The following is a 72089-nucleotide window of genomic DNA, read 5'->3' as shown; positions in this document are numbered from 1 at the left end:
TTGTGAAGCTCTGTGAGTACATGTATCATGAATGATTATGCTAGTCAAGATTGGTTTATGATCAGCTACCCCCAAAACCCTTCTATTGTATTTGGTCTCTGAAATATGCAAGTTGTTAATAGATCTAGATCTGAAACTTTGAAATAATTAAGCAGGCTGTTCAATTTGAGAATTGGAGTTCATTGGGTTTAGGCCTTGAATTGGTATCCTTTTGTCTATACGTGTATCATCCAGAATGGTACCGTGATGCCAATCAGGATCACCATGAACTCTGTGCTTCCTGTTTCCATCATGTCTGCTGACTTGTATTGAACTACTCTTGCTCTTTGCGGATCTTGGGGATCTTCAATAGCACTGAAGTGTTGTTTATATATCAAACTACTGCTGAACTGATGCAGTTGAATTAGTATCTAGTTTCTATAGAGACTAATTACTGGCCTACAGACTATGATCATGATCATTCTGTTGCAGTGTTTCGCCACAGAATATGAAATAAAGTAATTTCTACTGTGATAACGAAGAATTTTTCGCTCTTAGATCATCTACATTTCTTAGACTAAATATATTATAAATTAGTTACTGAACGAGGTTCTTTCTTATTTACTTTGTTATTTAAATAGGATATCTATGGTAGAGAAATTTCTGTTTTTCCTGCGCCAAAGGGACAAATAATGACATAGAAGGAGTCTTTACTTGATACACCTACCTATAGTTGGGTATGCTTGTTTTACAATGTTCCTAAAATGGGCGTGTTCTGGGCCCTTAAAGCATTCCTTTGGTTATGAGCTTGGTACATAAAAGATTGATGTGTGGAACATAGAGTAAAATAGGATCAGAGCTTTATCCTACAATAAACCGGTTGCCTTGCAAGCCATTTAAAATGGGAGTCAGTTGTCTGGTACTTATCGTCACATGAGATGCACATTGGAGACTGATTGAGCAAACAATTGTAGAAGGGTCACTGGAACTGTTGCACCTCTTTAAACTAAGATATAGTTTCCATGTAATATGCACTTAGGATATGCGCGTGTACTTGTATCCTTAAACTCCTGGTGTTTTAAAGATGCAACTTTTCATATTCTCTTGTGATGGTAATTGTATTATAACACTTTCACTTTGGAAGTGGGGTAACTTTTGTTCCTTTCTTTGCCTTCCACAGAGGTTTGAGATGTTTTTGTTATTTTTTCTTTTGTTTTTAAGCTGAACTAGGCAGTGGCTGGATGGTGGCTCCATCAATATGCACATTGTTTCTGGTGGACCGACTATTGTTGATGCTGCTGCTGCTCTGCTGAAAGCTATAGTTACTAGGAACCCAAAAGCAATGATCCGATTATACAGTACAGGCGCATTTTATTTTGCTCTGGCTTACCCTGGTTCTAATCTTCTTTCAATTGCCCAACTCTTCTCAGTGACTCATGTTTATCAAGCTTTTCATGGTGGTGAGGAAGCTGCAATTTCCTCTTCTCTACCTTTGGCGAAACGAAGTGTTTTGGGCGGCCTCTGACCTGAGTCATTGCTTTATGTACTGGAACTTAGCGGCCCAGTTGCTTTTGCCGCAGCAATGGTTTCTGATTCAGACACTCCTGAGATTATTTGGACACACAAGATGCGAGCAGAAAATCTGATCCGTCAGGTAGCCCTGAATCTGCAACTGGAGTTTGCTACTTGTCTTTCACCCTAAGCATCTTTTGTTAACATTTAGTACTTACATTCTAAAACATGGTGGTAGTTGAGTCATCCTCAATGCAAATAAGTGCTGCATTTAACTCTCAGTTTTATTTGATTAGGTTCTTCAGCATCTTGGTGATTTCCCTCAGAAATTGTCACAGCATTGTCATTCCTTATATGACTATGCTCCAATGCCACCAGTGACATATCCAGAGCTGAAAGATGAAATGTGGTGTCGTCGTTATTACTCGAAACTTATGTGATGAAATTAGATTTCCTAATTGGCTATTGTTGAACATGTTGAGTTTTTGCAATCATTGCTAGTAATGTGAGAGAAGAGTTAACTCGAAGGCCAATGGACCTTTCTGAAGAAGAAGCTTGCAAGATACTAGAGATTTCCATTGATGAAGTATCCAGAGACGACGCCCCTAAGAAACCAAGTTTTGAGTCAGTTGAGAAGATACCTAATATATCAAAGCAGATTGAGTATATTGATGAGGAAAAGCTCAAGAGACAGTATAGGAAACTTGCAATGAAGTATCATCCAAACAAAAATCCTAAAGGGAGGGAGAAGTTTCTGGCAGTGCAGAAAGCTTATGAGTGCTTGCAGGTATGCCAAATTCCTTGATCCTGTGTGAGGATCTGTTGTTACTCATAAAAAACGGAGACTATATGATTAAGCTTGAGAAAAAAGAAAGAACATATAGACAAGGGATCTTATAAGCTGCCAGATCTTATTTCAAATGAATTAGTCGACTTGTTTAGACGCCGTTTTCACAATTAAGCTGTTTATTTGACTCATAGAAAGTGCTCTAAAGGTATTTATGCTGTCAAGATGAGCCAAATGCTTTTTTACACATATAAATGGATATCAGTATTGGTTTTAAATATATCTTCGAACTAGGAAGGACACGGGACCATATATATATATATTTAATTCTTAGATATGATACTACCTCAATTTAAGGTGTGGACCAAGAAATAAATTTAAATATATAAATTTAAGTGGCTTTTGCGGAAGAGTGAAAATGTAAATCATAGGGCTTTCCTATGAGGTTTGGACTACTTACATATGTTTCCCTTTGGTTTTGTTGCCTGCATCTAATATTTCATTCTGCAATCAGTAAACTTCTTGGAATATGATCAGCAAAGTTGGACAAAATTCCTAAGTTGAACCCTACATATGAGGGTTTTTATGAGGCATGTCTTTGGCCGGAATGCAATCCTCTTTAATTGGTTGTATTTCTTCATATTTGAGTTCCATGTTTCATATTTTCTTTTTAGTGATCTACTGCTTTCTTATTCCTCTTCCTTAGGTGACCATGCAAGGATTGCAAGGTCCCCAGACTTGGAGGTTGTTGCTTCTCTTAAAGGGCCAGTGTATTCTATGTAGGCGATATGGGAATGTATTGATGCCATTCAAATATGCTGGATATCCTATGCTCTTAAGTGCCATTACAGTGGACAAGGATGATAACAATTTTCTTTCCTCTGATCAAGCACATCTTCTAGTTGCATCCTCGGAACTTGTTTGGTTGACGTAAATTCATCATCTGCCTTTAATTTCCATATCATTCTTCTTTAGATAATACTTTGTAAATGTACTTTTGCTTATGCTATTTCCACATATTTAACTTTCAGGTGCGAGTCTTCATCATGGAATGGTGAAGAGCTTGTGAGAGATGGTGGAATACCTCTTCTTGCAACCCTCCTTTCCCGTTGCATGTGTGTGGTCCAACCAGCAACTCCTGCCACTGAACCGTCCGCTACTATTGTCGCTAACATAATGCGAACCTTTCCAGTTTTGTGTCAGTTTGAAAGTGCGAGAACTGAGATGCTCGAATTTTCAGGATTAGTTGATGACATTGTTCATTGCACTGCACTTGAGCTTGTTCCTGCTGCTATTGATGCTGCCCTGCAGACCATTGCTCACCTTTCTATCTCCTCTGAAATTCAAAATGCCCTTCTGAAGGCTGGTGTACTGTGGTAAGATAGATCATTATATTGTTATAATTATGCTTTCATCAGTTTTCTAGCATGAGATTCTAGTTTCTGGAAGTTCACAGAACACTACTATTTCTGTTATGGATTTCTTGACCGTCCTTTTATATTTATCGCCTAACCTGGTTCCAAGTGACATATTGCTTAGTGACTTAGTTTCTATTCGTTCATTACTTTTCACTCTTTTGCCCATATAATTCTTTGTAGCTCATATATGGATATTGAATAATGAAGCTAGCCATATTGGTCTATTTATAATGCTCTTTGTGCTCATGTGGATGACTTTGTTGCTGGCATTTTCTCTGTGTCTGTCTGAGCTTGAGCATTGCCTCATCTTCTTGCATCAGTATCTGCAATCAGTCATGCTGGTGCAGTGCCTGAAGAAGAGATTGCCCTGCATTAAGTATTAACTTAAAATTGAACTAAGTCCACTTGAAACTACTTCTTGCCCATCTTCAGAATGTGATTGTACCTTGGCTCATATTTCATTTTATCTTGGTTTATTCCGTTGTTTTATTGTTAAATTATGAATTGAAAATATGGAACAATGCAAAGGTCATTCTAATTCTCCCTTTGAAGATCAATGAACTTCATTTTGTTTGCTTCTTTCTCTGTTGCTTCTTCCCGTTCTAAGAACAAGTAAAATGAAGTAAATGAAAGGGAAAAACCATGGTTGAGATCGTGCTGAGTAGTTTTATTGTCCAGATAATTATGACGGCCCTTTGCAATAAGTAACAGGGTCACTGACAATAATCACGACGTGGAAATGATTTTTTAACTTGACATCTCTACGTGAACTATAATTTCATCTAGCCTTTGTCTTCAATTGCTAGCATTGCGAGTTTCAGGTCATTGTTTGTTTTATTTTCTTTAGAAAAGCAAGACGTCTTAGTGAGTGATTGATTGGAAATCTAAGTCTCTAACTCTTGATCAGTAATCTGCAAGATACTAGGTGTATTTTCTTTATTAATCTTCTTTATATGGGCGCAGTGCTTGCTAGATGATATATAATTAGTAAGAAAAATATTTGCAATTATTCATATGTTTCATGATTACTAATTTGACTGTTTCCATGCAGTTAGCAATGGCCAGTAATGTTAACTTGGAACGCTATATCTCACAGGACTAAAGGCTTTAGTGGAGCGGACCTTCAAGCACTTCTTTCTGACACACAACTTGAAGCAGTTCATTTGCTCTTGGACAGGGAAGATGGCAGTGGAACTGGAAATATGCCTATTATCACGGGTGCTCCTCTGGAGTCCATGGCATCCAAGGCTAAATGCCTAAATCATCAGTTTTAGAAGCTGAGAAGCAAAGGTTGTACGATATTTACAGCCAGTTTCTCAATTTAAAGTGGTCTGTCACTGAACAGGTATATCTCTCATTCTCTCTCATTGGTTTAGTTTGAATTTTAAAATTTATTGATAGTTTTGTACGTGAATGTGTAGTTTTGGAAGAAGTATAGTAGGTATATCTTAAAGATGAAGCTGTGCTAGCAAATTTAATAAATTATTGATTGGTAAAAAACCCATGATTGTCGATTTTGTTCGATTATTGCTTATTATTTGGTGCAGTTATGATAATGTTGGATTTTTGTTTTTATTTTACAATGTTAATTTATCGTAAATTGAACTTTTAGTACTTTCTTGGTTATTGAATATGTGCTTTAGCACCATCCCATCAATAAATACCGTACCTAAGTCTGAAGTGCCCATGATATGATATGTTGTGTCAACAGCTAGTCATTTCTGGAGATGGGTACTAAAGATTTGGATTTTGTAAAACTGAACCAATTAATTGGAAGAAAAGCTGGTGGGATATCAGTATATCCTTTAACACCATCAGTTCGAGGGAAGGAGGAGCCCTGCAGCCATATTATGTTCGAGGCAAAGCTATGTCTGAACGTGTTGAAGATTTATTTACCCTGGTAATTCTGGTATTTTTTCTTTGTAATTTAATTACATGCGAATTTCGAACCCCACCATTGTCACTCTTCAAGTTGATGGAGGGCTATAACATTGTTATCATGATGTTTAATTGAATTTGTGTAAGATTCCTTTGAACTATGTCTAGGTAGGTGGAAAGTGATGATACTTGCAAGCCAATCTTTTTACATAAATAGTTTGTACAGTCTAATGTGACTAAGCCATGATCCAAGGTATACTGGGTCATGGCGTAGTTGAAAAGTGTGTTGGTAGGTTGAAAAGTGTTGATACTTATAAGCCAGAATTTTTACATAAATAGTTTGTGTAGTTTACTGTGACTAAGCCATGATCCAAGGTACCTATTGGAGTTCCTTCTCTCATTCCATGCAATGTACTTGTGTTTATAACTTTATATATATTTCCGTTCATTTAGTTTGGTGTATTTCTTGTGCATATCTCATGTTTATGTATACCTAATATCTACTTGGGGGAATACTAGTCACTTTTTTTACAGGTACTTGTGTGCATATTTATATTCATTCCTTTTGTTCATGCCCTTTTTAAGCACAGTGCACTTCTCTATATATTAGAAGGTTTAAGAAAGGGGACAAACTGATAAGTTAACATCTTATGCTTGTCAGGGTTTGGTCCTCTATGTGTTCTCGTTTTGTACTGTTGCCTTGTGTTCTAGTTTTGGTCTTATTGAATTGAATGGTAGGTTGTGTTATTCTCTAATGAAACCAACTGTCATAGCTCGATTGGGAAACATGCTTTGGTCCTCAACTGTCGCTTTTCTTATTAAATTTCTTAGAAACAACTGGAGATTGATTGATTCGGTTGTTGAAATTGCCAACTATAGGTCAACCATGTTCTTCAAGATGTGCAATTGACTGACCAGAAGTGGTTTAAGCAGTTTGTTTCTCAAAGTGAGGCAAGAATGGAGGTATATATTGATCTCCAGCAGAAATGAGACTAATTTGCCTACTTCAACTAAGTCATGTTAATTGTTGATTTCCAGAATCGATTAAGAGGCAGGGGCATAGCATTGCAGCTGCAAGGATGGATGTAAAGCTCAATGTTGCTGGTCGGATCTCTGAAAAAATGGGTGGTGTCAGGTTGATTTGTTTGGAGTCTTATTTTCACCTTTGATATTTGGAAAGCATGTTGATGTCTATAATATTATGAGATGCATCACCATTTGTTATATGACCAAGCCTTTGCTGGCCATTTGCTGAATTTTAGAAACTCGACTATAAACCATGATGGGTGTTTTGTTAATCGTGGGAAGTTAGAGTGCACTCTTTCACTTGGTTATAGAAACCTGGTGGAGATGAATCCATTATGTTTCTTGGCATCTGTTTATGCATGGATGTAGTGTCCCAATCCATTTTAAGACCAACCTCAAGTTCTTTCATGTGCGAAACTTTGAAATGGAGATAGGAAAAAAAACAATTAGTACATCAAATTAATTTTCTTGTGCTGTAATTACAATGAAATAAAAGTATATATTGCTTTACTACTTCTATTTTGTGGGGTTTCTCTTGTGAGATCTTGCCAATTGCAAGCACAAGGGAGAGGGTGGAAGGCTGAACAGTATTACCTGCAACAATTGTGCCCCAAAGAGTCCATTAGAGATTCTAGGTATGCGGGTGTTGGACAGTACCACGCAATGCAATGGTCAGTCAATGTAAATTACTGCTGTCTTGCATTGTGAGTCCTAAAATGCTGTTTTCTTGGCCATAGTTTTCTATATTATAACTCTTTTAAGTGTAGTGTTGAGCAGTCAAGGATTTGTCTTTTAAAGCTTTAGACCACCAAAGGATACGAGTAATTTCTCATAATGGCCCCTTTTATTGTCATGTTGTAGTCAAGGAACTGAACACCAAGAAGATTCTTGTACGAGATGTGGAGATAGTTAATAGCTCAGGCCATACATTTGATGTGCTGCGATCTTTCGTGGTATGAGATGTGGAGACACTTACTAGCTCAGACCATACAAACCCCGTTCTTGACACCATCCCAATTTTCAGGAACGTGTTCTCTTCCCTTTTTACTTTTCATTCCCTTGTTTGAGTGGGTTTCTGTGCATAGATTGAGGACAATGCATCATGCATGTGCTTGTTGTGGGAAGAGGTATGTTGTTCTTTGTTGTTGTGATTGGTTTTTGAGAACGTGGTTGGATAGTCATTGTAGCACGATTCTTGCGAAATTGGTTGTGTTGCTGGAAATCTGAAAGTTGAAATTCGTATTAATGTGTGGAATGTGGATGTGTGGGATGTGAAATTTTTTGTTTGGTGGCTGAAAAGTTTTATTGAACACCAACTTGTTAATGAAGTTAGTGTGTCTTGAGAAAAATATGTGAATTATCTTGTGGTAGTTGCTGAATTTTCAGATTGTCATCTTGTGATATCCCTTAGATTAATAGGAATTTTGGTTTAAGTCGAGATAAGTAAGAGAAACGGACGCTGTGGCATATTAAAAAAACCCAAAAAAAAAGGAAAATTGTGTTAACTATGTTCCATTGACTGCATCAAATTAACAATGTTCAAGAATCAACACAAAACCCTTTGTGTGAGCTTTTGGGCCAAAGCACTTCCATTTCAATAGTGCTTCTATATTTATTTTGATTGAGGGCGTCAAACTTAGTCTGTCCGTTCTAGAACTTGCTTGTGTAATACATTTTGAGACCACATTCTTGTTAGATTGGTGTATGAAAGTGATAAGGGCACTTAGGAAAAACCCATTGACTTGAACAGAGCCTACCTTGAATTCACCCATAGAAAAACTCATTTGAGCCTTTGCTTTTCTTTTCTTGGTTAAACCACGTTATAAGCTTGACTATCCCCTTTTTGGTTATTTCCTGAAGTGATATTGAACCCATTCAAGGGCATGGTGTTGGCTTGGTTGCTTTTAAGTTGACATGGAAGTGAGTTAATGTATTCAAGCTGCATACATGGATGCATCGTTAGCCCTAAGGGAAAGGAAAAAAAATGGAAAGAGAAATTGAAAAAAAACAAAAGGGAAGAAAAGTAATGAAAGAGAGAGGAAAAAAAGAAGGAAAAGAAAAAAAAGGAGAAAATGGGAAAAAAAGAGAAGAAAAATGATGAAACAGAGGAAAAAAAAAGGAGAAAAAAAGAAAAGATTAGAAAAAAGATGGAGGAAAGGAAAAAAAAAAGAGAAGAAAAATGGTGAAACGGAGGAAAAAAGAAGGGAAAAAAAAAGGAAAAAAAAGAGGAAAGATGCAGGAGATGCAAGAAATGTAAAAATTTCACGAGTTTTGACTGTTCAAAGCACTTGAATTAAGTCGAACGAAAATGAGCTTGGAAGGATAAGCAACTAGGTTGGCATCGTGCCTTTGAATTCATAAGCCAAAGTTCGACCTGTCTTTTGCCACACCTTGTCCTAAGCCCCATTACAACCCATTGAAAGACCCTTTGATTCATGCATTAATTTGCATTTCGTTCGTGGTGGAGATTTGATTCACAAGCAAGCCTATGGTAATGGCATTCTATGTATTGACTTGAGTGAAACCCGAATTCTTAAACACCTTATGTTATGAGTGATTACAATGACATCGTTGTGAGAACCCTTGTGAGAGTGTTGAGACTTGTTTCATTTGGTTTTGATGAAGTCAATGGGATACCTACTTGTTGAATGTTGTGCTACAAGTGGTTGTTCTCAAATTGCTATCTCTTCTTTAACTATTAAGTCATATTAGTGTAGGGGATATACTTGAGTGATATGAAAGGAAATTTGAGAATTGCTACTTGGATAATTCTTGTATTTGGATCAAGACATGCTTGAGGGCAAGAATGGTTTTTGTGTGTGGAATCTGATAACATTTATTTTAATGCTCCTATGCATGCACTTTTTCGAGTGATTGGGAAGGATCTTATTGCATGGATTGCCGATGTTAAGTTACCCCAATTTCATGGGAAGGAGCGTAAGTTATAGGGGGTCAAATTCAGCTCTTGTGTTATTGTGCTGGGTGTAATTTAGTCTAAAGTTCACAGATAGCATGTCTTATACTTAATGTTGTCTATCATGTGCCTCTTTATTTGTGTTACTAATAATTATTTCACTAATGGGATCAAGAGAAGTCTTTAGGTATCACATACTACTTTACTCTTCTTCTTGTCCATATGGGTGTCAGGTTATCAATATTTTTCTCATCCAAAATGCTGAGGGTGGAGTTAATCTTAACTGCTTAAATTCGCTCGCTGCCGAAAGAGTAATTGTAAAAATGTTGAAACTATTGTGGTCGTCTTTATCAATGGAACTGGAAATGTGCTTATGTCATATGTTAAAGAATGATATGTGAAAGCCGATTGTGCTATTTCTTAGAGTGCATATGTGAAAATCTTTCAATTGACAGCATGGAGAGTTCATGGCCTCTGCCATCTGCGTTGGCTTCTGTAACTCATAAACTGAACCTTGAAAATTGATTCAAATCACCTTCATGGCCGAGAGGTCGTTGGGTGCGCTGAGCATGGACACACCCAGTTATTTTTTGGGTTAAACAAAAAGCTTTCAGTTTGCCATCAATGCCTTTTGTAAGTACCAATGTTTTTTGTTCCGATTTTCAGTGTCTTCTTATAAAGATGAAGATTTACAATGTTGGATACTTTTGAGTATATCAGGGTTGGAAATTCACGAGATTCCATTAAAAGTCACCACCGCTTGATTTTGGAAAGCTATCAATATCTGATGCTTCTCCGATAATAGGTATGTTCACACTTGGTTTTGGCTGAAAAAGCACTTTTGGACCAATTATGTCTAATTTTCTTTTACATTTGGTTGGGTTAGTTCTGAAGTTACTACCACTTGTAAATGCTTGTCAAGTTAAATATTGTCAATTGTTCAGAAAAAGTAAATTGTTGCTGTTTTTCATTGGGAATCCTAAAATTGCTCTTTCCTTGGCCATACTTTTTCAATATTATAACTATTTTGACTGTTGAGTAGTCAAGTGTCTTTTAAAGCATTAAACCACCAAAGAATAACCAAAAAATACGATTAGTTCCTCTTAACGGCATCTTTCATTGTCTTGTTTCCTAATGGCCCCTTTTATTGTCTTGTTATAGTGCACGAACTGAAGATTACGAACATTCTTGTACGACATGCGGAGGCAGTTAATAGCAGACTTTTTGTGGTAAGTTGTTTGGGTGTCATGTTATAAATACATGACCTCTTTGTGCTTGGTGTGTGAGGATGGGCATAAAAATTAGTCTTCTGATCTATCTTGTGTGCTTGTCATTTCTCTTTTTGCAGCCCATTCTATGACATCTTTGTAATCATCTTGCTGTATGTAGAATGATAGAATTGTGTTGTTGACTTGCACTTGCTAAGACTCATGTGCTTACTTTTGTTTGATGACAGCCTAATCCATCTCATGATTTGAAATCTAAAGAGAAAAATGAAGAGGGAAGACGCAAATTAAGACTGAAAGTATGTTCTCATCTCCCTCTCTCTCTTGCATACTGCTTGATCTCTTGTCCACTAGTATTGCTGAACAGTCCCTTGTTGTCTTCACCTTAATTATGTGGACTTCTAGTTTTACTTTATTGCTTGTGGCAGAATATATCCATATTATTACAATTATTCTTTTCCCCATCACACAGTGTGAGTTAAATGTGGCCTCCAAGTTGGTTTTATGTTTCACGAAAAGTAAGATGTTGTACAGAAATTTACTTATTTGTTTGGATCAATAAGGGGAAGATGAAAGGGGAAGGTGTAGTTGCTTTCCAAGGGGATGTATGATACTTATTTGGTGGACTTGTTTAGTTCAACCTAAAGGAAGTAGTTGTGTGGTACTCCTTATTTGATACTATAGAAATAAGGCAGGGAGGAAAGATTGATTTTTTATGTTTACACATTCAATATCTTCCTTCTTTTTTATGAAAAATGGAAATTAAGGGGGTGACTGCTTTTGCTCCTAGACAGGATGGGAAAAATGGCTTTGGAGGGTTCCCTATACATTAATTTTGCATTCCTTCCTATTCTCCCCTCTAAGGAAACAAGGGGATGTACTGTGTTTTGCAATAAATTTTTCTTATACTTTAACTAGTTTCAGAATGGATCATGTATCCAGATCCCGAGATTTTTTAGACATTGACAATATGGAAAAGAAATCATAGAGGAAACTGGTGTGTGATTTAAGTGTTTAAGAGATCTGTACATTTGGAAATTGTTACAGGCATTAGGGGTTTGGTGAGATTCAAAGGAAATAGTAACAAATAAGACTTTTTGGGGGGGGGGGGGGGGAGGAAGTCGTCGTGGATTTTTGTTGCGAAATTCAGGCTGTGGAGAAGTTGTGCGATATATTGCTGCATATACTCCACTTAGAGTAACTCTGGTACCACACAGTGTAAACCTTGTCCCGTAGTGAATATTTCTGTTTTGGCATGATATTGTATTTTTATTCAGAGTTTGTGTTGTGCTGTAACATTTTGTATCTGAAGTAAGCAATTTGAATTTAAACCAATTTGATGTCTGGTTTCTCTGAGATTTATCCTCCATTGTCCAACACTGACACTTTGAAGAGCACGTCACTAACGCCATCACCATCACCACTACAATAATCAATCACCATCATGAAATTAAAAAAATTATTAGCATATACTGTGAATGCAAATATTTGGTTTATTTGGCTGACAGAAGCTTTGGTTATATTTTACTCATTCCCATTTGCATATACTTTGCTATTCTGAAATGATGTCTTATGGCTTTTGTTGAATGCTATGCTTTAGTTTTAAAGCGAGGAAAACGTGAATGCAATGCGTAAATATATTTTTATTAAGGCAACGGAGAGATAACCTTTTGCGTAGAACTTTTATGATCGGAAAGCTATGTTCTTTCATTGTTAGATAGGTTGGGGAGGCCGCATTATATTTTCTGGCATTGATGCATTAGTCTCTCAACTTGAATATTGCATGCATGTAGCTCTTGTGGTTATATTATTTGAGAAATCTTGTGCTGTAACCTAAGAGTATGTTAATGATGTATACTTGGTCCGCATTTTTCCTTGATGCCTTTCCCTTTTTTGGGTTTTCTAAGTTTAGATGCAAATAATTAAAGTTGCACAACAAACTCATACATGATCACTTAATATAAGAAACTAGTCATCCTTGACAAATACATATTTACATATGCAAATATTGGATTGGCCGACTTTTTGCTGAATTACATAGTAAATCTTCAATAACCTTTGTAGATGAAAGATTGACAAAAAACTCTGAATTAATGGCAAAAGACGACAGAGCCAATTCGGGTTCGGGATCGAGACCAATGTCCTCATGTGGTCGTCTTTGGTTAATGGTGGAACTGTGTGTGGCCTGGTGAGACGACAATAGTTTCGTCGAAAAGCCTTCTCACAGAGGCCACCTCAAGTAAGGCAAGTGGGTTTGGCCCATCAGCTTCTTGCCCATCGTCGGAAGCCTAGCAGCCGCCAGTGTCTTAGCTACTGCTTCTGACTCCTACAGTGGCTTCTTCGAAGCAGCCGCTGCAAGAGAATTGCGAAGGATCCCAAGCGGGACAAACTGTTTGAGCACCGTTATTGAGAAATCAAGCGAATATATGTGGTATGTTTCGATGGATTACTGAGTTTAAGGGTAACTTATTGATTCAGTTTGAATTTTAAAACTTATTGATAGTTTTGTACGTGAATGTGCATTTCTGGAAGAAGTATAGTAGGTGCATCTTAATGATGAAGTTGTGCTAGCAAATTTAATATTTTATCGATTAGTAAAAGAATCCATGATTGTCAATTCGCGAAATTTGTAGGGTCATGGAAGTAGTGAAGAGGAAGATGTTCCTCTGGATTATGCAATTAGCTCTTAATTTGAAGCTTGTGTTGCCTTACATTAACCATGCTTTCCCATGCAGAATATCTTGATATGTTTAAAGCAAATTCAGCTGCTGAGGAATCCAGAGTTCGCTCTGAGAAACTGTTCTCCAGACCAGTTAGAATTTCTCTCTGAAGCACCTCTATATTTGGAGATTAAGCAATCCCTGGGTTTTCTTGACCATTTAATGTTGGGAACCCCTGCTTCTCCTGTGAGAAAAATCCTGCTGGAGAGTGGTCTGGGCGATGTTCTTGTTGGTTGCGGGGGTTGAAGTGGGCTCCTCCAGCCTCAGTTTAGTATTGGACTATAATTTTGTAACCATACCCCTACTCTTGGAGTATAATTGTTGAAACTTCAGGTTGTTATCAGTCTTGCAATGAAAATTTAGTTTTCAAGAAATGGAACTGATGTGATATACTGAAGATAATTGGTTTTGTTTTCTGTTGGCTTTACTAGTTTCATGGTAACTCTCATCATCAAATCAAACGTTAAATTTGATATGGTATGCGGTGTCAACAGCCAGTCATTGCTGGAGATGGGTACTAAAGATTTGGATTTTGTACAACTGAACCAATTAAGGAAAAGCTGGTGGGATATCACTATATTCTTTCACACCATCAGTTCGAGGGAAGGAGGAGCCCTGCAGCCATATAATTGTTCGAGGGTGAGGCAAAGCTATGTCAGGACGTGTTGAAGATTTATTTACCCTGGTAATTCTGGTATTTTTTTTTTGTAATTTAATTACATACGAATTTTGAACCTCACCATTGTATCTTTTCAAGTTGGTGGAGGGTTATAACTTTGTTATCGTGATGTTTGAATGAATTTGTGTAAGATTTCTTTGAAGTATGTCGTAGAATACTGCATAGGTAGGTTGAAAAGTGGTGGTACTTGCAAACCAATTCTTTTACATAAATAGTTTGTATAGTCTATTGTGACTAAGCCATGACCGAAGGTTTGGGTCATGGCTTAACTGAAAAGGGTGTTGGTAGTTTTTTTACTGGTACATGTGTGAATATTTATATTCATTCCTTTTGTTCATGTTCTTTTTAAGCGTGGTTCACTTCTCTATATATTGGAAGGTTTAAGAAAGGGGACAACTGATGAGTTAACATCTTATGCTGGTCAGGGCTTGGTACCCTATGTGTCTCGTTTTGTTCTGTTGCCTTGTATTCTAGTTTTGGTCTTATTGAATTAAATGGTAGGTTTTGTCATTTTCTAATGAAACCAACTGTCAAGCTCAATGGGACAACATGCTTTGGTCCTCAACTATTGCTTTCCTTTTCAAATTTATCAGAAGCAGCTGAAGATTGATTGATTCGGTTGTTCAAATTATCAACTGTAGGTCAATTGTGTTCTTCAAGATGTTCAATTGACCGACCAAAAGCGTTTTAAGCAGTTTGTTTCTCAAAGCAAAGCAAGAATGGATATTGATCTATGACAGAACTGAGAGTAATTTGCCTTCTTCAACTAAGCCATGTTAATTGTTGATTTCCACAATAGGTTAAGAGGCAAGTGGACATAGCATTGCACTGCAAGGATGGATGCAAAGCTCAGTGTTGCTTGTTGGATCTCTGAACAAATGGTTGGTGTCAGGTTAATTTGTTTGGAGTCTAATTTTCACCTTTGATATTTGGAAAGCATGTTGATGTCGTAAAATATTATGAGATGCATCACCATATGTTATATAGACTAAGCGTTTGCCAGCCATTGACTGAATTTTAGAAACTAGGCTAAACAATGATGGGTGTTTTGTTAATTTGCATCACCCACAATTTGATTCTATTGCTTTATTAGATTCAGGAACACCACCTCCTATTAGTACACTAGAAGAGGAGTCAGCGTAGCATGAACTTTATGTTGTCAAAATCATGTAATACTTGTCGCACTAGTGATGGTCTGTTTGGGGGGATAAATCATGCGGATAAACAGAAAATACAAAAACTTTTCCCATTGTTGTTGTATTTAGACATATAAGATGCCTAGAAAAATGATGATTTGACGGGAGTTATTTGGATTAACATTTTATAAAATTTTCCATTGATCATTAGAAAATAGAAACATGCAGGTATGCTTAGTCAAGAGTCCATAAGAAATTCTAGGTATGTGGCTGTTGGATAGTACCATGCAATGTAATGCTTAGTCCTGCCGCTGTTTTGCATCGTGTGTCCTAAATTGTTGTTTTCTTGGGCATACTTTTTGAATATTAACTCTTTTGAGTGTTGAGCAATCAAGGACTTGTCTTTTAAAGCTTTAAACCACTAAAGGATATGATTAATTTAACGGCACCTTTTATTGACTTATTGTAGTCAAGGAACTGAAGACGAAGAAGATTCTTGTACGAGATGTGGAGACATCTACTAGCTCATACCATACATTTGATGTGTTGCGACCTTTTGTGGTAAGTTGTTCGGGTGTCATGTTATAAATACCTGACCTCTTTGTGCTTGGCATGTGAGGATGGGCATAAAAATTAGTCTTTGGATCTTGTGTACTTCTCATTTCTCTTTTTGCAGCCAATTCTAGTACATCTTTGTAAGCATCATGCTGTTTGTACAATGATAGGACTACGTTGTTGAGTTGCAGTTGCTAAGACCAACCTAATCCATCTGATGACAACCTAATCCATGACAACCTAATCCATCTGATGATTTGAAATCTAAAGAGAAAAATGAAGAGAGAAGATGCAACATTAAAGCTGACAAAGTATGTTCTCGCTTACTTATCTCTCTCTGTTTCTCTCTCTCTCGCATACCGCTTGATCTCTCGTCCACTAGTATTCCAAGAGAGTCGCTTTTTGTCTTCACTTTAATTATGCGGACTTCTAGTTTTACTTAATTGCTTGTGGTAGAATATATCCATATTATTGCACCTATTCTTTCCCCAATCACATAGCAGGAGCTAAATGTGGCCTCCGAGTTGGTATCTGTTTGATAAAATGTTTAATAAAAAGTAAGATGTAAGTACAGAAATTTACTGCTTTATTTAGATCAATAAGGGGAAGATGAAAGGGGAAGAGTAGTTGCTTTTCAAGGGGACGAATGATACTTATTCTGTGGACTCCTTTAGTTCAACCTAAAGGAAGTATTTGTGTGGTACTTCTCCTTGCTTGATATCATAGAAATAAGGTAGGGAGGAAAGATTGATTTTTTATGTTTACACGTTCAGAATCATCTCTTTTTTATGGAAAAAAAAAAAGCAAATTATAGAGGAAATTGGTGTGTGATTTAAGTGTTTAAGAGATCTTTGCATTTGGAAATCATTATAGGCATTAGGGATTTGGTGAGATTCAAGGAAATAGCAATAATTTGTTTTTTTTTTTTTTGGGGGGGGGGGGAGTCATTGTTGATTTTTGTTGCAAATCTCAAGTTGTGGAGATGTGCGATATATTGTTGCATATACTCCACTTAGATTAACTTTGTTACTATATAGTGTAAACCGTTGTCTCATGGTGAGTATTTCTTTTTGGGCATGATATTGTTTTTTATTATTCAGAGTTCTATTTTATGCTATAACATTTTGTATTTGAAGTAAGCAACTCAAACATAAACCAAGTTGATGTCCAGTTTCTCTGGAATATATCCTCCATTGTCTGACCAATACTTGACCAATACTTGAAGAGCACCTTACTATCAATATCACCACTACAACACTCTATCACCATCATGAAATTAAAAAAACATATTAGCATATGCTGTGAATGCAATATTTGGTTTATTTGGTTGACTGAAGGTTTGGTTATATTTAATTTGTTTCCATTTGCATATACTTTGTTGTTCTAGTACGATGTGTTATGGCTTTTGCTTAATGCTATGCGTTAGTTTTAAAGCCATATTGTAGAAACTTGTGTGAAGGGGGTCAACCCTTTCTTTTTATTGGTGCAGATCAGTGATTTAAATGTAATCAAACAGGAATTGAAGCTTTTCGTGGAAATGTATTGGCACCAAATGGTGGATTCAAGGTTAGCATTTTTTATTTGTGGCAAGATTTTGGCTATTTTTTATACTTATCTTGAGTAGTAGTTCCTCAATGATTGTTATGATTACAATGCAGCTCATTTGATTAGATTATATACTTTATTTTCTCGATGTGTTGGTTGCTCTCAGAATAGGGAACAAAGTTGAATAACCATGTACCAATAAAAAACGTTAAAGTCATTTTTTTAAGAGGAACGTTTGAGTTGCATAGTTGTTAAGATAGGTAAATTGGATCAGGGTCCAGAATAGACATAAAAAGAAAAACGTAAGGTCCAAAGGTGACTTTTTTTGCTTGATAAGAAATAATAAACAAATGGCAGTCATATTTGGGTTTGTTGCGTTGCTGTTCATTTCTATGTTACTTGGTAGCCTTTCCTTTCTTCACAACAATTTAGGTTTATTTTTATTTAAACCAAATGTTTTAAAGGTGCCATCAATGGAGGGACCTTAGATTGGTACTTTGGAAGCAACCCTCATGGTGCTTAAGGTACATGCTTCGATTATCCAAAAATTAAAAATATTCTTTTGGACTTGATTTGGTTTGTTTAACAAAAAGCATGACCTCATCACTAGTGGTATTTAATACAAGGATCATATTTGATTAAATTGGTGGTGTGTTGTCCACAATTAATTTATAGTTATTGAAATTAAAGAGTCAAATGTTAAATCTTAAACTATTGCATCAGTCTTACTTGGGCTCAAGGCTACCATTAATTTTTTATTTGATATAATTGTTAAATTTAATTTAAATTAGACAATTTCATATGTTTTAGGTCACCATAGAAGCATCGTATTTTAATAAAATGTAGGATTAAAACGGAGTTCGCTCCTTAAATTAAATATCTTGGCTATATTATATAATTGTAGATTTAATCATGTTTGAAAGTATGATCATTCTCATTTTACTTTTAGACAGTAGCATATATTTGTCTGTTTTATTAAATCCAAAATCAATAACTTTATTTAGGTCTTGATGGCGTACTTTAAGCCAAATTTAAATCGAGTATGCTATTGTTGTTAATGCTTTTTATTAAGGTTCCATCCTGAATTGTAATTAACTTTTGATTGTCAGTGGTTAAAATATCTTTTGATATTTTTATTATTTAATTAGTGTTACTCTTAAAGTTCACTAAATATTTAAATTTTCTTTCACGTGCAAAGTTATAGTGCTTTTATTTAATTGTCTAAGCTTAATTAATTAATTACATGTGCATAAAATATATTTTTCTACAAAAGAGATGTCATTTTGCACATAAATAAATGAATAAATTGATTAATACTTGTTTCTATGATTGTAGACAACAAGATGGAATAAAATAAGACGTACAAATAATTTGTTGATATATGAAAGAAAATAATAATACAAAAAAAAATGGCATTTGATATATGTGATAATTGTTTCAACTTATTTGTATCATACTATGCGTGCGTTAGAAACAAAGAGAATGACATCCGACATGTGACAATCATTTAATCTTATTTGTATATGTACGGATTTTTCATTGAATTTTTGAAGTTATTTATGACTGATATGGAAAAACTTTGAAAATTGGTCATTTTTTAATGTTCATATGTTCTTTAAATGATAGCATGAAGTTTGTATAGTTTATTAATATTTTTGAGTAATAGTATAATTATAACATTTTAATTTATCCACACGGATTGAGTATATAATTGACTTTCGATGTGTGGTTAAAATATCCTCTTTTTTTCTTTCTTTTGAAATTGGATTTGTTTTTGTTGACTAGCTGAAAGACTAATCACCCATGAATTAACTGTCTTGCTTAATTTATATAATTGATAGATTTAAAAAATATAACTCCATCATATTTGGAAAATGTATTTTTATGGTCATTTTCACTTTATTTATTTTAAATTAAGAGCTTTATTTAAGCAATAATAGTGATGTCCTATCAGTATACTAGGACTACTTTCATTTTGAGATTATTTGCTTCCTTTCATTTAATTAAAATGTATTGGGTACATTTTGTTGTCTGGTTATTTATAAAGCTTGAGGAGATTAGAATAATCATTTTATTGGGTTATAACTTTTTAATAGTTTTTTGGTTTATTTATCTTCTCTTTTATTTAATTAAATAGAAATAATAAAAAATTCAATTGTTTGAATTAACCTTTTATATGTATGAAACATGGTCAATTAGTGAAAATAAAGTCTAAATTGAAAGGACTTTTACATGTCTTTGAATTTATTTTTTAGTGTTTTGTTTTGTATTGTAGAGATAGAGAGAGAAAACAAGAGCTATGTTTCGAAAATTAGCATATGTTTTTATTTATTTTTGGAGGTTTTTTGGAGGGATAAGATTCTGTTGATTTATTAATTATATTCCCTTTGTATGTATTTATATTTGTTGGTGGATCAAAATATATATAATTATATGTGTTGTAAATAAGTTATTAAATTTTATTTTTTTGAAATAATAATTATATATTTTATAAATCATATTATTTATAATTAATCACATCACTTTCATTATAATTAATTATTAATTAAAACATCACTACCAATTTTAGTAACATAATAATAAATAATTATTTTTTATGTATTTTGTCACTAATTAATGAAATAAATGAACATGCCAAAAAAATAAGTTCTAATCACTTGAAAAAGTTCTATTTTGTAAAAATTATAAAATTATTGAGAGAATATCGTGCATAAAGTTTCCTGATAAAATTTGAACTATTTAGCATATAATTTCTGTTATTTATGGGTATGTACTGTTAGTGTTTGATAAATTTAGTATATAATGTCTATTTTAAAGTTGATAAATTTGATTTTTATTGTTAGTGTTTGGTTAAAATTCTTATTTATTTTGACATAATCATTAGATTTAAAATTCTATCATTATTTTAAGTTAAATCATTTTGTATGTTTTAGGTCACCATGAAAGTATCACATATTACTAAAATATAGGGTTAAAATGGAGTTCGCAAATGTTAGATTATTTGATAGATTTAATCATATTTTTAGACATTAGCATATAGTTATTTTTTCTGTTGAATTCAAAAACTAAAACTTTTGTTTAGCCAATCAAAATGACGTACTATAAGTACCTTTTTATTACTTATTTATATTTTTTAGTAGTATAACATACCATTATTTATGTGGATTGAGTATACTATCGTTGCTGGTGCTATTTATTAAGGTTCCATCTTGTATGATAATTAATTTTTTATTATCATAATATTAAATGGTTAAAATATCCTCTGATATATTTATTATTTAATTTTAGCTCTTACACTTATTACAAGATTAATTGATATTGAAAAATTAAATCATAAAAAGCTGACTTAACTTTCTTTCACGCGTAAAGATTTAATACTTTTATTTATTTATTTAAGCTTATTTAATTAATATTACATGTGTATTATATCTTTTATGTAAAGATGGCCATTTTAATAAAAAGAAATGAACAAATTATCGCTATGACAGAACACAACTAAAGGGAATAAAATAAGGTGTACATATAATTTGTTTATATATGAAAGAAAATAATAATACAAAAAAAATGACATCTGACATATGTGACATATGAAATTATGAGTGCATCAAAAATATAAAGAATGACGTAACATATATGTAATCATTGTTTAATATTATTTGTATCATATTATAAGTGGACCTTTAATTGGATTTTGCAAAATAGTTTGAAGTTATTTATGATTGACATGGATTGAAAACTTTGAATAATGATGATTAGAAATATGTTATTTAAATGATACTATAAAGTTAATTTATTAAATTTTTTGAGTGATTGTATAATTATGCCAATTTAATTTATCTATACGGATTGAGTATAACTGACGTTTGATTGTATGATTAAAATAACCTCTGTTTTTTTATTAGCTATTTGTAAGACTAATAATAATTGGTTTAAAATATAATATACAGCTAGAAATGGATTTTGCACCCTAATTAAACATCACATAATTTATATAAATTGATAGATGTAAAAGTTTTAACTCCATTGTCATATTTCAAAAATGTGTTTATGCAATCATTCTCATTTTATTTATTTCAAACTAAAAATTTATTTAGGCAATAATAATGACACAGTCTAAGTTCTGTAGAACTATTTTCATTTTGAGATTATTTTTTTCCCCTTAAAAAGTATATATTGGATATATTTTGTTAATTAGTTATTTATTAAGCTTGAGAGGATTAAAATAATTATTGTAAAATAGTTGTAACTTATCATAGTTATATTTATTTAGAATTTTCTATCTTTTTATACTTAATTCAATTGTACAGTTACTTAGTTTATTTATCTTCTTTTTTAGTTAGATAAATAGAAAGAATAAAAAATTCAATTATTTGAATTAAATCTTTCATATATATATAATGAGGTCAATTAGCAAAAATAAAGTCTAAATTAAAAGGACTGTTATATGTTTTTGGATTCTTTTTTCGAGTGTTTGTGGAGATTGAAAGAAAAAAAATAAAAATAAATAAATATGTTTTGAAATTGGTGTTTGTTTGAATTTGTTTTTTAAGCTAACTTGAAATAGATTAAAATATATGTTGTATGTTTAGTTTTTCTTGGTGGAATAAAATTCATTGTTAATTTGTCAAATTATATTCTCTTTATACATATCTATTTATGTGTATAGATAATAATTATATGTTTCATAAATTATTAATTATTTATAATTAATCTCATCACTTATACTATAATTAATTATAAATTAAAACATCACTACAACTTTTAATAACATAATTATATATTTAATAAATAAATAATTATTATTTTTTATTTTGTCACTAATTATTGAAATAAATAAATGTGTCAAACAAAAAAATACGTTTAAACACTCGGAAAAGGTTCTATTTTGTAAAATTTGTGATAAAATTTGAATTATTTAGCATATTATTACTATTTTTGTGAGAATATATGCTTGTTGAGATACATAATTTAGTATGTAATGTCTAATTTGATGTTGATAAACTTGATTTGTATGTTTTATGTCACAATAAAATTTAAAATGGAGTTTGCACTTTAAATTAAATATTTTGGTTAAATGATATAATTGATAGATTTCATCATATTTGAAAAATATATTTGTATGATTATTCTCATTTTACTCTTAAATAATAATATACATTTATTTGTTTTATTCAATTCAAAATTAAAAACTTTATTTAGGCAATTAAAATGACGTTCTATAGAACTTTTTCGTAAGTGATTAATATTTTTGAGTAGTATAAACATATCAAATTCATTTTTTCATAATATTAAGTAGTTAAAATATCCTTTGATATATTTATTATTTAATTAGTCTTACTCTTATTACAAGATTAATTGATATTAACAAAAATTAAGTAATAAAAAATTTACTCTATATTTAAATTTTCTTTCATGTGCAAATAATTAATTATTCAAATTAAAATTTTCATACTTGTTGCTATGATTGAAGACAACTAAAGAGAATAAAAATGAGGCGTACAAATAATTTGTTGATATATTAAAGAAAATAATAACACAAAAAGGAATGACATCAGACTATTGTTTAATTATTTGTATCGAATTATAACTGCATCAAAAACAAAAAAGAATGACATCTAACATATATGACAATCGTTTCATCTTATTTGTATCCTACTATGAGTGAATCTTTTATTGATTGTGCAAATGCAAAATAAATTAAAAACATAGAGATATGGGTTGAAAATTTTGAACAATGATCATTTTTTAATAATCATATGTTTTTTAAACAATATTATGATATTTGTATAATTTATTAATATTTTTGAGTAATACGAATTGGGTATAATTGAATTTTGATTGAAAGGTTAAAATATACTTTGTTCTTTTTTCTTCTGAAATTGGATCTATTCTGTTTCTAGATTAATGATAATTAGTTTAAAATAAAATGTAGGGTTAAAAATGAATTTTGCACCCTAAATTAAATATCTAAAAAAATTTAACTCCATCATCATATTTAAAAATGTATTTTCACGATCATTGTCATTGTATTTACATCAAACTAAAAACTTGAACTCTTTTTATTTTAAAATTATTTTATTTCCTTTCATTTAATTGAAAAATGATATGTGTTTTTAACTAGTTATTTATTAAGGGGATTCGAATAATCATTGTAATGAGTTGTATTTATCGTAGTTATATTTAATTAAAAAGATTTATTTTTATGCACTTTTTAATTGTACAGTTATTTAGTTTATTTATCTTCTCTTTTAGTTACATAAATAAAAATAATAAAAAGTTCAATTGTTTGAATTAAAGACGTCAACTAGTGAAAATAAAGTCTAGTGAATGGAATGTTAGATATGTTTACATTTATTTTTTGTGTGTTTTATTTTGTGTGGTGGAGAGATAAATAAACAGGTATGTCTCAAACTTGGTGCATATCTAGATTTATTTTTGAAGGTGACCTAAAATAGATGTATTTTATATTTTTTTAAATAATAATTACATATTTCATAAATCATATTATTTATAATTAATCATATCACTTCTACTACAATTAACTATTAACATCAGTGCCCTTTTTAACAAAGTGATTATGTATTTCATAAATAATTGAGAAAAGTATTATTTTAGTTTGCTAAGTATGTCTAATTTTAATTTAGTTAGATAACTATGTCCATTTTATTTAGATTCAGTAACTTATGAAATTGTTTACTTTTAGTCCTCTGACAAATTTTCGGACAATTTTACCCCTATGAGTGCATATGGACTAAAATTGCCTTTCAAAAGTTGCATAGGGGTAAAATTGTTCGAAAATCTGTCAGAGGAATAAAAGTAAGCAATTTCTTAAGTTACTGTACCTAAACAAAAATGGACATAGTTATCGGACTAAAATTAAAATTAGGTATATTTAACGGACTAAAATAATACTTTTTCCTAAATAATTAATTATTTCTTTATGTGTTTGGTCACTACTTATTGAAATAAATGAACACGCCAACAAAAGAAGTTCTAGACACTCAAAAAAAAGGTTTTATTTTGTAAAAATTATAAAATTAGTGATATTGTTCATAAAGTTTCATGATAAAATTTGAACTATTTTGCCTACTACTTGTATTATTTGTGAATAAATATGCTTTAGATTCATTTTAAATTAAATGATTTCATATGTTTTACGTCACCCTGGTATCACATATTAATAAAATGCAAGATTAAAATAAAACTTGCGTCCTAAATTAAATATGCAAGATTAAAATAGAATTCACGCTTTAAATTAAATATCTTGATAAATTACATCATTGATAGATTTATTCCTATTTGGAAGATATATTTGTACCATTCTCATTTCACTATTAGAAAATAGCATATATTTATCTATTTTATCAAATTCAAAATCACACACTTTTAGAAAATCAAAATGACATATTATAGAACATTTTTCATAATTTATTAACGTTTTTGAGTAGTATATACACATAAATCAAGTATGCTATTGCTACTAGTGCTATTTATTAAGGTTTCATTTTACATGATACTTTTAATTTATAATTAATTATAGTAGAAGTGATGAGATTAATTATAAATAATTTATAAAAATTATTATTTATTACACATAATTATATATATTTCAATGCAGGTTATAAATAGATATATAAAGGGAATATAATTTGATAAATTAACAGTGAATTTTGTTCTACCAAGAAAAAGTAAATATACAACATATATCTATTTTAAGTTAGCTTAAAAAACAAATTCAAACAAACACAAATTTCAAAATATATTTATTTATTTTTATTGTTTTCTTTCAATCTCCACAAACACTCCAAAAAAGAATCCGAGAATATGTAACAGTCCATTTAATTTAGACTTTATTTTTCCTAATTGACCTCATTACATATATATGAAAGATTCAATTCAAACAATTGAATTTTTTATTCTTTCTATTTATCTAACTAAAAAAAAAAGATAAATAAATTAAGTAACTGTACAATTGAATTAAGCATAAAAAGATAGAAAATTCTAAATAAATATAGCTATGATAAGTTACAACTCTTTTACAATAATTATTTTGATCCTCTCAAACTTAAAAAATAACTAGTTAACAAAATATACCCAATATATACTTTTTAAGGGAAAAAAAATAATCTTAAAATGAAAATAGTTCTACAGAACTTAAAGTGTGTCATTATTATTGCCTAAATAAAATTTTGAGTTTGAAATAAATAAAATGAGAATGATCGCGAAAACACATTTTTGAAATATGATGATGGAGTTAAAATTTTTACATCTATCAATTTATATAAATTATGTAAGATGTTTAATTTAAGGTACAAAATTCATTTCTAACTTTACATTTTATTTTAAACCAATTATTATTAGTTTTATAAATAGCTAATAAAAAAACAGAGGATATATTAAATTATACAATCAAACGTCAGTTATACTCAATCCGTATGGATAAATTAAATTGGTATAATTATACAATCACTCAAAAAATCATTTAATAAATTAACTTTATGGTATCGTTTCAATAACATATTTCTAATCATCATTATTCAAAGTTTTCAATCCATATCTATCATAAATAACTTCAAACTAGTTTTCAAAATTCAATTAAAGGTCCACTTATAATATGATACAAATAAACAATTGTCACATATGTCAGATGTCATTTTTTTGTATTATTATTTTCTTTCATATATAAATAAATTATATGTACACCTTATTTTATTCCCTTTAGTTGTCTTCTGTCATAGCGATAATTTGTTCATTTATTTTTATTAAAATGGCCTTCTTTACATAAAAGATATATTTTAATACACATGTATATTAATTAAATAAGCTTAAATAAATAAACAAAGCACTAAACCTTTACGCATGAAAGAAAGTTAAGTCAACTTTTTATGATTTAATTTTTCAATATCAATTAATCTTGTAATAAGTGTAAGAGCTAAAATTAAATAATAAATATAACAGAGGATATTTTAACCATTTAATATTATGACAATAAAAAATTAATTATCATACAAGATGGAACCTTAATAAATAGCACTAGCAACGATAGTGTATTCGATCCACATAAATAATAGTATGGTTATACTACTAAAAAATATTAATAAGTTATAAAAAGGTACTTATAGTACGTCATTTTGATTGGCTAATCAAAATTTTTAGTTTTTGAATTCAATAGAAAAATAACTATATGCTATTGTGTAAAAATATGATTAAATTTATCCATGATATAATCTAACTAAAATATTTAATTCAATTCGCGAACTCCATTTTAACCCTGTATTTTACTAATATGTGATACTTTCATGATGACCTAAAATATACAAAATGATTTAACTTAAAATAATTATAAAATTTTAACCAAACACTAACCGTACAAATCAAATTTATCAACATTAAAATAGACATTATATACTAAATTTATTGAACACTAACAGTACATACCCATAAATAATAGAAACAATATGCTAAATAGTTCAAATTTTATCAGCAAACTTTATGCACGATATTCTCTCACTAATTTTATAATTTTTACAAAGTACAACTTTTTCAAGTGATTAGAACTTATTATTTTGTTATGTTCATTTACTTCATTAATTAGTGACAAAATACATAAAGAAATAATTATTTATTATTATAGTGGAAGTGATGTGATTAATTATAAATAATATGATTTATAAAATATATAATTATTATTTCAAAAAAATAAAATTTAATAACTTATTTACAACACATAATTATATATATTTTGATCCACCAATAAATATAAATACATATAAAGGGGATATAATTCGACAAATCAATAGAGAATCTTATCAATGATATGTGTGATACTTTCATGGTGACCTAAAACATACAAAATGATTTAACTTAAAATAATTATAGAATTTTAACCAAACACTAACCGTACAAATCAAATTTATCAACTTTAAAATAGACATTATATACTAAATTTATCACACACTAACAATACATACCCATAAATAATAGAAACAATATGCCAAATAGTTCAAATTTTATCAGGAAACTTTATGCACGATATTCTCTCACTAATTGTATAATTTTTACAAAATAGAACTTTTTCAAGTGATTAGAACTTATTATTTTGGCATGTTCATTTCCTTCATTAATTAGTGACAAAATACATAAAGAAATAATTATTTATTATTATGTTATTAAAATTGGTAGTGATGTTTTAATTAATAATTAATTATAGTGAAAGTGATGTGATTAATTATAAATAATATGATTTCTAAAATATATAATTATTATTTCAAAAAAATAAAATTTAATAACTTATTTACAACACATAATTATATATATTTTGATCCACCAATAAATATAAATATATATAAAGGTGATATAATTCGACAAATCAACAGAGAATCTTATCAATGATATAATCTAACTAAAATATTTAATTCAATTTGCGAACTCCATTTTAACCCTGTATTTTACTAATATGTGATACTTTCATGGTGACCTAAAACATACAAAATGATTTAACTTAAAATAATTATAAAATTTTAACCAAACACTAACCGTACAAATCAAATTTATCAACATTAAAATAGACATTATATACTAAATTTATTGAACACTAACAGTACATACCCATAAATAATAGAAACAATATGCTAAATAGTTCAAATTTTATCAGCAAACTTTATGCACGATATTCTCTCACTAATTTTATAATTTTTACAAAGTACAACTTTTTCAAGTGATTAGAACTTATTATTTTGTTATGTTCATTTACTTCATTAATTAGTGACAAAATACATAAAGAAATAATTATTTATTATTATAGTGGAAGTGATGTGATTAATTATAAATAATATGATTTATAAAATATATAATTATTATTTCAAAAAAATAAAATTTAATAACTTATTTACAACACATAATTATATATATTTTGATCCACCAATAAATATAAATACATATAAAGGGGATATAATTCGACAAATCAATAGAGAATCTTATCAATGATATGTGTGATACTTTCATGGTGACCTAAAACATACAAAATGATTTAACTTAAAATAATTATAGAATTTTAACCAAACACTAACCGTACAAATCAAATTTATCAACTTTAAAATAGACATTATATACTAAATTTATCACACACTAACAATACATACCCATAAATAATAGAAACAATATGCTAAATAGTTCAAATTTTATCAGGAAACTTTATGCACGATATTCTCTCACTAATTGTATAATTTTTACAAAATAGAACTTTTTCAAGTGATTAGAACTTATTATTTTGGCATGTTCATTTCCTTCATTAATTAGTGACAAAATACATAAAGAAATAATTATTTATTATTATGTTACTAAAATTGGTAGTGATGTTTTAATTAATAATTAATTACATAAAGAAATAATTATTTATTATTATGTTACTAAAATTGGTAGTGATGTTTTAATTAATAATTAATTATAGTGAAAGTGATGTGATTAATTATAAATAATATGATTTATAAAATATATAATTATTATTTCAAAAAAATAAAATTTAATAACTTATTTACAACACATAATTATATATATTTTGATCCACCAATAAATATAAATACATATAAAGGGGATATAATTCGACAAATCAATAGAGAATCTTATCAATAATATGTGTGATACTTTCATGGTGACCTAAAACATACAAAATGATTTAACTTAAAATAATATTAGAATTTTAACTAAACACTAACAGTACAAATCAAATTTATCAACTTCAAAATAGACATTATACACTTAATTTATCAAACACTAACAGTACATACACCATAAATAATAGAAACAATATGCTAAATAGTTCAAATTTTATCAGAAAACTTTATGCACGATATTCTCTCACTAATTTTATAATCTTTACAAACTAGAACTTTTTCAAGTGATTAGAACTTATTATTTTGGCATGTTCATTTCCTTCATTAATTAGTGACAAAATACATAAAGAAATAATTATTTATTATTATGTTACTAAAATTGGTAGTGATGTTTTAATTAATAATTAATTATAGTGGAAGTGATGTGATTAATTACAAATAATATGATTTATAAAATATATAATTATTATTTCAAAAAAATAAAATTTAATAACTTATTTACAACACATATAATTATATATATTTTGATCCACCAACAAATATAAATACATATAAAGGGGATATAATTTGACAAATCAACAGAGAATCTTATCCCTCCAAAAAATATCTTAAGTTACCTCCAAAAATAAATAGAGACATACACTAATTTTCGAAACATAACTCTTGTTTTCTCTCTCTATCTCTACAACACAAAACAAAACACTAAAAAATGAATCCAAAGACATGTAAGAGTCCTTTCAATTTAGATTTTATTTTCACTAATTGACCTTGTTACATACATATAAAAGGTTAATTCAAACAATTGAATTTTTTATTATTTCTATTTAATTAAATGAAAGAGAAGATAAACAAACCAAAAAACTGTTAAATTGTACATAAAAAACAAAAATTTTAAATAAATATAGCTACAGTAAGTTATAACCCAATAAAATGATTATTCTAATCTCCTCATGCTTAATAAAATAACCAGATAACAAAACGTACCCAATATATTTTAATTAAATGAAAGGAAGCAAATAATCTCAAAATGAAAGGAGTCCTACAATACTGATAGGACATCACTATTATTGCCTAAATAAAATTCTTAATTTAAAATAAATAAAGTGAAAATAACCATAAAAATACATTCCGAATATGATGATGGAGTTAAATTTTTAAATCTATCAATTATATAAATTAAGCAAGACATTTAATTCAGGGTGATTAGTCTTTCAGCTATTCAACAAAAACATATCCAATTTCGAAAGAAAGATAAAAAAAGGATATTTTAACCACACAATCGAAAGTCAATTATATACTCAATCCGTGTGGATAAATTAAATTGTTATAATTATAGTATTGCTCACAAATATTAATAAACTATACAAACTTCGTGCTATCGTTTATAGAACATATGAACATTAAAAAATGATGAATCTTCAAAATTTTTTCATATCAGTCATAAATAACTTCAAAAATTCAATTAAAAATCTGTACATATACAAATAAGATTAAATAATTGTCACACGTCGGATGTCATTTTTTTTGTTTCTAATGCACTCATAGTATGATACAAATAAGTTGAAACAATTGTCATATATACCAGATGTCATTCTTTTTCGTATTATTATTTTCTTTCATATATCAACAAATTATTTGTACGTCTTATTTTATTGCATCTTGTTGTCTACAATCATAGAAACAAGTATTAATCAATTTGTTCATTTATTTATATGCAAAATGACAACTTTTTTGTAGAAAAATATATTTTATGCACATGTAATTAATTAAATAAGCTTAGACAATTAAATAAAAGCACTAGAACTTTGCACGTGAAAGAAAATTTAAATATTTAGTGAACATTTTATTATTTAATTTTTTAATATCAGTTAATCTTGTAATAAGAATAAGACTGATTAAATAATAAAAATATCAAAAGATATTTTGACCACTGACAATCAAAAGTTAATTACAATTCAGAATGAAACCTTAATAAAGAGCATTAACAACAATAGCATACTCGATTGAAATTTGGCTTAAAGTACGCCGCCAAGACCTAAATAAAGTTATTGATTTTGAATTTAATAAAACAGACAAATATATGCTACTCTCTAAAAGTAAAATGAGAATAATCATACTTTCAAACATGATTAAATCTATCAATTATATAATTTAGCCATATATTTAATTTAAGGAGCGAACTCCGTTTTAATCCTACATTTTATTAAAGTACGATGCTTCCATGGTGACCTAAAACATATGAAATTGTCTAACTTAAATTAAATTTAACTTATATCAAAATACATATAAGAATTTTTAACAAAGCACTAACCATACAATGCAAGTTTATCAATGTTAAAATAGACATTACATACTAAATTATGTATCTTGATAAGCACATATACTCACAAATAATAGAAATAATAAACTAAATAGTTCAAATTTTACAGGAAAAATTAAATAAAAAAATAAGGCAAAAAGGCTTAAATATGATAAAATATACAATCATAACTAAAATTAACAACAAAAAAACAATATTTAAGATTTTGTGATAGAATAAAAAACTAATGATAACCTTGAGCCCAAATATGATTGATGCAATAATTTAAGATTTAAAATTTGACTCTTTAATTTCAATAATTATAAGTTAATTGTGGACAACAGAACACCACCACTAGGGATGAGGCCATGCTTTTTGTTAAACAAACCAAATCAAGTCCAAAAGAGTATTTTTAATCTTTGGATAATCGAAGCATATACCTTAAGCACCATGAGGGTTGCTTCCAAAGTACCAATCTAAGGTCCCTCCATTGACGGCGCCTTTAAAACATTTGGTTTAAACAAAAATGAACCTAAATTGTTATGCAGAAAGGAAAGGCTACCAAGTAACATAGAAATGACAGCAACGCAAGAAACCCAAATATGACTGCCATTTGTCTATTATTTCTTATCAAGCAAAAAAAGTCACCTCTGGACCTTACATTTTTCTTTTTATGTCTATTCTGAACCCTGATCCAATTTAACCATCTTAACAACTATTCAAGTCAAACGTTTCTCTTAAAAAAATGACTTTAACGTTTTTTATTGGTAAATGGTTATTCACCTTTGTTCCCCATTCTGAGAGCAACCAACACATCGAGAAAATAAAGTATATAATCTAATCAAAATGAGCTGCATTATAACCATAACAATCATTGAGGAACTACTACTCAAGATAAGTCAAGATAAGTATCAAAATAGCCAAAATCTTGCCACAAATAAAAAATGTATTAAAGTACGATGCTTCCATGGTGACCTAAAACATATGAAATTGTCTAACTTAAATTAAATTTAACTTATATCAAAATACATATAAGAATTTTAACAAAGCACTAACCATACAATGCAAGTTTATCAATGTTAAAATAGACATTACATACTAAATTATGTATCTTGATAAGCACATATACTCACAAATAATAGAAATAATAAACTAAATAGTTCAAATTTTACAGGAAAAATTAAATAAAAAAATAAGGCAAAAAGGCTTAAATATGATAAAATATACAATCATAACTAAAATTAACAACAAAAAAACAATATTTAAGATTTTGTGATAGAATAAAAAACTAATGGTAACCTTGAGCCCAAGTATGATTGATGCAATAATTTAAGATTTAAAATTTGACTCTTTAATTTCAATAATTATAAGTTAATTGTGGACAACAGAACACCACCACTAGGGATGAGGCCATGCTTTTTGTTAAACAAACCAAATCAAGTCCAAAAGAGTATTTTTAATCTTTGGATAATCGAAGCATATACCTTAAGCACCATGAGGGTTGCTTCCAAAGTACCAATCTAAGGTCCCTCCGTTGACAGCGCCTTTAAAACATTTGGTTTAAACAAAAATGAACCTAAATTGTTATGCAGAAAGGAAAGGCTACCAAGTAACATAGAAATGACAGCAACGCAACAAACCCAAATATGACTGCCATTTGTCTATTATTTCTTATCAAGCAAAAAAAGTCACCTCTGGACCTTACGTTTTTCTTTTTATGTCTATTCTGAATCCTGATCCAATTTAACCATCTTAACAACTATGCAAGTCAAACGTTCCTCTTAAAAAAATGACTTTAACGTTTTTTATTGGTAAATGGTTATTCACCTTTGTTCCCCATTCTGAGAGCAACCAACACATCGAGAAAATAAAGTATATAATCTAATCAAAATAGCTGCATTGTAACCATAACAATCATTGAGGAACTACTACTCAAGATAAGTCAAGATAAGTATCAAAATAGCCAAAATCTTGCCACAAATAAAAAATGCTAACCTTGAATCCACCATTTGGTGCCAATACATTTCCATGAAAAGTTTTAATTCCTGTTTGGTTACGTTTAAATCACTGATCTGCACCAATAAAAAGAAGGGGTTGACCCCCTTCACACAAGTTTCTACAATATGGCTTTAAAACTAACGCATAGCATTAAGCAAAATTCATAACACATCGTACTAGAACAACAAAGTATATGCAAATGGAAACAAATAAAATATAACCAAACCTTCCGTCAACCAAATAAACCAAATATTGCATTCACAGCATATGCTAATATGTTATTTTAATTTCATGATGGTGATAGTGGGTTGTAGTGGTGATGGTGATGTTGATAGTGAGGTGCTCTTCAAGTATTGGTCAGACAATGGAGGATACATTCCAGAGAAACTAGACATCAACTTGGTTTAAGTTTGAGTTGCTTACTTCAGATACAAAATGTTATAGCATAAAACAGAACTCTGAATAAAAATACAATATCATGCTTAAAAAAAAATACTCACTATGAGACAACGATTTACACTATATATTAACAAAGTTAATCTAAGTGGAGTATATGCAACAATATATCGCACATCTCCACAAATTAAATTTTGCAACAAAAATCAACTATATAATTTCCTCTATAATTTGCTTTCTTTTCCATAAAAAAGAGATGATTTTGAACGTGTAAACATAAAAAATCAATCTTTCTTCCCTACTTTATTTCTATGATATCAAGCAAGGAGAAGTACCACACAACTCCTTCCTTTAGGTTGAACTAAAGGAGTCCACAGAATAAGTATCATTCCTCGCCTTGAAAAGCAACTACTCTTCCCCTTTCATCTTCCCCTTATTGATCTAAAACTAGAAGTCCGCATAATTAAAGTGAAGACAAAAAGCGACTCTCCTGGAATACTAGTGGACGAGAGATCAAGCGGTATGCGAGAGACAGAGAGAGAGAGAGAGAGAGATAAGTAAGCGAGAACATACTTTGTCAGCTTTAATGTTGCATCTTCTCTCTTCATTTTTCTCTTTAGATTTCAAATCATCAGATGGATTAGGCTGTCATCATATGGATTAGGTTGTCATCAGATGGATTAGGTTGGTCTTAGCAACTGCAACTCAACAACGTAGTCCTATCATTGTACAAACAGCATGATGCTTACAAAGATGTACTAGAATTTGCTGCAAAAAGAGAAATGAGAAGTACACAAGATCCAAAGACTAATTTTTATGCCCATCCTCACACGCCAAGCACAAAGAGGTCATGTATTTATAACATGACACCCGAACAACTTACCACAAAAGATCGCAACACATCAAATGTATGGTGTAAGCTAGTAACTGTCTCCGCATCTCGTACTAGAATCTTCTCCTTCTTCAGTTCCTTGACTACAATAAGTCAATAAAAGGTGCCGTTAAATTAATAAGTCAATAAGCTTTAAAAGACAAGTCCTTGATTGCTCAACACTCAAAAGAGTTAATATTCAAAAAGTATGCCCAAGAAAACAACAATTTAGGACACACAATGCAAAACAGCGGCAGGACTAAGCATTCCATTGCATGGTATTGTCCAACAACCACATACCTAGAATTTCTTACGGACTCTTGACTAAGAATACCTGCTTGTTTCTATTTTCTAATGATCAATGGAAAATTTTATAAAATGTTAATCCAAATAACTCAAAGGAGCCGAGAGATACTTATCCTCCCGTCAAATCATCATTTTCTAGGCATCTTATATGTCTAAATCCAACAACAATGGGAAAAGTTTTTGTATTTTCTGTTTATCCGCATGATTTATCCCCCCAAACAGACCATCACTAGTGCTACAAGTATTACATGATTTTGACAACATAAAGTTCGTGCTACGCTGACTCCTCTTCTAGTGTACTAATAGGAGGTGGTGTTCCTCAATCTAAAAAAGCAATAGAATCAAATTGTTGGGCATCCCTATTTTACATTCCCAGGTTTTACACTGCAACTCTCTTTTCGTTCTCAGAAATGCCACCCTCCATGTCAATTCTGTATTAGTGGCAGCACAAATGATGCAACAAATACTGGTTATCTCTTGTGCACTCTAAAATGTGAAACCCCACTTGCAAAATAGGAGGAATGTATAGCTTCAATATCAGTGTGTAGTAGCATCTACGTCGAGGAGGTAAAATGCAGGTTCAAACATTTCAATTTCTCACTTAAGAGGCAAACTAATCTCTAGAATACGTGAGAAAATACAGGGTCATAATCACAACTTTCCCATCTACACGAATGCATTTATGTTCCTCCACATAAACAATGGACCTATTCTGGACCACGCATATTCCAGTTACCTCTTCATACAGCTTTGTGACAGGCGGGCCTGAATCTTCTTCAAGTTTTGGAATGAAATTAGCAAGTTAGGTATATCAGTACAACAATATTCATCGAACGGAAGTATTAAAAGCTGATATATTACCTCAACATAAAGGTCATATAAGTCGTAAATCTTACTTTCCAGAACACCATGCATGCTGTATTTTTGTTTCAATGCTTCTTTGCCTTGGAGAACGCTTCTTGGAAATTATCTGAATTTGTGGTTCATTGCTCCACCTGAAAAGTACGTCAAATATTAGGTAACAAACAACAATTAGAAACATTAATCCTCAATACTCCACACAAGCACCAGCTGTACTTGCATAGTGGAGAGCAATGATTGGTGCTAGCCATCGTTCACGGTTACTAAAGTACTAATTGTTTATTTTCCTATCTCCATTACAAAGTATTCCACGTGAAAGAATCTTGAGGTTGGTCTTAAAAAGGATTGGACGCTACATCCATGCATAAACAGATGCCGAGAAACATAATGGATTCATCTCACCAGGTTCCTATAATCAAGTGAAAGAGTGCATACTAGTGTATAATGTTAACAATAATGTTATCTATCAAAGTAGCAAAGCTAATTCAAAACAAAATTCACATGCGCTTCAACTTCCCACAATTAACAAAACACCTATCATTGTTTAGCCTAGTTTCTAAAATTCAGTCAATGGCTAGCAAACGCTTAGTCTATATAACAGATGGTAATGCATCTCATAATATTATACGACATCAACATGCTTCCCAAATATCAAAGGTGAAAATTAGACTCCAAACAAATTAACCTGACACCAACCATCTGTTCAGAGATCCAACATGCAACACTGAGCTTTGCATCCATCCTTGCAGTGCAATGCTATGTCCACTTGCCTCTTAACCTATTGTGGGAATCAACAATTAACATGACTTAGTTGAAGAAGGCAAATTAGTCTCAGTTCTGTCAGAGATCAATCTCCATTCTTGCTTTGCTTTGAGAAACAAACTGCTTAAAACGCTTCTGGTCAGTCAATTGAACATCTTGAAGAACACGGTTGACCTACAGTTGATAATTTGAACAACCGAATCAATCAACTTCAGCTGCTTCTGATAAATTTGAAAAGGAAAGCAACAGTTGAGGACAAAATCATGTTGTCCCATTGAGCTTGACAGTTGGTTTCATTAGAAAACGACAAAACCTACCATTTAATTCAATAAAAGACCAAAACTAGAACACAAGGCAACAAAACAAAACTAGACACATAGGGGACCAAGCCCTGACCAACATAAGATGTTAACTCATCAGTTCGTCCCCTTTCTTAAACCTTCTAATATATAGAGAAGTGCACCATGCTTAAAAAGAACACGAACAAAAGGAATGAATATAAATTTGCACACATGTACCTGTAAAAAAACTACCAACACACTTTTCAGTTAAGCCATGACCCACACCTTGGGTCATGGCTTAGTCACAATAGACTATACAAACTATTTATGGAAAGAATTGGTTTGCAAGCACCACCACTTTTCAACCTACCTATGCAGTATTCTACAAAATAGTTCATAGAAATCTTACACAAATTTCATTCAAACATCACGATAACAAAGTTATAACCCTCCACCAACTTGAAAAGATACAATGGTGAGGTTCGAAATTCGCATGTAATTAAATTACAAAAAAAAAATACCAGAATTACCAGGGTAAATAAATCTTCAACACGTCCTGACAGAGCTTTGCCTCACCCTCGAACAATTATATGGCTGCAGGGCTCCTCCTTCCCTCGAACTGATGGTGTGACAGGATATAGTGATATCCCACCAGCTTTTCTTCCTTAATTGGTTCAGTTGTACAAAATCCAAATCTTTAGTACCCATCTCCAGCAATGACTGGCTTTTGACACCGCATACCATATCAATTTAATGTTTGATTTGATGATGAAAGTTACCATGAAACTAGTAAAGCCAACAGAAAACAAAACCAATTATCTTCAGTATATCACATGAGTTCCATTTCTTGAGAACTAAATTTTCATTGCAAGACTGGTAACAACCTGAAGTTTCAACAATTATACTCCAAGGGTAGGCGTAAAGTTACAAAATTATAGTCCAATACTAAACTGAGGCTGGAGGAGCTCACTTCAATCCCTGCAACCAACAAGAACATAGCCCAGACCACTCTCCAGCAGGATTTTTCTCACAGGAGAAGCAGGGCTTCCCAACATTAAATGGTCAAGAAAACCCAGGGATTGCTCAATCTCCAAATATAGAGGTGCTTCAGAGAGAAATCCTAACTGGTTTGGAGAACAGTTTCTCAGAGCCAACTCTTGATTCCTCAGCAACTGAATTTGCTTGCATGGGAAGGCATGGTTAATGTAAGGCAACACAAGCTTCAAATTAAGAGCTAATTGCATAATCCAGAGGAACATCTTCCTCGTCACTAGTTCCATGACCCTACAAATTTCGCGAATTGACAATCATGGATTCTTTTACTAATCGATAAAATATTAAATTTGCTAGCACAACTTCATCATTAAGATGTACCTACTATACTTCTTCCAAAACTGCACATTCACGTACAAAACTATCAATAAGTTTTAAAATTCAAACTGAATCAATAAGCTACCCTTAAACTCAGTAATCCAGCGAAACGTACCACATATATTCGCTTGATTTCTCAATAACGGTGCTCAAACAGTTTGTCCCGGGTTGGGATCCTTCGCTTCATTCTCTTGCAGCGCCTGCTTCGAAGAAGCCACTGTAGGAGTCAGAAGCAGTAGCTAAGACACTGGCTGCTGATAGGCTTTCGAAGATGGGCAAGAAGCTGATGGGCAAAACCCACTTGCCTTACTTGAGGTGGCCTCTGTGAGAAGCTGATGGGCAAAACCCACTTGTCGTCTCACCAGGCCACACGCAGTTCCACCATTAACCAAAGACGACCGCATGAGGACATTGGTCTCGACCCTGAACCCGAATTGGCTCTGCCGTCTTTTGCCATTAATTCAGTGTTTTTTGTCAATCTTTCATCTACAAAAGTCATTGAAGATTTACTATATAATTCAGCAAATAGTCGGCCAATCCAATATTTGCGTGTTTAAATATGTATTATCAAGGATGACTAGTTTCTTATATTAAGTGATCATGTATGAATTTGTTGTGCAACTTTAATTATTTGCATCTAAACTCAGAAAACCCCACAAAGGGAAAGGCATCAAGGAAAAATGCGGACCAAGTATACATCATTAACATACTCTTAAGTTACATCACAAGATTTCTCAAATAATATAACCACAAGAGCTACATGCATGTAATATTCAAGTTGAGAGACTAATGCACCAATGCCAGAAAATATAATGCGGCCTCCCCAACCTATCTAACAATGAAAGAACATAGCTTTCCGATCATAAAAGTTCTAGGATCACTACTGCACAAAACTGTTATCAGTACCATACCTAAAAGGGGTTGACCCCCTTGACACAAGTTCTACGCAAAAGGTTATCTCTCCGTTACCTCAATAAAAATATATTTACGCATTGCATTCTCGTTTTCCTGGCTTTAAAACTAAAGCATAGCATTAAGCAAAAGCCATAAGACATCATTCCAGAATAGCAAAGTATATGCAAATGGGAATGAGTAAAATATAACCAAAGCTTCTGTCAGCCAGATAAACCAAATATTTGCATTCACAGTATATGCTAATAATTTTTTTAATTTCATGATGGTGATTGATTGTTGTAGTGGTGATGGTGATGGCGGTAGTGAGGTGCTCTTCAAAGTGTCAGTGTTGGACAATGGAGGATAAATCTTAGAGAAACCAGACATCAAATTGGTTTAAATTCGAGTTGCTTACTTCAGATACAAAATGTTACAAAACAACACAAAACTCTGAATAAAAATACAATATCATGCCAAAACAGAAATATTCACTACGAGACAAGGTTTACACTGTGTGGTACCAGAGTTACTCGAAGTGGAGTATATGCAGCAATGTATCGCACAACTTCTCCACAACCAGAGTGTCGCAACAAAAATTCACGATGACTTCCTCCCCCCCCCCCAAGTCTTATTGTTACTGTTACCTTTGAATCTCACCAAATCCCTAATGCCTATAACAATTTCCAAATGTACAGATCTCTTAAACACTTAAATCACACACCAGTTTCCTCTATGATTTCTTTTCCATATTGCCAATGTCTAAAAAACCTCGGGATCTGGATACATGATCCATTCTGAAACTAGTTAAAGTATAAGAAAAATTTATTGCAAAACACAGTACATCACCTTGTTTCCTGTTCTGAAGCTAGTTAAAGTATAAGAAAATTTAAAGTATAGGAAACCCTCTAAAGCCATTTTTCCCATCCTGTCTAGGAGCAAAAGCAGAGTCACCCCTTAATTTGCATTTTTCATAAAAAAGAAAGAAGATATTGAACGTGTAAACATAAAAAATCAATCTTTCCTCCCTGCTTTATTTCTATAGTATCAAATAAGGAGTACCACACAACTACTTCCTTTAGGTTGAAGTAAACAAGTCCACCGAATAAGTATCATACATCCCCTTGGAAAGCAACTACACCTTCCCCTATCTTCCCCTTATTGATCCAAACAAATAAGTAAATTTCTGTACAACATCTCACTTTTCCTCAAACAGATACCAACTTGGAGGCCACATTTAAATCACACTGTGTGATGGGGAAAAGAATAATTGTAGTAATATGAATATATTCTGCCACAAGCAATAAAGTAAAACTAGAAGTCCCCATAATTAAGGTGAAGACAACAAGGGACTGTTCAGCAATACTAGTGGACAAGAGATCAAGGCAGTATGTAAGAGAGAGAGGGAGATGAGAACATACTTTCACAGTCTTAATGTTGCGTCTTCCCTCTTCATTTTTCTCTTTAGATTTCAAATCATGAGATGGATTAGGCTTGTCATCAAACAAAAGTAAGCACATCAGTCTTAGCAAGTGCAAGTCAACAACACAATTCTATCATTCTACATACGAAAAGATGATTACAAAGATGTCCTAGAATGGGCTGCAAAAAGAGAAATGACAAGCACACAAGATAGATCAGAAGACTAATTTTTATGCCCATCCACACACCAAGCACAACACCCAAACAACTTACCACGAAAAGTCTGCTATTAACTGCCTCCGCATGTCGTACAAGAATCTTCGTGATCTTCAGTTCGTGCACTACAACAAGACAATAAAAGGTGCCATTAGGAAACAAGACAATGAAAGGTGCCGTTAAGAGGAACTAATCGTATTTTTTGGTTATTCTTTGGTGGTTTAAAGCTTTAAAAGACACTTGACTACTCAACAGTCAAAATAGTTATAATATTGAAAAAGTATGGCCAAGGAAAGAGCAATTTTAGGATTCACAATGAAAAACAGCGACAATTTACTTTTTCTGAACAACTGACAATATTTAACTTGACAAGCATTTACAAGTGGTAGTAACTTCAGAACTAACCCAACCAAATGTAAAAGAAAATTAGATTTAATTGGGCCAAAAATGCTTTTTCAGCCAAAACCAAGTGTGAACATACCTATTATCAGAGAAGCATCAGATATTGATAGCTTTCCAAAGTCAAGCGGCGGCGACTTGAATGGAATCTCGTGAATTTCCAACCTATACTCAAAAGTATCCAACATTTTAAATCTTCAATCTTTATAAGAAGACACTGAAATCGAAAACAAAAAACATTGGTACTTACAAAAGGCATTGATGGCAAACTGAAAGCTTTTCATTTAACCATAAAAATAACTGGGCGTGTCCATGCTCAGCGCACCTAACGACCTCTCGGCCATGAAGGTGATTTGAATCAATTTTCAAGGTTCAGTTTATGAGTTACAGAAGCCAATGCAGACGACACAGGTCATGAACTCTCCATGCTGTCAATTGAAAGATTTTCACATATGCACTCTTAGAAATAGCACAATCGGTTTTCACATATCATTCTTTAACATATGACATAAGCACATTTCTCCGTTGATAAAGACGACCATAATAGTTTCAACATTTTTACAATTACTCTTTCTGCAGAGAGCGAATTTAAGCAATTAGGATTAACTCCACCCTCAGCGTTTTGGATGAGAAAAATATTGATAACTTGACACCCATATGGACAAGAAGAAGAGTAAAGTAGTATGTGATACCTAAAGACTTCTCTTGATCCCATTAGTGAAATAATTATTAGTAACACAAATAAAGAGGCACATGATAGACAACATTAAGTATAAGACATGCTATCTCTGAACTTTAGACTAAATTCCACCAAGCACAATAACACAAGAGCTGAATTTGCCGCCTATAACTTACCTTACGCTCCTTCCCATGAATTTGGGGTAACTTAACATCGACAATCCATGCAATAAGATCCTTCCCAATCACTTGAAAAAGTGCATGCATAGGAGCACTAAAATATATCTTATCAGATTCCACACACAAAAACCATTCTTGACATCAAGCATGTCTTGATCCAAACACAAGCATGTCTTGATCCAGTAGCAATTCTCAAATTTCGTTTCATGTCACTCAAGTATATCCCCTACACTAATATGACTTAATAGTTTAAGAAGAGATAGCAATATTGAGAACAAGCACTTGTAGCACAACATTCAACACGCAGGTATCCCATTGACTTCATCAAAACCAAATGAAACAAGTCTCAACACTCTCACAAGGGTTCTCACAACGATGTCATTGTAATCACTCATAACATAAGGTGTTGAAGAATTCGGGTTTCACTCAAGTCAATACATAGAATGCCATTACCATAGGCTTGCTTGTGAATCAAATCTCCACCACGAACGAAATGCAAATTAATGCATGAATCAAAGGGTCTTTCGATGGGTTGTAATGGGGCTTAGGACAAGGTGTGGCAAAAGATAGGTCGAACTTTGGCTTATGAATTCAAAGGCACAATGCCAACCTAGTTGCTTATCCTTCCAGCGCATTTTCGTTCGACTTAATTCAAGTGCTTTGAACAGTCAAAACTCGTGAAATTCTTATGTTTATTGCATCTCCTGCATCTTTTCCTCCTTTTCTTTTTCCCCCTTCTTTTTTCCTCCGTTTCACCATCCTTCTTCTCCTTTTTTTTTCTTTTCCTCCATCTTTTTTGTAATCTTTTCTTTTTTCTCCTTTTTTTTCCTCTGTTTCATCATTTTTCTTCTCTTTTTTTCCCATTTTCTCCTTTTTTTTCTTTTCCTTCTTTTTTTTCCTCTCTATTCATTACTTTTCTTCTCTTTTGTTTTTTTTCAATTTTCACTTTCCATTTTTTTTCCTTTCCCTTAGGGCTAACGATGCATCCGTGTATGCAGCTTGAATACATTAATTCACTTCCATGTCAACTTAAAAGCAACCAAGCCAACACCATGCCCTTGAATGGGTTCAATATCACTTTAGGAAATAACCAAAAAGGGGATAGTCAAGCTTATAACGTGGTTTAACCAAGAAAAGAAAAGCAAAGGCTCAAATGAGTTTTTCTATGGGTGAATTCAAGGTAGGCTCTGTTCAAGTCAATGGGTTTTTCCTAAGTGCCCTTATCACTTTCATACACCAATCTAACAAGAATGTGGTCTCAAAATGTATTACGCAAGCAAGTTCTAGAATGGACACACTAAGTTTGACGCCCTCAATCAAAATAAATAGAGAAGCACTATTGAAATGGAAGTGCTTTGGCCCAAAAGCTCACACAAAGGGTTGTTGTGTTGATTCTTGAACATTGTTAATTTGATGCAGTCAATGGAACATAGTTAACACAATTTTCCTTTTTTTTTTTTGGGTTTTTTTAATATGCCACAAGCATCCGTTTCTCTTACTTATCTCGACTTAAACCAAAATTCCTATTAATCTAAGGGATATCTCAAGATGACAATCTGAAAATTCAGCAACTACCACAAGATAATTCACATATTTTTCTCAAGACACACTAACTTCATTAACAAGTTGGTGTTCAATAAAACTTTTCAGCCACCAAACAAAAAATTTCACATCCCACACATCCACATTCCACACATTAATATGAATTTCAACTTTCAGATTTCCAGCAACACAACCAATTTCGCAAGAATCGTGCTACAATGACTATCCAACCACGTTTCCAAAAACCAATCACAACCACAAAGAACAACATACCTCTGCCCACAACAAGCACATGCATGATGCATTGTCCTCAATCTATGCACAGAAACCCACTCAAACAATGGAACGAAAAGTAAAAAGGGAAGAGAACACGTCCCTGAAAATTGGGATGGTGTCAAGAACGGGGGTTGTATGGTCTGAGCTAGTAACTGTCTCCACATCTCGTACCACAAAAAATCGCAGCACATCAAATGTATGGTCTGAGCTATTAACTGTCTCCACATCTCGTACAAGAATCCTCTTGGTGTTCAGTTCCTTGACTACAACATGACAATAAAAGGGACCGTTATGAGAAATTACTCATATCCTTTGGTGGTCTAAAGCTTTAAAAGACAAATCCTTGACTGCTCAACACTACACTCAAAAGAGTTATAATATAGAAAAACTATGGCCAAGAAAACATCATTTTAGGATTCACAATGCAAGACAGTAGTAATTTACTTTGACTGACCATTGCATTGCATGGTACTGTCCAACACCCACATAACTAGAATCTCTAATGGACTCTTTGGCCCACAATTATTGCAGGTAATACTGTTCAGCCTCCACCCTCTCCCTTGTGCTTGCAATTGGCAAGATCTCACAAGAGAAAGCCCACAAAATAGAAGTAGTAAAGCAATATATACTTTTATTTCATTGTAATTACTGCACAAGAAAATTAATTTGATGTACTAATTATTATTTTTCCCATCTCCATTTCAAAGTTTCGCACATGAAAGAAATTGAGGTTGGTCTTAAAATGGATTGGACACTACATCCATGCATAAACAGATGCCAAGAAACATAATGGATTCATCTCCACCAGGTTTCTATATAATCAAGTGAAAGAGTGCATACTAGTGTATAATGCTAACAATAATATAATCTATCAAATTAGCAAAGGTAATTCAAAACAAAACTCACATGCACGCTAACTTCCCACGATTAACAAAACACCCATCATGGTTTATAGTCGAGTTTCTAAAATTCAGCAAATGGCCAGCAAAGGCTTGGTCATATAACAGATGGTGATGCATCTCATAATATTATAGACATCAACATGCTTTCCAAATATCAAAGGTGAAAATTAGACTCCAAACAAATCAACCTGAAACCACCCATTTTTTCAGAGATCCAACCAGCAACATTGAGCTTTACATCCATCCTTGCAGCTGCAATGCTATGTCCCTGCCTCTTAATCGATTCTGAAAATCAACAATTAGCATGACTTAGTTGAAGAAGGCAAATTAGTCTCAGTTCTGCCAGAGATCAATATATACCTGCATTCTTGCCTCGCTTTGAGAAACAAACTGCTTAAAACACTTCTGCTCGGACAATTGAACATCTTGAAGAACATGGTTGACCTACTGTTGACAGTTTCAACAACCGAATCAATCAATCTCCAGCGGTTTCTAAGAAATTTAATAAGGAAAGCGACAGTTGAGGACCAAAGCATGTTTCCCAATCGAGCTTTGACAGTTAGTTTCATTAGAGAATAACACAACCTACCATTCAATTCAATAAGACCAAAACTAGAACACAAGGCAACAGTACAAAACAAGAACACATAGAGGACCATGCCCTGACAAGCGTAAGATGTTAACTTATCAGTTTGTCCCTTTTCTTAAACTTTATAATATATAGAGAAGTGCACCATGCTTAAAAAGGACATGAACAAAAGGAATAAATATAAATATGCACAGAAGTACCTGTATAAAAAGTGACTAGTATTCCCCCAAGTAGATATTAGGTATACATAAACATGAGAGATGCACAAGAAATACACCAAACTAAATGAACGGAAATAGATATAAAGTTATAAACACGAGTACATTGCATGGAATGAGAGAAGGAACTCCAATAGGTACCTTGGATCATGGCTTAGTCATAGTAAACTACACAAACTATTTATTTAAAAATTCTGGCTTATAAGTATCAACACTTTTCAACCTACCAAAACACTCTTCAACTACGCCATGACCCAGTATACCTAGAGTCATGGCTTAGTCACATTAGACTATACAAACTATTTATGTAAAAAGATTGGCTTGCAAGTATCATCACTTTCCACCTACCTAGACATAGTTCAAAGGAATCTTACACAAATTCATTTAAACATCATGATAACAATGTTATGGCCCTCCACCAACTTGAAGAGTGACAATGGTGGTTTTCGAAATTCGCATGTAATTAAATTACAAAGAAAAATACCAGAATTACCAGGGTAAATAAATCTCCAACACGTTCTGACATAGCTTAGCCCCGAACAATTATATGGCTACAGGGCTCCTCCTTCCCTCGAACTGATGGTGTGAAAGGATATACTGATATCCCACCAGCTTTTCTTCCAATTAATTGGTTCAGTTGTACAAAATCCAAATCTTTAGTACCCATCTCCAGCAATGACTAGCTGTTGACACAACGTATCATAGAATTTAATGTTAGATTTGATGATGAGAGTTACCATTAAACTACTAAAGCCAACAGAAAACAAAACCAATTATCTTCAGTATATCACATGAGGTTCCATTTCTTGAAAACTAAATCTCCATTACAAGACTGGTAACAATCTTAAGTTTCTACAATTATACTCCAAGAGAGGGGGTAAGGTTACAAAATTAGACATGTCCGTAACAATGGCATTCTAAGCACAAAAAAAACAAATTAATATCCCTGGGTTTCTTTCTTCAAATATTACAGCATAAAGATTTCAAAGCTGTTGTGGTTTTTTCTCAAGTATGTACACTTTCTTCATACTAAAACAAATGGACATTGGTAGCCTTCAGACATTATGCTTTATTCAGCCATTGATGGATGTTTGTGTATACTCACGCTATAGACTAATAACAAAAAGATGTGGGATTAACACATTTTGCTCCGTTCAACATTCATAGAGGGTGCAGAATAGCTTTCAACTTTTTAAATTCAAGAGAGAAACAATAAAAAATGCAGTCTCGAATAAGTTTAAGCCGAGCCTCAGTCTAAACAGCTTGGATCGCTCTGCTTGACTTACTGCCCTGTTGTAGTTGACTTTGGAGGTAATATGCATGGGCACTTCAGACTTATGTACAGTATTTATTGATGGGATGGTGGTTTAGCACATATTCAATAACCAAGAAAGTACTAAAAGTTCAATTTACGATAAATTAACATTGTAAAATAAAAACAAAAATCCAACATTATCATAATTGCACCAAATAATAAGCAATAACCGAACAAAATTGACAATCATGGTTTTTTTACCAATCGATAAAATATTAAATTTGCTAGCACAGCTTCATCTTTAAGATGTACCTACTACTTCTAAAACTACACATTCACATACAACACTATCAATAAATTTTAAAATTCAAACTGAACCAATGAGAGAGGATGAGAGATATACCTGTTCAGTGACAGACCACTTTGAATTGAAAAACTGGCTGTAAATGCCGTGCAACATTCGCTTCTCAGCTTCTGAAACTGATGATTTAGGCATTTAGCCTTGGATGCCATGGACTCCAGAAGAGCAACCGTGATAATAGGCATCTTTCCAGTTCCACTGCCATCTTCCCTATCCAAGAGCAAATGAACTACTTCAAGTTGTGTGCCAGAAAGAAGTGCTTGAACGTCCGCTCCACTAAAGCCTTTAGTCCTGTGAGATATAGCTTTCCAAGTTAACATTACTGGCCATTGGTAACTGCATGGAAACAGTCCAATTAGTAATTATGAAACATATGAATAATTGCAAATATTTTTCTTACTAATGATATATCATCTAGCAAGCACTGCAAAGATTAATAAAGAAAATACACCTGGTATCTTGCAGACTACTGATCAAGAGTTACAGACTTAGATTTCCAATCAATCACTCACTAAGACGTCTTGCTTTTCTAAAGAAAATAAAACAAACAATGACCTGAAACTCGCAATGCTAGCAATTGAAGACAAAGGCTAGATGAAATTATAGTTCACGTAGAGATGTCAAGTTAAAAAATCATTTCCACGTCGTGATTATTGTCAGTGACCCTCTTACCTATTGCAAAGGGCCGTCATAATTATCTGGACAATAAAACTACTCAGCACGATCTCAACCATGGTTTTTCCCTTTCATTTACTTCATTTTACTTGTTCTTAGAATGGGAAGAAGCAACAGAGAAAGAAACAAACAAAATGAAGTTCATTGATCTTCAAAGGGAGAATTAGAATGACCTTTGCATTGCTCCATATTTTCAATTCATAATTTAACAATAAAACAACGCAATAAACCAAGATAAAATGAAATATGAGCCAAGGTACAGTCACATTCTGAAGATGGGCAAGATGTAGTTTCAAGAGGACTTAGTTCAATTTTAAGTTAATACTTAATGCAGGGCAATCTCTTCTTCAGGCACTGCACCAGCATGACTGATAGTGATAGTGATTGAAATGTCATCCTATATATTACAATATTCAACATCACAAATATATATAAGCTTTTAAAATAGCACTTCTTATTCTTGTATACACACTAAAAGAACATATTTACGGCAAGGCATCTAAGTATAGGGCCACAGCAATCCCCTTACTGTACCAATTCCCTCGCCCCCTCCCGGCAAGCATATTACAACCCTATTAACACATAAGAACCGAGCAAACCCAGCAACACGTCATATAATAGAATGAGTGAAGGGTATGAGGTGCTAAGTTTTAAGCGATTGAGGAGCTCAGGAAAATAGAGCGGAAGAGCCAACGACTAACCTATAATTTTAAAAAAATGGACTAATTGTTCAAGAAATCTGAAATTTATTTGCCTCGACACCTTCAACCCCCACTATTGTGTATTTATAAGGTTCCAGGTGTTGCGACGGAACAACATCCACCAATTCCAAGATATTAATTCAAACATATGTCAACATGGAACAAGACAAATGTCAAAACCTGTAGAGTTCTTAAACTATTTGATTGACAACAAAGTTCATTTCCTCAAAAGAAGAAAGACTTTAGAACATATGTCGGTTTCTATCAACTTATGCTTTGTTTAATTCATTTATACAAAGAGAAAACCTGCATTGGTAATAGCTTTAGTAGAAAAGCAGATACATAACAACAATCTACCTTTGGTAACCACTTCCAACTCCAGCTCTTAAGATCATTCCAAAAACAAGAAGTCTAGCAAGTGGATCAAGGAATCTAACCCCCACTGGCAGGCCAAAGAAGTGTCCAATGTAGAAAGGGAAAAGGAGCAAAAAAGTGGAGACGTTGCAGTCCTGCCGAAGACCGGTGGAGAAAGCCGGGGGATGGTCGGAAAAGAGTCGTGGGGGTGAGGGGACTCCAATGTCGACGCTGGTCGCCGGCAACGGTGACGGACGGAGAGAAATTGAGCAGATTGGTTGAAAAAGGGGGTTAGTGTTGCAGTCTAAAGACGCGAGTGCGGGTGCGTGGGTGGTGGGAAAATGATGGAGTTGGGCTGCGACGGGCCGCCGGAACAGAAGTGGGTACCGGCAGTGGTCGCTTGCCAAAGTGCTTGGAAGTGAAAGATCAATTTTGTTGATGATGGAAGAGAGAGAGGGGAAAAACCCCTTTACTAGAGAGAAGAAATGTACACTTCCCAGAAACCCAATTGCGGAGAATCAATAACACAAAGGAAAATATTATTTCTTTTTTATCTCTTTATTTCTTGTTTTAAATCTATAATTTTCTGTTCCTTTCTTTCAAATTTTTTAATTCAATTTTTAGTAACAATTGCACAATTTCAACTTTATATAGCTTTTTGCGTGAAATTATTTTACATTAACATCATATTTTCAGTGAGAATACGTACATCATATTTTCAGTGAGAATACATAAAAAAAAAATACTTTTTTACTTTAATTATTATTTTAAAATTAAAAATTAAAAATAAAAGTATAAACAAACATGCATAAGAATAAGATTGTCCAAACTCGTCTTCTCTCAGAGTGAGCATGCCACCCACAAAAGGAGCTATCTGTGTAAATATACATAAATACAATATATATTAAATTATTTAAAATCTATAACGTTCTTTTTTTTTAACAATAGAAGATCAATGGTTATTAAAACAAGAGTATAATAGGCAACTCATTAAAAGTTATTGAACAGCCTGCTTAATTATTTCAAAGTTTCAGATCTAGATCTATTAACATGTTGCATATTTCAGAGACCAAATACAATAGAAAGGTTTTGGGGGTAGTTGATCATATCTTCACAGTAAATTACCAAATAAAACAATATTTGAGCTGGAGCTCATCACTTTCAATCTTACCCAAACTGACTAAAAAAAAAGAATATCACCAATAACGTCTATTGGAAGATTCGTTACAACAAAATATGACATCTTTTTCTGAATATTAAATTACTAAAAGATCCATTGAATTCTAAAAACCATCATATCTGTCAATTGTGTTTCACATATACTTGGTGTGCAAATTAGTTTTTAAAAAAAAAAATATGCTTTTCAATATTTAATTCATGTATCACATACATTTGGCATGTAAATTATTTCAGAACAATTCATGCTTTTCAAAAATTCATTTACACTCCATGTTTCCTGATAATCTGCAGTGTCACAACATTACCCACTAAATGTATTAAAACTCATGCACTATGCCTGATCAACCCACAAATTCAGAGCATATGATCTATTATCCTGGCGGTTCTATTACCTAGATCCAAACTAGACCCCACTATTAGCTGACCTTATCCTGCCCATCCTATGCGAGGGTATGGAAGAACTCCTTAATAAGCCTGCATCTACAGTGCAAAGCAGATCAAAGATACATGTGAAACGAAGATACAGAAATCTTCTCAGTAGCTTTAATTTTCTTAGGCCTAAATAAATCATTATTCACTTAGTATTCTCGCATGCTAATCAAAAAACTCACGAAACAATCACAATACCTCAAGAAAAGCTTTTAACAAGGACTTGTAAACTACTAATCCTTTTAGAGCTTTTCATTTTGGGGTGCATATTGTTTTTCCTTGTCCTTTTGAAGGAAACATGGAAGATCCCACAGCAAAGGGATTATGACCACAAAGAGATTATAAACACAAATATATTTCTGGAGAAATTAAACAAAATAGAACTCAGACCACCTTGAGCAACTTATCATATGAATTCAGAACATAATTTCTTTTGCTAATTATGCACCACTTCTGTCCCACAAGGTTGGTTAGGCATTTTATGTTAGTTCATTGCAAATGTTCTATACTTGGATATAAAGCCATTTATCATTTAATCTAAAGGCACCATCTGAATTTTCCAAACCACCATGCAGAAAAGGCAGTACGTGTTCACACAAATCATGATATGGTACAGACCTCAATTTGAAGAACCCGGCCAATTGCTGCTTCTGACTCATTCCAGTTCATCTGTGAACAAAGCCCATTTCTTCCCCCAGCTCGCCAATCAAGAAGGCCAAGAAGAACTTCCACAAGACCAACCCTACAACAATTATATGCCATGTTACTATTGCATGACACAGAGAACATGCAACAGTAGTTTTATCAGGATGCATATCCCAATAATATTCTAAAAACAGACTCAATCACCCACCCATATCTTAGCCCAGGTGACAGATAATTGCACGTTGTGGGCCGAAAATTACTTTGTATCTAATAAATACTAATTGCATGATTTGCATTACTTATGCACCCATCTTAGAAAATTTATCATGAAAACACAGATGAATTTATGCGCATTGTTGTTTCATTAACCACGTCTGCACATTTCACATGCACAACAATTCTACAACTTAGGGTCTAAAGAGATATTGATGCTCACTTGAGACCCTGTGCAACAAGTGCATCTCTTGCTCGATTCCCTGCAACTACAACACGCTTTAAGGTTTCAAGAGCTAGGATGCTTCCACCTTGCCAACCAATCGCGTTCGACAGAAGTGGAACTACCTGAAGAAAAAGCTCATCAGAACAATACCAAACTTAGCAACAGATGTTTAATCAGATAAACACATCTTTTGTATGATATTTTCTTGGAGGGGAAAAAAGGGGGGCTGCTTAAAACCACAGCATATCTAGGGTGTCCCAATACTAGTGGCTGCCATAGCTTCTGCACAGGTGGTGCTACCTGCAAGCTAATGTAGAACACGTAAACAATTAAGGCGAACTCGCTCCGGAGGAGTTTGTGAATTTTGTTGCGACGAACCATCCTCAGATACATAGGTTTCTGAAGCTATTGTTTCTCTGCTTGCTCCATGGGCTACTGCAGACATAAGTTTGGGCACATAACCAAGATATCCAACATGATCTGCAAGAGCGGGGTACATCCTGAGTAAAGAGACCGGGGAAGCAGAAAGAAGTAGAGGAAGTTCAGTGTCAACAGCTTGGCCATCATATTGTGAGGCGGCAACGGATGTAAGGTACTGATCCAGCAGCCCTTCAAGAAATCTCTTGGGATTTCTAAGTGGAAATTTGGGATCTTTCAGGAATAACCTAACATAGATCCCTCCAACCTAGACAGCAATACATGATGTAAGTCATTAAACAGAATTAGCGTTCTTTAGAACATCCATGTAATCAATCAAAAACAAAAGAGTACATCTGCAGCACACAGCAGTTATACCTGAGGTTCATTTCTCATCTCCTGTTGGCCATAGGCCTGCTCAGGTACATCCCAATCAACAACACGTCCTTTCACCTGTTCACGGTACAGATCCGAAGCCATAGTTGCTATTTGTGCAGACAACGATGCAGCCATTGCAGGAGTCCAGACTAGTTCAGGAGTTTTGTTGTTTGTTCAAGAGCAATCACAACTGCTTCACCAGGACCATCCCTGATTACCGAGACAAGGAAATCAGGCAGAAATCTTGCCAGACTTGTCGCCACTCTAGGCCCATGCATAGTCTGGCCAACAAGCTTCCCTAATAGCGAAGCTGCTGCGGCTCTTTGCTGCAACGGAATCTCTTCTACACAAAATTTCCATTTTAGAGCGCAAGATAGAATTCTTAAGAAACCGCTATCTATGAGATCAGCATACCTTGTATTGGCAAGAGAACTTCAAGAATGAAAACCAACCCTCCATGCTTTGCAGCTGCCCAAGCTAGCTCCGGCGTTGCTAAGGCATAGAGAACATGCAAAGCTCCTTCACGGCAGCTGGGAGATGAGTGAAGCAACTGTAATAAAACAAGCAGACCAGAGCTATCTGCGACCATTGCTTCCACACAAGGTGCATATGTAGTCAACCGTGACAAAACAAGTAGACATAGCTGAGGGATGTTGCTTGATGAAGAAACAGGAAGAGAAAAGCATTCAAAGAGGGGAATAGCTTCTCCTTTGTGGAGACCACTGAAGCTAAATTCAGATTCTTTGTCAACAAGTGCTGAAATTACAGAAATTACAGAAAAAAAGGTGTCAAGGGTGACTAAAAAAGTGTCAGACGAAAAACCACCAGACTTCTACCTGAAGGGATAGCAGACCGTATTGAAGATTTTCAACTAGTTCCAAATCCTCCCTCTCCAAGCTTTTCCCATCAAGTGATGCTGAAGAATCATCAGATGCTGCTCGGCAGATCCATCAGTGGTTACATCACTATTAACATGAGTATCCATGCTTGCAGCGGGTGCATTATGGACTAGAAGTGATATAAAATCAACAAGGGCAAGACAGAAGTCCTCAGGCTTAGTAATTTCAAAATCTGGTTGATCATTATAGACTCTCAAGTATACGTTGCCAATATAGAGCTCCTTAGATAATGCTTCATAAACAAAGGAATGCGAATCTTTAAGGTCATATGAACCATGATGACTAAGGCTTGGACACTGCTCTTCCAAAAATTTCAAAAGTTCTACTCAGGTGGAGGAATTCCAGATTATCTGTAAATGAAAGATCAAGTGAAACTATGTCATGATATCTGAGAGTCCCACAAGGTCATCAACTATGGCATAGAGCATATACAAATGGCCGTCACTTGGAACTACAGTATATGTGTTTAAAACATTTTCAATCTAGATAGTTAAGGAAAGTAACACCCACACCCCAATTATTATCAGAAAGACAACCTATATATAGATTAGAATTATAGCTTGCACATAATAGATACCCTTTTCTTAATCATTATGCAAAAAATAAAACCTTCAGGCTCGTGAAAAGAACTTCTGGTGCAAAAGCTTCTTTTCTTGTTTTTTTTTTTTTTTTATGGGGTGGGGAGGAGGAAAATGTGCAAATAGGTTTGCATATCAAACATAAGAAATGCATGGAAACTTCACAACTAGTCATAGATAGGAAGGGCATAGATTTTAAGGCCCAACACCAAATTTCTTTGATCAGACAAGATAGATAAGAAGATACTCTATTAGATGCAAACAAATAACCTCTTCCCTTAAAGAACCAATAGTTCACCTGCAAGAGATTCTTTGAATTAAATACTATGTCCAATGCAAAAGACAGTTCAAAGAAAATTAAGTTTTCTAAATTTAAATGCAGAACATCCAGAATACATTCACGCCACCACACCACCCGGATTTGCTAGTAAACAAGAAAATAGGGAAAAAAAAAAAATGAAACTTAAATCAGTTATAGAATCTTCATGACAACTACATACCAAGTTGTTAAAGCCAATTTGAAAACTTTTAATAACACAAACATGTAGAACATATTGCTTTCCTCTCTTTTTTCCCCCAATTATCTACTTCTAATAGAACCAACAAAGTACTTACAAAAGAAGAAGAAGCAAATATTGCCTACATATCAGAAAAGGTATGTTAAGAAGCCTGCCCCGTTATAGTGCTCTGAGTTTCACAACATTCAAAGAAAATATGCAGATATTGATGCAGGAAGATGAGGCAATGCTCAAGTGGCACCCAATACGTTTTTTCTTTGTCAAAATGCAAAATCTGCAGCATTTACCTCAGGGGACTCCAAGTTTGAGTTTAATGTGAATAGGAGGTCTTTTGCAAATTTATTTTTCAGCATGCTTGCAAGTTTAGGGGTTAGTAAAGCTCTAAGGGCATCAGCTGCAGCCTGATTGTAGGGTGTCGGGATCTCCTCGTCAACCAAACCACTAAGCCTTGACAAGGCATGAGATGCTTTTACAGCATGTATGTTTTTTGCTATTTGAACGCTAGTTCCAACACCATGTGCATCTGTCTTATCTGATTCCTCCGCCGTCGAATCATATTGGAGCAACAATGGTATAAGGTACCTGAACAAACAAAAAGTGACCCTATAAAATCACAAGTTTTTGAAATGGACCTGGATTCAAAAAAAAAAAAATCCACCTGAGAAAGACCATAACATCACGATAAAGCAGTTTGCAACAGTGGAGTGGTTTTTAAGATATAACAGGCACATAGCAGCTGATGCAGAGGCCTTCAAGTTCACAATGTTCATAAACCATAAACTTCCACAGTGCCACAGAATAAAGAAATTTTGTCTTTTAAAGAATAGTCACCATAAAGTACCTTCAACACAATAGTTCCAAGATTTTTGTTCAATTTTAAAATAAAAGTTGGACTCTCTTCGCAAGCAAATTGACTCGACAAAAGGTACCGAACAAATAAACATTAACTCTATGAACCCTCAAGTTTGTAAATGGGCCTCGATTCAAGTAACAGACCACAAGAGAAAACTATAACATCAAGGCACGGCAGTTTTTTGAGAAACATCGGACTGGTTTTTGTAAGATGTAACAGTCATGTGCCAGCTGATGCAGTGGCTTCAAAATTCAGATTGTTCATAAAGCTTAAGTTTTCACACTTCACGTAGAAAAAGTATATTCTGGCATTCAAAGAATAGTCACCACAAAGCATCTTCAACACTAGAGTTCCAACATTTTCTTCAATTTAAAAAAATAAAAATATGACCACCTTCACAAGCAAATAAGTTTTCTATACAAGCTCAGACAGAAACAGAGAAAATGCCAGCAACAAAGTCATCCACATGAGCACAAAGAGCATTATAAATAGACCAATATGGCTAGCTTCATTATTCAATATCCATATATGAGCTACAAAGAATTATATGGGCAAAAGAGTGAAAAGTAATGAACGAATAGAAACTAAGTCACTAAGCAATATGTCACTTGGAACCAGGTTAGGCGATAAATATAAAAGGACGGTCAAGAAATCCATAACAGAAACAGTAGTGTTCTGTGAACTTCCAGAAACTAGAATCTCATGCTAGAAAACTGATGAAAGCATAATTATAACAATATAATGATCTATCTTACCACAGTACACCAGCCTTCAGAAGGGCATTTTGAATTTCAGAGGAGATAGAAAGGTGAGCAATGGTCTGCAGGGCAGCATCAATAGCAGCAGGAACAAGCTCAAGTGCAGTGCAATGAACAATGTCATCAACTAATCCTGAAAATTCGAGCATCTCAGTTCTCGCACTTTCAAACTGACACAAAACTGGAAAGGTTCGCATTATGTTAGCGACAATAGTAGCCGACGGTTCAGTGGCAGGAGTTGTTGGTTGGACCACACACATGCAACGGGAAAGGAGGGTTGCAAGAAGAGGTATTCCACCATCTCTCACAAGCTCTTCACCATTCCATGATGAAGACTCGCACCTGAAAGTTAAATATGTGGAAATAGCATAAGCAAAAGTACATTTACAAAGTATTATCTAAAGAAGAATGATATGGAAATTAAAGGCAGATGATGAATTTACGTCAACCAAACAAGTTCCGAGGATGCAACTAGAAGATGTGCTTGATCAGAGGAAAGAAAATTGTTATCATCCTTGTCCACTGTAATGGCACTTAAGAGCATAGGATATCCAGCATATTTGAATGGCATCAATACATTCCCATATCGCCTACATAGAATACACTGGCCCTTTAAGAGAAGCAACAACCTCCAAGTCTGGGGACCTTGCAATCCTTGCATGGTCACCTAAGGAAGAGGAATAAGAAAGCAGTAGATCACTAAAAAGAAAATATGAAACATGGAACTCAAATATGAAGAAATACAACCAATTAAAGAGGATTGCATTCCGGCCAAAGACATGCCTCATAAAAACCCTCATATGTAGGGTTCAACTTAGGAATTTTGTCCAACTTTGCTGATCATATTCCAAGAAGTTTACTGATTGCAGAATGAAATATTAGATGCAGGCAACAAAACCAAAGGGAAACATATGTAAGTAGTCCAAACCTCATAGGAAAGCCCTATGATTTACATTTTCACTCTTCCGCAAAAGCCACTTAGATTTATATATTTAAATTTATTTCTTGGTCCACACCTTAAATTGAGGTAGTATCATATCTAAGAATTAAATATACATATATATAGTCCCGTGTCCTTCCTAGTTCCAAGATATATTTAAAACCAATACCGATATCCATTTATATGTGTAAAAAAGCATTTGGCTCATCTTGACAGCATAAATACCTTTAGAGCAGTTTCTACCAGTCAAATAAACAGCTTAATTGTGAAAACGGTGTCTAAACAAGTCGACTAATTCATTTGAAATAAGATCTGGCAGCTTATAAGATCCCTTCTCTATATGTTCTTTCTTTTGCTCAAGCTTAATCATATAGTCTCCGTTTTTTATGAGTAACGACAGATCCTCACACAGGATCAAGGAATTTGGCATACCTGCAAGCACTCATAAGCATTCTGCACTGCCAGAAACTTCTCCCTCCCTTTAGGATTTTTGTCTGAATGATACTTCATTGCAAGTTTCCTATACTGTCTCTTGAGCTTTTCCTCATCAATATACTCAATCTGCTTTGATATATCAGGTATCTCCTCAACTGACTCAAAACTTGGTTTCTTAGGGGCGTCGTCTCTGGATACTTCATCAATGGAAATCTCTAGTATCTTGCAAGCTTCTTCTTCAGAAAGGTCCATTGGCCTTCAAGTTAACTCTTCTCTCCACATTACTAGCAATGATTGCAAAAACTCAACATGTTCAACAATAGGCCAATTAGGAAATCTAATTTCATCACATAAGTTTCGAAGATAATAACGATGACACCACATTTCATCTTTCAGCTCTGGATATGTCACTGGTGGCATTGGAGCATAGTCATATAAGGAATGAAAATGCTGTGACAATTTCTGAGGGAAATCACCAAGATGCTGAAGAACCTAATCAAATAAAACTGAGAGTTAAATGCAGCACTTATTTGCATTGAGGATGACTCAAGTACCACCATGTTTTAGAATGTAAATACTAAATGTTAACAAAAGATGCTTGGGGTGAAAGACAAGTAGCAAACTCCAGTTGCAGATTCAGGGCTACCTGACGGATCAGATTTTCTGCTCGCATCTTGTGTGTCCAAATAATATCAGGAGTGTCAGAATCAGAAACCATTGCTGCGGCAAAAGCAACTGGGCCACTATGTTCCAGTACATAAAGCAATGACTCAGGTAAGAGGCCGCCCAAAACACTTCATTTCGCCAAAGGTAGAGAAGAGGAAACTGCAGCTTCCTCACCACCATGAAAAGCTTGATAAACATGAGTCATTGAGAAGAGTTGGGCAATTGGAAGAAGATTAGATCCAGGGTAAGCCAGAGCAAAAGAAAATGTGCCTGTACTGTATAGTCGGATCATTGCTTTTGGGTTCCTAGTAACTATAGCTTTCAGCCAAGCAGCAACAGCATCAACAATAGTTGGTTCACCAGAAAGCATTGCCTGCACATAAGAAATAGAGGAAAGAGTTTGGTTCATTAACTGAAGCTCTGAAATTGAGAAACAATGTGCATATTGAGGGAGCCACCATCGAGCCACTGCCTAGTTCAGCTTAAAAACAAAAGAAAAAATAACGAAAACATCTCAAACCTGTATGGAAGGCAAAGAAAGGAACAAAAGTTACCCCACTTCCAAAGTGAAAGTGTTATAATATAATTACCATGAAAAGGCACAAGAGCATATGAAAAGTTGCATCGTTAAAACACCTGGAGTTTAAGGATACTAGTAAACGTGGATATCCTAAGTGCATATTACAGGGAAACTATATCTTAGTTTAAGGAGGTGCAATAGTTCCAGTGACCCTTCTACAGTTGTTTGCTCAATCAGTCTCCAATGTGTATCACATGTGACGATAAGCATAAATACCGGACAACTGACTCCCATTTTAAATGGCTTGCAAGGCAACCGGTTTATTGTAGGATAAAGCTCTGATCCTATTTTACTCTATGTGCCACACATCAATCTTTTATGTAACCAAGCTCATAACCAAAGGAATGCTTTAAGGGGCCCAGTGCTTTATGTACGTGAAAGAATGGCCTGCTCATTGAAGCGAGTAAAGATTGAGGGAAGGGAAAAACAAAATGAACAGCCCTTCATAATTCTTTTGAACCAACTTGTACCAGATCTACGTACAAGCAAAATTTAGAACTCTTTTAACAGAAGTCGGAAATGCTGTACCCCACCCTCGCATATCCATCAAGCATACACAACTATAGGTAGGTGTATCAAGTAAAGACTCCTTCCATGTCATTATTTGTCCCTTTGGCGCAGGAAAAACAGAAATTTCTCTACCATAGATATCCTATTTAAATAACAAAGTAAATAAGAAAGAACCTCGTTCAGTAACTAATTAATAATATATTTAGTCTAAGAAATGTAGATGATCATAAGAGCGAAAAATTCTTCGTTATCACAGTACAAATTACTTTATTTCATATTCTGTGGCGAAAAACTGCAACAGAATGATCATGATCGCAGTCTGTAGTCCAGTAATTAGTCTCTATAGAAACTAGATACTAATTCAACTCCATCAGTTCAGCAGTAGTTTGATATATAAACAACACTTCAGTGCTATTGAAGATCCCCCAAGATCCGCAAAGAGCTAGAGTAGTTCAATACAAGTCAGCAGACATGATGGAAACAGGAAGCACAAAGTTCATGGTGATCCTGATTGGCATCACGGTACCATTCTGGATGATACAGGTATAGACAAAAGGATACCAATTCAAGGCCTAAACCCAATGAACTCCAATTCTCAAATTGAACAGCCTGCTTAATTATTTCAAAGTTTCAGATCTAGATCTATTAACAAGTTGCATATTTCAGAGACCAAATGCAATAGAAGGGTTTTGGGGGTAGCTGATCATAAACCAATCTTGACTAGCATAATCATTCATGATACATGTACTCACAGAGCTTCACAACTCAGTAAATTACTAAATTAAACAATACTTGAGCACGGGCTTATCACTTTCAATCTTACCCAAACTGACTAAAAAAAAGTAATATCACTAATAACGTCTAAATAAGACCAAACTGTATAGAATATCCTAAATGTAGCATCAAACATCCCATCCCACAACAACGGACCAGAGCATTGTCCAAATAGTTAGATGCCAAAATCCCAGAGATTGCAATTGCATGCTCATGTACATAAGTTCAACAATGTACATAGCAACAGGCATATCATAATTCGAGAAAGGAATAGTAAAAGAATATGGGGACAGTATGTCTACTGTTGTAGACGATTTTAGTATATTGCCATTATTGCACTCAAAAAATCAAAACCATCAAGCATCCTCTAAAATGCTCTGATACTTTATGACTTAGAGATATCCACCAAATTACCTTCATTTAGCACCAACTAACATGCATCATTCTACCGCACACAGTAATTAGCATTCCAATTGTGATCAAAAGTCATATATTACATAAATGAAGCAATTATTTGCATATATTTCAATTTTAAATAATAATTATTATCTTACCATAAGTTTCTGCACAGGGGCATAACAAGAAAAGGAATGCCGGTAAAATACTAAATTTCCAAGAGACCATTTCTGCGTGATACCAGAAGAGGATCACACATAAGAAAAGAAAACAAACCTAGAACATAACGAGACTGCAAGATCATATGATAACTGGAAGCGAGACACCATTGGAGGACACCTAATAGCTGCACTATGTATTGCAGCTTCTCTTGCAACACTCGACGATTCAATATTAGCCATATCAGCAGCATCTCCACAATAATATCCTAAAACAATAAGATCGAATAAACAGAATAAGCACTTTAATTTCAGATATTGATATTAAATAACTTCTCTAGATAGATCAACATAAATATCGATAGGAATTAAAAGCCAGTACAAGCGACTTACCAGGACTAAACCCCGAGTGATAAGCTCTTGGGAAGTGACAACAAATTCTCGAGCTTTTTGCACCAGTAGTCAAGAAAAACATTGATTTAAGAGAGTGACTTACAATGCAACCAAAGATTAAATCACTAACGATGCAGAGCAACAAAAAGTAACACAGACCTAATTACAAATGATGGTATCTAATTGTATCTGTTGATTTTCAATGGATAAGAAAATCCCTAGCAGAATGCTAAGTCCTCAAAGGTACCTAAGATTTTTACAGTACTTATGTTCCATATATTCTTCTCATGATGTAATCTTTTTTTCATTTAAAACACCTTGCTGTGAGCTCATAACTCAATACCACCCAATATCTATTGTCGAATATGGACTTGAATTTTACTCCTTCAACACTTCAAGAGCATAAAAAGATAAATGCAGGAGAGCACTAACACACCTAGCCCCTCGAAAGAATAGCTCGCACTACCAATGAACTAATGAATGGGTTCTGCATAAGAGTGTAGGGGACAAATGGTAAAGATGATATGATAGCATATAAATAGTCACCTGCACCACGGAACACCAGCACTAAGAAGCACATCCAGGGACATCATCTGGTGTTCTCACCAAGTGTAGCAAATGTAACTGAAAGATATCTGATGAACTTCATTAAAGAGTTTAACAGAAGATGGAACACAAAAAAGGAATCTGATTTTATTATCAATTATTAGTTAACAATGATTCCCAACCTCACATACCTAGATAAACCGCATTCATGGGCCAGTATAGATTAGAAGTGAAAATTTATAATACTTGTCTATATGCACCATGGTAGACTTCTTTAACTCTTACATGCAAGCACATACATTTTCCTTTTAAGGGGCGGTCATGTAAGATGCACTTACTGCTATATACTGAACTTGCACCCTCACCCTGCTGGGATGGCAATCTAAAGGGAATAATTCATTAAGATTAAAGAAAACTATAATAATATAGAATTTAAATATTGTTGATACAAGGCCAGAATCTATCTCCTCCTCCTCCCAACCAAAAATAGTAGTCACATAAGAAAAGGCATGCCAAAGTAGAGGATTTTACACAAAAAAAAATTCAGCACCAAGAAATGTGACAATTTTTTAATAAATCAACAAAGAAAAGAAAGGACTGCCGCAATGTCATTAAAGTTATTGCCTCCAACAGAATGAAATACTATGTGCACATAATCTCAAAACACAAACGCCGCAATACATTATGCAAATGCTAACTTATCATAATGAGGGTAAGAGGCCAATCACATCACAACACTTCGTTTTGCCAAGTATAGAGGAGGACAATCAAGCTTCCACAAAATCTATAGATTTCAAAGTGTTATCATCCTCGATGCTAACACAATACCCTTTTATCTCCTCACATCTACCTAGTCGGGATGGATTTCGCTTTTCTTTCTTTTCTTTGGACACTAATGAATTTTTTTTCTTTTTTCTTCCCCTTTTGCTGTAGTCACGGCTTTTATCTTCTTTTTTTTTCCTTTGTTTTTGCCCGCGACATGTGTTCTTTAGGCCGTTTTCCGGTCTTTTGACGCGAATGACAACACTTGTGGTGAAGGCACCCGGTTACTCATCCAAAATACGTCGCATTCTGGCCTTTTGACGCGAATGACAACACTTGTGGTGAAGGCACCCGGTTACTCAACCAAAAGACGTTTTACCTAAAGTGCTTTGCATACTCATAGCTCCGGCCACCGTTTTACGTGAATAACAACATTTGTGATGAAGTTACCCAGTTACTAAGTGACCTAAACCAGCGGAGTAGATGTAATTTCCTTTTTCTTACTTTTCTTTCTTTCTTTCTTTTTTTTCTGGAAGGGGAAGGGCCTTTGAATTTTTCAAAATGGATGCATGTCCCATGTTAGGGATATAAGGATCAATCGGGTAGAGTTTTAGCAAACAAATATGATCTCACAAGAATCCTAAGATTTAGTAGAAGCAAAGATATTCCAACTCTCTTTCAAAGCAATTCAAAATGCATGAAATTATGCCACGACTCCACAGTTAATCAAGCAACAATCACATAACGCTAGTGCACATTCATGTCTCAATCTTATAACTTCCTAAATCACATTTATTTGTCAAATTACTAAAAAATAATATAAACGGAAGTAGTTTGATAGTAACTGGCAAAAGAAAACAAAACAAAAACAGTTTGATAGGATAACAAAAGATGAACAAAAATTTAAAAAAAGGTTACCCTCTGGTTCCTATGTGTTAATTAACACTACATATATGTCATGGGAATTCTTTACTTTTGAAATGGTTTTATCCCATTTGGGAGGTGAATTGGGCTGTTCAAATCAAAATTAGAATATGAGAAGTTTCATGTAATTTCAATTAAACCAAGAGTCCAATCCTAAAATGCTAAACAATTACGGACATCCCGACAACAAAATGTCTCACAGAGCTTGATATACCACAAAGAACACAATACACGTCGTTTACTTGAATGAGATAACATAAAAGCACAACCAAATTAAACAAGATGAGAAACACCCACACCACAGTAGTAAAGTAATTGAAAACCACTAAAAAAGCATCCAACACTATTTATCAAAGGAACAAACTTGCCATAGATAAAAAGAAAATCACAACCCCATAATGTAGATGATAAATATCAAGAACTCAAGATAACAATGCAAACATATAAAGGAATGCTTGATGGATGAAATGAAGAGTGAAAGCCAAGAAAATGATCAACTGTTTACCACCATTATCACTTTGCAAAGACTTTCTAGTTTCTGTGTCATTGTTTTCAAAGACGTCTTTGCCACCTCATACACCTTCATCCAGCATGCATGAAGACATAAGAAAAACAGATAATTTTGAAATTCCACAACCAAACTGCATGTTCACAAGAGGAATTAGTGTACTGTGCATCATTCGCTATTGTTGGATAAATAAATTACAAATAGAACTTACTTCTAAAGTCTTCATGAATCCTCAAGCTCTACCGCCTTCTTGGACCATTCCTCCGAACCTTCCTTAAACGAGTGTACAAGCTTGGTTACAATGTGGTCCAGAAACATTGAAACACAAAGACGTTGACAAATGCATTAGATGTGGCAAATGTCTACACACACACACATATATATATATGAACAACCAATGCATTGCTTAAAGAGATAAGTAGTTGTTAAGACGAAGCCTTAACCAACCATCAATCATGAACTTATAAGGGCATCATACAACTAAGAACAACATGAATCATTACATACACACAAAGTCACAAACACAGCCAAAAGTGACACTCTTATAAACAAGACCGTCGTGCTTTGTTATATTGATCGCCAGCATGGTAAGTCCTCAAAGGTACCTAAAAGATTTTGACAATACTTATGTTCCATTTATTCTCCTCCCAATGTCATTGTGCTACTAGTGCTTAACTTAATACCACCCAATCTCCATGCCCAAATATTATACTCCTTCAACCCTTGAACAACATTAAAAAGATAAACATAGGACGAGGACCAGCCCACCCATCCACTCAAAAGAATAGCTAGCACTACCAATGAACTAATGAATCGGTTCGCATAAGTTTCAGATCTATTAACAAGTTGAATATTTTTAGAAAAAAAAAAATGGTAGCTGATCATAATTCAATCTTGAGTAGCATAATCATTCATGATACATGTACTCACAAAGCTCCACAACTCAGTAAATTACCAAATGAACATATTTGAGCAGAAGCTCATCAGCTTCAATATTACCCAAACTGACTAAATACAGGAATATCACGAATAACGTCTACATAAGACCAAACTGTACAGAAAATCCTAATTTGAGGATTGTTCAAACAGCAGAACAGCCTCGCACTCACAATATGGTATTAGATGATGAATGTATTCAACTTGGAAAGGAGACTGAACTGTTCGTGGTAATAACCAACAATGATAAACTGTGAAGGACCTTAAAACCATCAGAAATTGAAGCTGGTTCTTGAATTAGAAGATAAAGAGGGATGAAAATTGGATTTGGACAGGTCAAGGGGACCAAACATCATAAAAGAAAAAGTGGCTTCCATTAAAACTTCATGTAATAGAATTCATCATTCAAAAAGAACTAGCATGGTTCTGAAAATTAACTGATACAAGTCATAAGAAAAGCGGAAATCTCTGCTCACCAGATGCATACGAGATTATTTGCCTTTTCAATGGTGAAATATAATGAGCCCCTTGGAAGGCAGCAGGGCGCAGTGCATTGAGTGGTCTGAAATCAACGGAATATGCCTTCTGAAAGCCATCCAGAATTGCCATCATTGTCGAGTTTGCAGGTCTCCTGTCTGATTTATATCCTCTTAGCAATGACACCTGAGCAACCATGGAACGCTCATGATTTAGATAAATGTTCATGTCTTACAAATTGTCATATCGTAAGAGCTGGAATAACAAAGGAAGATTAAGGGATAATTATACAGGCACATACCCTCAGGTTTGGGTATTACGGATTAAACGAAAAAAAGAAAAAAAAAAAAAGAGGGAAAGGCCTATGAAGCATGATAATAAAGATCTATGAAGCACTTTATTCTCCACAACACACCTAAATGAAAACCACAAACAAGATTATCTGTGAACATTACAGGTTTCATCACAGAAGGAGACAGCTGCAGAATTGTGCTTACCCTAGTATTTCTTTGTTAATGTCTCTGGCATTGTACCTTGTATATCCAAAGCCAGTGTAATCCCAAACCTAGAAGAAGACATTCATCAAATTCAGATGTAAACTGTTCCAACAATCCTTAGCAACTTTTTTCTAATTTTAAGTAGAAGAAAATTACTGACCATATGATATTATATAGAGCAAGTTAAACACATTAGGATTGTCAAAGCAAAAATTAAATAAAAGAAGCACTAGAAAGCAAGATAAAGATGACATGTAAGATGGAGGGAGAAAGTATTTGCAAGGAAGTGAGAGCAAACTTAGGACATCAACAGAGAGTATTCCAGTATTCCTTCTTTATCTATCAATATATGAACAATGAGAAAATATTGGGCCAAGAAGGATTGTTCAAACAGCAGTAACATTTCGCAATACCATAATTTGAGGCCTCCTCCTCGCTCTGTCTCTCCCCCCTGCTTTTCTTGGTTTTCTTTAGTCTATTCTTTTGGGTGAGAAATGAACACAAGAAAAAAGAAATGAAGGTGAGAGGGTTTCACCATGTGAGTGTCGGTGGGGTTTGATGATGGGGAGAAAATGGTGGTTTAAGGGTTTTTACCAGCGGGGTTTTCCTTTCTTGGATTTGTACCCACATTCGCAGCTGCTTCTCCCGCAGGTGCTGCCGTACCATCACATTCGAACCTTTGACTCGGCCATACCACCATGAACTTCACCTGCTTTCTTTAACTTTTTTCCTCGAAGAAGTGAACAGAGGACAAGGGAAATGGTTTGATGGTGGGGTTGGGTGAGGGTATTTTGGCGGTGGGAGGACGGAACTGCGGCGTCTCTCCTTCGCCGGCTTTGGCTTTCTTGGAGGGAGAAAATGAGGGGTATTGTTTGAGGTGTGAGAAGAAGAATTGCAAGAGGTGTGACGGCCTTCCTCGTACCTGCAACATCACCCACTTGCCTCATCTGCTTCTCCACATTCAGCAACATCTCAATTTTCGCCTCCAAATCTCCGCCACCATTTTCCTACAAAATTAAACCAAAACATTCGATAAATCACAGCACGAGATACAAAATGGGTAAGCCAACAATATTGTATAAGCTAATTGGAAATCAGGAATGCCATTTGCTTACCATTTCGATCGAATAGATACGACCAATTGGGGAATTTTTCGTGCATCGATGAAAAACAAAACCCTAGAGAGAGGGAGAGAAAGAGGAGAGAGTTGAAATATGGTTTACCATGCGACCATCTTACCACTAATAAAACTTTTACAAAATTATAAAATTTTTATTATACATTTTGACCCCTGACTTACGTTTATTATAACAAAAGTCCCCGTAAAAAAATAATTTAGTGTTGACAGAACAAAACACCCTTTTAACATATTTTTATATTTTTTGTTTCACTTCCTAAGTATATTTAATTAAAAAATCTCTCTCAAAACTACTTTTAGTAATTTTAAAATTTTTACTGAAATTTATATTTAAACAATAATGTTCAAAATGTATAGCTTTATATAAACTATATAATACATAAAAAAAAGTTTACAAGTTCAATATGAAAATATGTTTTACAAAGAAAATTATTTACAAGCTCAATTTAATTTTATAAAAAAGTATATTATATAACTTATAATTTTTATATTAAATTACATGCATAAATATTTAAAATATAGCAGTCTGAATTATATAGCCCATACTATAAGAACCTTGCCAAGAAATAGCAATATTGTATGATAAGCTTAAGAAGAATCCATCATCACTCATAAAATATTTTTTTTGGGTAAAGGTAAGTTTCATTATGTAGAAATAGTACAGTACAACAGTGAATCGGTTATCCCTCGATAGGCCAAGGGATACGCTATAGTCTATAGAGAGCACATGTACTAATGGAACTAGAGATATTAATACTCAAAATTCTCTGCCTAACATCATCGATAATGAAAGAAGCCAATACATTTGCCGTATGCTCAGTTTGTTGGAACCGTCTGCAGTTTCTTTCACGCCATAAGTGGTAAACGAATGATCCAAGGAACGCTCGGTATGCAGCATTGATGATATGCTTCCCTCTCCATTTTCTCGCTGCCCATTCCACATCCGTTGCCCATGCTCGATTGGGCCAGGAAAATCGAATAATTTCTCGTATTGCTGAAAGGCATCTTCTGCTGAAGCGACATTGGAAGAATAAATGAGAATGTGTCTCAACTGCATCCTCATCACAAAGTATACATCCTCTCATGTGTATGAGCCATGGTTTGTCCGTCGTTGGTAATTTTTCCTAAATAGCCATCCATAAGATAAAAGTATGCCGTGGAATCTTCAACGAACCCGAAAGTAGTGAAGACCAGCCTACTTTTGGTCCAGTCGGGCTGATAAGTCGGTACAGAGCTTGGGCGGTGAGTCGCCCATCCAGAAAACGCCAAATGATTCTATCATCTCCTTCATGAATCTGGGGTAATGTATTGATAATCTGAAGGCATTTCAAATCTGTGATGATGGGCCAGTGCCATTGGCTCTCATCAATAACTGTATGGAGCTTGGTGGAACCGTCTAGCCCAAGTAATCTCGGTCCTTTTGGAAATCTAGTGATCAGGGGTCCAAGGTGATGCCATGGATCCTTCCAAAGATAGAAGGTCCTACCATCACCAATATGAAACTCCACCATTGGTTGGATAAGTCTGCGTAGACGAAGTAGCTTTCTCCAACCCCACGATCCTCCCTTCTTGTCAACTGTCCAAATGGAATTATTTCGTAGTCATCCGAGCTGTAGCCACTCAATCCAAATAGACGTTCGGTCACATCTAATGACATCACACAGTTTCATTGTCATTAGGGCTCGGTTGAGAATACCAATATCTTTAATTCCTTGGCCCCCTTCCCCAACTGGCTTGCAAACACATCACTTATAAAAAATAATAAAATATTATATAACTTATATATTTTTATATTAAATTACATGCACAAATATTTAAAATATAGCATATCATCACTCATAAAATAATAAAATTACAAGTTCAATATGAAAATATGTTTACAAAGAAAATTATTTACAAGCTCAATTTAATTTTATAAAAAAATATGTTATATAACTTATATATTTTTATATTAAATTACATGCACAAATATTTAAAATATAGCATATCATCACTCATAAAATAATAAAATATTATAGATTAATTATATCAACAAAGTAGCATATTTTATAGTACGTATACATAAATGTTCAAAATAATTTTTTAGATGATGTTGACAATTCCTCTAGAAAAAAACTTCACTATATATAACAATACAAAATAAAAATTATGTAAATCTTTTAAAAATTATATAAAATAAATGAATTGAAAATTTATAGAGTTTATTCAAATTATCATACTAATTACAAAAATTATAAATTTTGGATAATATTTATTTTAAATAAAAAATTATAATAATTCAGATTACATTTTTTGGTGATGACTATAATAAACATATTTTTGAGGGTGCAAACAATAAGGGTATTTTTGTTATAAAATTTTTGGTCCATATTATGAGAGAGTTTGTTATATTTTATAGTTTAAAGGGGTATATATGACGATTTTATGTATACTTTAGGTGTGGAAAGTGCATTTGACCCAAAATTTTATTTTATTTTATTTGACATTTTCAATCGAAGATTTTTACAATCAAAACTAGTCTAGTAAGTTCCTTTCACTATTTTTTTTTTATATTTATACATTTGGTTGTTTTTGTTATAAATGTTATTAACTCAAGTTTTTATATATATATATATTTTATTTTGTTGTGAAAATATGTCATAGCAAAATAATATTGCTATTGTTATTTATTTTAGAGGTCAACGGATTGATTCATATGATTATCAGTTATGATCACTCTTTAGTCATATTTATGAAAATATATATTTTTTTGGGTAAATATAAATTTAATTAACTAAATAAAAATAGTACAACACTGTGTTCATGAGTTGGTCTCTCCCGTGACAAACCATGGGATATGCCATAGTCTGTATAAGGCACATGTGCTAACCGAGTAAGCTAGATTAATACTAAGTATCCTCTGCTTTACATCATTAACAATCAAGGAGGCCAAAGTGGTCACTGTTCTTTGTTGATGCTCGAATCGTCTTAGATTCCTCTCCCTCCAAATATGGTAAACACAAGAAGCTAGCAATGCTCTATAAGCAAGGTTGACAATGTGCTTGACCCTCCATTTTTGTGCTGCCCAATCAATGTCATTTGCCCAATCTCGGTTGGGCCATGGAAATCGAACCAATTTGCGGATCTCGGAAAGGCACCGTCTACTATATCGGCATTGGAAGAAAAGGTGAGTATGATTCTCCATCGCCCCATCACACAAGACACAATCACCAAGATGAGATAGCCATGGTTTGCCCGTCGTTGGGAGTTTGCCAAGAATTGCCATCCATAAAATGAAGAGGTGACAAGGGATCTTACAGGAGCCCAAAAGTAGTGAAGCCCAGTCTACTTTCGTCCCTGGTGGATCAAATAATCTAGTAAGGGCCTTAGTTGAGGGTTGTCCACCGTCCACTCTCCAAATAATACTGTCTGCTTCTCCATGGATTGGAGGTAGTACATGAGTTATTTCGAGGCACTCGAAATCCGTGATAGTGGGCCATCGCAATTCACCTCCACAAATGATCGAGCTAAGCTTGGTCGACAAATCCAGTCCCAATAGGTTCGGAGCGCGTGGGAATCTATCAATAAGTGGCCTAAGAGGGTGCTATGGATCCTGCCATATATAGAAACTCGTTTCCATCTCCAATACAGTAATCCACCACTGGGCGAATGTAACTTCGAAGACGTAGCAATTTCTTCCAACCCCATGAACCCTATCATCCCGTACTGTCCAAACAGAGGTGTTTTGTAACCGACTAGCGTACAACCAGTCCACCCAAATTGATGTCCTCTCGCATCAGATTACATCACAGAGTTTCTTGCTCATTAATGCCTGATTTAATGCAACATCCCTGATTCCTTGGCCTCCCTCCTTAACAGGCCGACACACGTCATTCCATGCTACCTTTGCGTATCCACTGTTCCCCGTTCCTTTCCATAAGAAAGCTTGTAGTCTTTTCTCAATTTCTTTAATGATTTTCTTCGGCAAAATGAATGCAGAGGCCCAATAAACACCAAGTGATGTGAGCACAGATTTTAGAATTTGCACTCTTCCGGCATATGAAAGTGCAAGCCCCTCCCACCCAGCAACACGTTGGTCAATTTTTGTCAATAACAGTTGGCAATCCGAAAAAGACAATTTAGAAAATAGGAGAGGAAGACCAAGGTACCTCATCGGCAGTTGCCCTTCCTGGAACACAAGTAAAGTCAGCATATCTTCTCTCAGTCCCTGTGTTGACCCTGAGATGATAAGATGACTCTTTTGGACGTTCAACTTCAGCCCTGACCATCCAGCAAATCGATCAAGTCCCATTTTGAAAACACCGATGGATGTAATGTCAGCCTTGCTTAACAATTGTAGGTCGTCAGCGAACCCAAGCTGGAACACACGCGTTGCTTTGCAATTCCAGTGAAACGTAAAAGGGCCTTCTTGATCAATCAACTAGAGAAAACCCAAGTGTAGCACCTCCATGATGAGCACAAATAAGCACGATGAAAGAGGATCCCCCTGTCGTATCCCTCTGGCTCCCGTGAAGAATCCATGGGGCTTTCCATTGAGCCCGACTAAGAAAGATGTTGTAGTGACACATTCCTCAATCCACCTGGTAAATATGTTTGGGAACCCAAATAGCTCAAGAACAACAGACAAAAAGTCCCACTCAATCGTATCATACGCCTTTCTAATATCCACTTTTAGCGCACATCTGGGAGGAAGGCCTGTCTGGTTGTATCTCGAAAAGAATTCCTAGGCTAGCATAATATTATCACTGATACTTCTGTCAGGCACAAACGCCGTTCGACAGGGGCTAATGAGTTTGTCCGAAACCACACTCAATCGTTGGACAATGAGTTTGGCGATAATCTTATAAAGCACATTATAGCAAGAAATGGGTCGAAAATCACTTATGGACATTGGGGAGTGAACCTTCGGTATAACTGCCAGCAAAGTGGTGTTGATTTGTTTCAAGAGCCTCCCAGTATTAAAGAAATCCAACACCGCTTCCGTTACCTCCTGTCCCACAATCGGCCATGCCGCTTTAAAGAAACTTCATGAGTACCTATCGGGCCCCGACAGTTTATCCTCAGCAATATCAAACACTGCATGTTTAACATCAACCGAGGTGAAAGGCAATAAGATAGAGTTGGCCTCGTCGTCTGTCAGCAAATGTCATGCCCATGGTCTAAGGAACCGGAGATGAACCACATCCCATCGTCTCTCTCCTCCTTGCAGGTTCTGGAAGAAGGAGACAAATTCATTTACCACCGCCTGTTGCTCCATATGGGTGACTCCGTGTTCATCGTTAATTTGCAACATTCTCCTTGCTGTCCTTCGTTGTGCAATCTTGTGAAAAAAAAAACCTGGAGCATTGGTCACCCCCCTTCATCCACTCCATTTTAGCTCTCTAACGAAGCATGATTTCCTCTAGCTTCATCGCCTTGTCCAAAATCATTCGACAGCAATGCTCTAGGTATAAGAACAAGTCCTCCTGTCTGTTCGAGCTGACCAGAATTTGTGCCGCTTCAAGAAAACCCTTAGCTAACTGCACATTATGCGATAAATCACCTTTATTCCTCCTCTGTTCTCAG

The 72089-nt window shown here is 33.8% G+C and overlaps 3 protein-coding genes, 3 long non-coding RNA genes and 1 pseudogene across 8 annotated transcripts; 2 read left to right on the top strand and 5 right to left on the bottom strand.

Moving 5' to 3' along the window:
• Positions 1 to 1221: 1221 nt before the first annotated feature.
• Positions 1222 to 13332, top strand: LOC110011390 (dnaJ homolog subfamily C GRV2-like). Its single transcript, XM_088883234.1, has 13 exons — positions 1222 to 1633; positions 1788 to 2278; positions 2985 to 3208; positions 3310 to 3654; positions 4748 to 5041; positions 5408 to 5596; positions 6454 to 6537; positions 6613 to 6709; positions 7462 to 10147; positions 10235 to 10319; positions 10676 to 10743; positions 10971 to 11039; positions 12805 to 13332. Exons 2-5 carry the CDS (start codon positions 2024 to 2026, stop codon positions 4749 to 4751), a joined length of 828 nt encoding a protein of 275 aa, XP_088739360.1. The 5' UTR covers positions 1222 to 1633; positions 1788 to 2023; the 3' UTR covers positions 4752 to 5041; positions 5408 to 5596; positions 6454 to 6537; positions 6613 to 6709; positions 7462 to 10147; positions 10235 to 10319; positions 10676 to 10743; positions 10971 to 11039; positions 12805 to 13332.
• Positions 13333 to 13477: 145 nt separating this feature from the next.
• LOC105179907 (uncharacterized) lies at positions 13478 to 18182 on the top strand. Of its 2 annotated transcripts, none has more exons than XR_016066984.1 (6): positions 13478 to 13793; positions 13892 to 14145; positions 14939 to 15020; positions 15745 to 15836; positions 16001 to 16141; positions 17347 to 18182. It is a non-coding gene; the product is annotated as an uncharacterized LOC105179907 (long non-coding RNA). The 2 variants fall into 2 exon arrangements; XR_016066983.1 differs by having other exon boundaries at positions 17320 to 18182.
• A 15685-nt stretch (positions 18183 to 33867) lies between these two features.
• LOC105179719 (RNA-directed DNA methylation 4-like) lies at positions 33868 to 41286 on the bottom strand. The gene is made up of 8 exons (XM_088883043.1): positions 41143 to 41286; positions 40719 to 40786; positions 40445 to 40516; positions 38248 to 38618; positions 37292 to 38045; positions 36415 to 36654; positions 34564 to 35852; positions 33868 to 34399 (listed from the first exon to the last, which is right to left on the bottom strand). The coding sequence occupies exons 1-4, from the start codon at positions 41246 to 41248 to the stop codon at positions 38607 to 38609; spliced, it is 258 nt and encodes an 85-aa protein (XP_088739169.1). The 5' UTR covers positions 41249 to 41286; the 3' UTR covers positions 33868 to 34399; positions 34564 to 35852; positions 36415 to 36654; positions 37292 to 38045; positions 38248 to 38606.
• Positions 41287 to 51476: 10190 nt separating this feature from the next.
• Positions 51477 to 60209, bottom strand: LOC105160112 (dnaJ homolog subfamily C GRV2-like; annotated as a pseudogene). The gene is made up of 11 exons (XR_016066746.1): positions 60204 to 60209; positions 57906 to 58298; positions 57257 to 57751; positions 56328 to 56551; positions 55882 to 56226; positions 54561 to 54855; positions 53115 to 53527; positions 52693 to 53034; positions 52279 to 52621; positions 51758 to 52168; positions 51477 to 51605 (listed from the first exon to the last, which is right to left on the bottom strand). The product of XR_016066746.1 is annotated as a dnaJ homolog subfamily C GRV2-like (transcript).
• A 258-nt stretch (positions 60210 to 60467) lies between these two features.
• On the bottom strand, positions 60468 to 63763 carry LOC148787238 (uncharacterized). The gene is made up of 3 exons (XR_016066916.1): positions 61283 to 63763; positions 60737 to 60789; positions 60468 to 60612 (listed from the first exon to the last, which is right to left on the bottom strand). It is a non-coding gene; the product is annotated as an uncharacterized LOC148787238 (long non-coding RNA).
• Positions 63764 to 64688: 925 nt separating this feature from the next.
• Positions 64689 to 66591, bottom strand: LOC105159788 (uncharacterized). The gene is made up of 4 exons (XR_016066992.1): positions 66502 to 66591; positions 65800 to 66393; positions 65387 to 65454; positions 64689 to 65075 (listed from the first exon to the last, which is right to left on the bottom strand). It is a non-coding gene; the product is annotated as an uncharacterized LOC105159788 (long non-coding RNA).
• Positions 66592 to 69324: 2733 nt separating this feature from the next.
• LOC148787237 (uncharacterized) lies at positions 69325 to 69789 on the bottom strand. The gene has a single exon (XM_088883546.1). It carries the CDS (start codon positions 69787 to 69789, stop codon positions 69325 to 69327), a length of 465 nt encoding a protein of 154 aa, XP_088739672.1.
• Between the last annotated feature and the right edge of the window lie 2300 nt (positions 69790 to 72089).

The sequence above is a fragment of the Sesamum indicum genome, linkage group LG8, assembly GCF_026168435.1.
Source record: "Sesamum indicum cultivar Baizhima isolate 11 linkage group LG8, ASM2616843v1, whole genome shotgun sequence".
Lineage (NCBI taxonomy): Eukaryota > Viridiplantae > Streptophyta > Magnoliopsida > Lamiales > Pedaliaceae > Sesamum > Sesamum indicum.
Note: the sequence above shows the minus strand (reverse complement) of the source record. Positions and strands in the feature narration are given on the sequence as shown.

Bases quoted from the DNA above. Each gene is read 5' to 3' on its own strand.
- LOC110011390 (XM_088883234.1), top strand. From the start codon at position 2,024: ATGGACCTTTCTGAAGAAGAAGCTTGCAAGATACTAGAGATTTCCATT. The intron at 2,279-2,984 runs GTATGCCAAATT...CCTCTTCCTTAG, and splicing joins AAGCTTATGAGTGCTTGCAG to GTGACCATGCAAGGATTGCA. The intron at 3,209-3,309 runs GTAAATTCATCA...TTTAACTTTCAG, and splicing joins TCGGAACTTGTTTGGTTGAC to GTGCGAGTCTTCATCATGGA.
- LOC105179719 (XM_088883043.1), bottom strand. From the start codon at position 41,248: ATGTTGGATACTTTTGAGTATAGGTTGGAAATTCACGAGATTCCATTC. The intron at 40,787-41,142 runs GTATGTTCACAC...GTCTTGTTGTAG, and splicing joins TGATGCTTCTCTGATAATAG to TGCACGAACTGAAGATCACG. The intron at 40,517-40,718 runs GTAAGTTGTTTG...TTTGATGACAAG, and splicing joins TTAATAGCAGACTTTTCGTG to CCTAATCCATCTCATGATTT.
- LOC148787237 (XM_088883546.1), bottom strand. From the start codon at position 69,789: ATGGCAATTCTTGGCAAACTCCCAACGACGGGCAAACCATGGCTATCT.